We start from the raw sequence: 72089 nt of genomic DNA on the forward strand, positions 1-72089 counted from the left end.
GTGCTGCGTAACATGGCACTAAATGCAAACGTTCCCCTGCCAACACCAGACCCTACTATTGTCCCCGACCTCGAACCCCATCCCCTTGTGTTTGAACCAAATGCTGCAGATGTACAACGCGTCTGGAAGTGATGCAATGCTTATGACATAAGAGGTAAAGAATTTTCATTTATTTACAAGTTTCTTTAGTGCAGTGCCTATGTCTTTCAAGGCAGACTTTATTTTTCTTTCAACTCCGTAGCCACCTGTTTTATGGCACTGATTGTGTCCCTCTGCACCTGCAGGACTTCTTCTGTGAGGACACGGCTGCTACGAGGGGGCGCATGAGGTGCCGTGACGTCAGGGGCGTCCCCATCTCCAACCACAGCTGTGGTACTACTGCTCTAGCTGAACACCCAGGAACTATAGTGGAAATGCATTGACACTAAATAAACTGGTGGCATTCATATAAAAGTTGTCTGTACATGTTCATTTTATAATTTGAAATTACCAGCATCATCCGGAGCCTGTTGCACGTGTGCTTCTGGGTCCCCCTCTGCCTCAGACACCACTCCACTCAGTAGGGACTCTCCGATTAGCCCTGCCAGCTTCTCAGCTGTGGGAGTGAGCTGCGGTATTTCCCTTCCTCCACCTGTGGTGCACACACTATGTTTGTGGAGAGCAATGCACTTCTTTGCCTCCTCTTTGATGTCGGACCACTTTTTTTTTAATCTCCGGGACCGTCCGGCCTTCTGAGGAGACGGCATTTACTGCATCGGCCACCTGCTGCCATCTCTCTGCCTTTCTGGCATTGGTGATGCCTGTCCCATGTCCGTCAAATAACACCTTTTTACGTTTTTCAATGTTTTTGATGATGACCTCTACCTCATACTCCATGAAGTTTCTATTTTTTGTTCTTTTGCCCTGCTGAGCCACCATGGAAATGAGATACTGAATATTCATCTGAGGCGTTTAACTGACCTTTTATAGTCATCATGAGGGCAGAGAAATGCACTTCCTCACCTGCTCCAGATTTAGTGTTGATCCTGATTTATGAAGGGAAACGGGTGTGGAATGTGGTGCACACTGCTTCGTAAAGGGAAGTTTTTTTGCGCCGCATTTCCTGTTTTCCGTACGTACGCCACCTGTAGACAGCGTTGCTCCGCACAGTTTGATAAATGAGGCCCCTGGACGGGTTTTCTATGTCCACCTTCTGCTCCTGGGACTCAGACCGGATCCAACAGTCCAGCACTGGAGTCTCAGACTGGTAGCGGGTCCTGCAGGTCTGCAGGGACCATGTCCAGTTCTGTCCCAGATCAACGCTGCAGCTGACGGTAACGTCATCAAATATTACTAAATATTTAAACATTAAGTATTTTTCATTTTATTTTTATTTATGTAAAATAAATTGAAACATGTTTCTTTCCTGAGTCTTTAGGATTCAGCTTCATTTGTATCGAAGAAAAAAGAGTTTATTTTATTTATTACAGAAAACAGAATCTGGAACAAAATGAGAAAAAAAATTTCACCTGAAAAACTCACAAGCAGCAGATTGTTATAAACACGACACTTTATATGTTTCATTATTATCAAAAACACAATTTTTTAATATAAATATTAAAAAAAATCAAAGAAATGGAAAAAACTGGAAAACTTCAGGTGTAAAATTATGAACACATTTAACCAAAAGTTTAAATATTTTTATAGGGGTGGGACTTGATTAGAAAAATAGTCCAATTAAATGCAGACTTTGTAGTTAATTAATCTCAATTAATTACATTTTAAAGGCAGAACAAATTTTGTCCCAAAAGCAACATTTTTTTCACTTAAATGAATTTTAATCAAATTAAATCGTAAAATAATCTTGGAAACAGGCTTTGTAATGAATGAATCTGGATGAACAGGACAGGACTGGAACATTGACAGGAACCACAGTGAGCGTGATGGAAGTCACAGCAGGACTGTGGAAAACTCTGGAATGTCAGAGAGTCCATGTCAGACTGACGTGGCTGAACAGTTTGTGAACTGTGACGATGGTGGAAAAGTTTTTAGAAGATCTAAAATGATGAGACAGAAGAATCCACACAGGTGAGACGGCGTTTCCCTGTAAAATCTCTGCTAAACGTTCCACAGAACAGAACATGTGGGCCCACAGCAGAAGCCAGAAGACATATTCATGCAGAATATGTGGTGAAAGTTTGGCTCAGCGTAGCAAAGTGACTTGTCCCAGCAGAGTCCATGCAGGTAAAAAGCCTTTTAGCTGCACTACCTGTGGAAAACGGCTTTCTTCTACAAGTCATCTGACTGTTGATATGAGAAGCCACACAGGTGAGAGGCCTTCTTCCTGTCACACCTGTGGAAAATGTCTCAGTGGGAAGCGTCCACATGCCAAGCCACAGCGGCCAGAAGCCGTATTCCTGGAAAATATGCGCTAAAAGTTTCAGCCAAAGTTCCAGAGAAACAGGCCACATGGCGGGACGCCTCTCCCCAATGACGTGCAGGGAAACGCTGGAAAAGCCCAACTCCACGTTCACATGAGAGCTGGTGGCCCATCAATGCTTTGTACACTAAAGTGATTCTTTTCAGATGCTCACTATGATTGTTTCTATCAGCTGGAGGAGACGAGCCTCTCAGAAGGCTTTCCAGTCTTTTCCTCTTGTGGATGTTTTTCTGCTGGAAATACAAAGAGACGTCAGCAGAGAGGAGGCTCCTCAGCTTGTAGCGTCTGTGTCAGTGATGCTAGAAATGTTGGCCTTTGTTTTGTCTTCTTGTCCACATTCAACTCTCAGCTGTGTCATGTTGTTGGGAATTCCTCCCACACTTTACTGAGACATGACAAAACGTCAGCAGCAGTGTTCTGCAGCAGCGGTGTGTTCTAACCAGCGTGTCGCGTCTGGATCACCTTTTCTACAACATTAAACACAGCCATCAGACAAGCGGACGCTCTCCTGTCCTTCTCATTAAAACAAGACACTTTTCAATCAATAAAAGCCCTTTGAATGTTTCTGGCAGTTTGCTGATTTCATCTGGAAAGTATTGATAAGTGCGTGTGATCGGCCACTAAGTATGTGTACTGGAATAGTAAGACTTAAGATCTTCAGCTGGATCTTTCTGCTTTTACTGACAACACAACACTTGTAGTTTCATACTTTCATAGATTGTGGATCAGTTTGATCAGGTGGAACTGATCCACAATCAGTGTTAGGTCCTAACTGGACAGACGGACGGCCCAGAAGTGGGACGGACTTTGACTTGTTTGACTTCCAAGCTAATGACGACGTCTAACCTTTCTTTTCTTTCTTTAGGTAGAATTTGAGAAAAAGGAAGAAATGAAAGTGAAAGTAATTCCAGGAAGCATCAAACATTAGAATGAAATGCTCTGAAATCATTTCACTTTCTGATATTAAGAGCAAACTAGAAGAAATAAAGACTGAAATGATTGTGAGAGTTTTTATTGAGATAAAAGGAAACATTTGGAGAATGTGACACAAATCAATAATGCATCTTTAATTCAACATGTAACTGCAGCCGACATGAGCTGAACACAACATCCTGATACTCAGTGTGAAGCTTTGACTGGAAACAGACAGAAAAACAACATGTGGATCCTGGAAGAAGCTCAGCTTCCATCTTTAAAGGACTGAAGAGGAAGAAGTTTCCAAGAATCATTTAGAAGAGTTTCACACACAAACTGAATCTGAAAAGATGTTTCTGAGTGAAAGAGACAGACATGTACAGCCTGAAGCATCTGTTCATCAGCTTCTCTGCTGCCAGCAGAGTCTTTACACTCCACACAGACACACCCAGGAACCAGACCAGGAACCAGACCTGGAACCAGACCTGGAACCAGACCAGGAACCAGACCTGGAACCAGACCAGGAACCAGACCAGGGCCAGACTCCAAACCCAGCATAGAGAGGATGAGTGAATGTGGTGATGAAGGTGTGGAGGTGGATCAGGGAGTCAGAGGAGACTCTGTAGAAGGACAGAGAGCCAGCAGAACAGTCCACATACACTGCTACTCTGTTAGAGACAGAGGAGGTGGAGGAGGAGGAGGAGGAGGAGGAGATGGGTGTGAATTTCTTATTGTGACAGACAGAGTAGCCTCCACCATCAGAGCATCTCAGACTCCAGGACTGATCATTCCATCCAAACACAGACCTCCTGCTGATTTCTCTGTAACTCACTGCTATATAAACGAATCCTCTCCACTCCACCTCCCAGTAGCAGCGACCAGTCAGAACATTTTCACACAGCAGCTGAGAATAAATAAATCTGTCTGGATGACCAGGATATGACTGACGCTCCTCCACACACGTCACCTTCCTGTTGTTGTCAGACAGTTTGAGGTATCTGTGCACTGTGTTGACGTCGATGGTGAGTGGACAGGAATCTGATGGAGAGAACAAACACAATCCAGCTGCACTTATTGATCTATTGACACTTTGATGTGACTGATGAATGAGTGATGGGACGGTGTGAAGATGGTTGAATGTGATGAATCCAGTGAAAAACACACTTACACTTCCTCAGACCTGGTCTCAACCATGCTTCTCCAGCAGGCTCCACCCTGAAAGGAGGAGGGGGGTCAGAGCATGCTAACATGGACATGACATGTCTCTCATTTAGACCCAACCACAGCACTGCTTCAGCCATCACCTTCATCACTACTGATAGAATCACAGCTTTAGATCAGAACAAACTATTGTGCTGCTTTATTTGTTGACTTATCAAAAGCATTGTGTGTGTCTGATCGGGAGGACCGGGATAATTCCTGGTGGGCCGGACTTATGTTTGGGCAGCAAGGGCCGCTGGTTTTCCTATTTATTTATTTATCATTTGTTTATCACCAAGCATCATTAGACTGTTAATACCAAACCTGCAGAGAACAGAGCAGTTTTTATTCTTTATTCATAAGGATTAGATCTCCATGGACACTAATTTGCTTGATATTTAATATTCAGAAAAGGAAATTCTGATGTAAAGAATAGAGTTGGAGATTTCCCCTTTAACTCTGCTTTTTATTTTTGTGAAGTTGTGATGAAACTGTTTACTTACAGTGAAAAAAGAGTTTATAGTGTTATTAGAAAGTAAAACTCTTTCTATTATCTTCTATTTAATGTTTAATATTTTATGTATGACTTTATCTTTAAGGTTTGGACATCTATGAACATTTATTGAACAGAATGTAGATTCTGATTTTGTTCTAAAAGATGTGTTGGAGATGTTCAACAACATCTGAGTTGAAATAAATCTGAATTATGAAACAATCCTTACTTGCACTAAATTGGAGATATTTTAGAAAACTAGACTGGATTAAAAGGGGTTGCAGAGCAGTGTGCAAGTGTAGACTTAACATGTAAGGTTATCATTGGTTGGTTTTAAAAGGTCATAGTGGGCTGGTCTGAGGCATAAAACTCCAGGGCTGAAAATGAGTCCCACTCCGGATCTGCAGTTGATCACAATATTCTGCTGAATAGATTACGCAATCTAGGTTTCCATACGAGTGGCTGTGATTGGTTCTCTGACTACTTATCATCGAGGCGTCAATGTGTAAAGTCTGGTTGTCACGCGGTTCTGTGCTCTTAACAAGGATGATGGTGCAGTCATCGCTCCGTTGAGGTGCTTTATTTACAACTCCTCCTAGGGCTGCTCCATTATGGTCAAAATAATCATCACAATTATTTGGACTGAAACTGAGATCTGGATTATTTAACACAATTCTCCATTATCTTTAACAAGATGAATTTATTTAACATTAAACAGGCTTTTAAACAATGTCTTTAGGATTCCACATCTTTTAGAAAACAAACAACATGAAGCTTTGTCTTGACAAAGTGCAAATACTGATGTAAACTCAATAGATAAATATAAACTATGTTGTAGTGAACTTCCACAACCTACTGCCATTATTCTACATTGCACCTGCAGCCGGAGGCGACTGGGAGACTGGCCGCCGGGTGCTTTAGGACGGGGAGAGGCTCCCGCTGCTCCTTCCTTACAGTAACTGCAGAACAATATGAGCCTTCAAGTCAGTCGCCAAAACACCAGAAAAGTCTCCAATAACTCCAGTAAAAGTCGCTAGATTTGTCGCTTTGAACAAAAAAGTCACCAAGGGGGTTTGAAAGTCTCCAGATTTAGAGAGAAAGTCTCCAAGTTGGCAACAGTGTCTGAATGAAAGCAAAGCGGCTGTGGGAGGAGTTTACAGCACAGCGCTGCAACGCCAGAGACGCTCGATTAGCAGCTGAAGACAGCAGGAGAGGAAACTGCAGAGAGGAAAGAAATCACACCCTTTTATTTTTATCATCGTTGGAAACCCAGATCGTCACTGAGATTAAAATCTGATTAATCTTCCAGCCCTAACTCCTCCAAAGTGCAGCAATATATACAGTGTCCCGTCCCAGTATGTACAATATTTACAATATGTACAAGATCTCACCAATAGTTCTCTAGATGCCAGCTTCACAATACACATTCCAACCTACTCGCCACCCTGCCAGCTCAGAAATGAGCTCCTTATAAACATCAAGCTCCTCCCCTAACAGGAAGCTTCCCAGTTACCACAGATAGTAGGCTTTTTCTGAAACACCGTTTGTTCTCCATAACAAATATGCATACCAAAACATTCCACAAAGGAAACACATTTAAACATTCCCAACATCAGTAGAATCATCATAACACAGGTCAAAATAAACAGGATTATTCATGTGATACGGCGTTTCAGTGCATCACGTGACGGTGACGTCACTGCCGCATTGCGACAGGTTGACGTCTTAAACGCGGCCCGAGCGTTGCCTCGGTTTTCACAAACTACCAGCAGGCCTGGAGATGCACGGTAAGTAACTGTCCAGCAGCTTATTCCCAGTATTAGTAAGGAGACAACTGGGTGTGCTCCCCTAATGATCTGCTAACAGTAGGTGGAACGTCGGGAATGCGGCTGCTAACCGGTACCGTGGGTGTGTCTCTGGTGGCGTGATGGTCCTCAGGACCACCGTCAGGTAGGTACAGGTGTGTGTGTGTGTGTTTGGTGTCGGTCTGCAGGGTGTGTGACAAGGCTTCTTTGTCACACTACTAATTTTAAGTTCTGACATCGTACCTGTAACTAAAGGTGTACCACCAGGGTCTGTATCGGGACCTTTTCACCGTTTCTGTCTCGGGCCGATAGGAGCTGCCTTTGTATTTTAGATGTTTGTGACCAACGCATGTTTTTATCTTTGTGTTTTTAATGCATGTTTTTCTGTGGTTTATGTGTTTGTTTTTATGGACTTTTTGGCCATGGATTATGAACAATGGAGTGCAGCTCCGCCCTGTTACGTTTCCCCTTTCCCAATTATGGTGGATTGGTGGACAATAAAAAGGACTGATTCAGCAACAGGTGAGACCAATCAGCGGAAAGAGATCCCTTGGAGCGCGGACAACCGGCAATGGAGAAACGGAAACGCCTGCTTCACGATAAGTAAAGGGACGAACCAAACCCTTAGGACATAGTGTGGATGCGTTAAGAAAAGAGACAAACAGTTGCCGATTATCTCACTCCGGGTTTCTCTTGGCAGGACTTCAGACTCTTGGCACAGCGGGGCCAAGCAACGCGGACACCGCAGAGCAAAGAGATCCTCCGCTTGATGCAGAAGGAGGAAGGACTTAGCGCCGTCGCACGCCGCCACACACATTCACAAGATGCTGGTTCGCCTTCTAGGAGGATTGTGGACAGGGGCTTACAAGGGACTCATAAGGACCGGGTGCCCTGTCCCCTCCATTTATTGGGTTGGACTATTTTATTTCTTTTATCCTTTTTAAATTCACGTTTTAGCTTTAAGGAAGAGAGTGAATAAACTCCTTTGTTTTTAAATTCCACTGTCATTCGTGTGTGTGTTGGTGTGGCCCGGGGATCAACTGGAAGTCACAACTTGTGACATATTAACAATATAATTCCTTCTCTTAGTGACTGTCATGCCCGCTGATATGCAGATGACACTATCCTGTATTGTACTGCTGACTCGATGGCCACAGAGAAACTCCAGCTTTCTTTTAATATTCTTCAGGAGGCTCTTATCAGCTTAAAGCTGGTTTTAAATGACAAAAAGACTAAATTGATGTTATTTTCCCGTTCCAGAAACATGGACGGCAGCAACACATTTTTATTTTTATCTAGCAGGGATGGCTCTCGCATTCAGCGAGTCACTGAATAGAAGTATGTCGGCCTCTGGAGAGATGAAAAATGAACCTTTAGGTACCATGTCAATGCTCTTGTCTCCGCTCTACGACACTCTACGGCTTCCTGTATGGGAACAAATCATACCTATCCCTAACTGGCAGGAAGAAAACAGTTGCCTGTCTTTTTATCAGGGTTGGATTACGGCGACATCATCTATAGACATGCAGCAGCAACAACCCTCAAACCTCTGGACTCCATCTACCTCTCTGCTCTCAGATTTCTTACCGGGGAGAGCTATGACACCCACCACTGCCTCTTCTATCAGAAGGCTGGCTGCTCCTCTCTCAGTGACAGATGCAGGAAACACTGCTATTTTTTATTTTTAAGGCTCTGACTGGAAAACTGCCTCCATACATTTCATCCCTACTAGAGAGGAGCTGTGGGTTTGATCCCAGTCGTTCCAGTAGCCTGACCTCTTTAAAGTCCCGTTTGTTTGAGTTGGGCCTTCTCTTTTAACGCTCCAGATACATGGAACACTTCAGTAATCTCTGGGACTGGAGATCATCCCATCTTTTACTGATTTTAAATGTTTCATGTCTGACTTTTTAAATTCATCATGGTCTTGTTGTTGTGAAGTATTTTTATTAGTTTTATACAACCACGTCATTGATTTCAAACTTTTATTTATATTTATCTTTGTGAAGTCATCTGGATTTGTTCTGATTTTATTGTTCTGTGTTTATGATGTGTTGCTGTAAACTCGTCGTCCCTGTAAATGAGGGAAACCTCAGTGACTAACCAGTTCAAATAAAGGTTAAATAAATGAGTGACAGCTTGTCATTTCTGGGAGCACATGTATAGAGAAGAAACTGACTGAACGGGGGTGAAGAGGGTCTGGTGTGAACGAGACGGGAGCTCATATGCAGGCTCTGAAATAATGGCACACATTGATGGAAAGATCAGTTAGCTGACAGGAATAAACCTGCAAACAGGTTAAGAGGATAAAGTAGTGACAGAAACATGATGGAAATACTTTAGAAGAAGGAATCTGAAGTGAAATGTGTCCAACAGGCAACAATACAGGCTGTGGAAATAAAAAGCAGCATGATGGACTGAGGCTGCAGCAGAGGCCGACCGATGGAAGAAAGGTTGGAGAAAAAACTCACTAATTCTGGAAAGAAGAGCAGAAAAACCAGATCACACATTTAGGAACTGATCAAGCTTTGATGGATCTTTCTGTCGGTGAGAAGCAGGAGCTTGTCATGCAGATAAAGCTTTTCATTCTATAGATTTTATAAAAAAGAAAAGAAAAAGTCCCGTTCAGAAGTTCATTTTTCTGACGGCCTCATTCACTGACAGTTTTTTTTAACTTGTCCAGCATGAAAGCAGCAGAATGATGGTCTGGCTGCTGTGTTCTGCTGAGCAAAGAGGAGCTTCATAGATATAAAGATCCCCTTCATCATTTAAGTTTTTATTTTATTAGTTTATGTAGAATAAATGTTGGTTTTACTGAGTTTCCATGGTACAGCTGGACCTGAGCGGAGAAGAAGACAGAACAAGGATAGAAAGAGAACAGAAAGGAAAGTAAACAGAAGACAAAGAGGAGACAGAAATACACCAGGAAGGAAACACTGCAATCCAATCACAGCTTCTAGACCATCTGCTGCACCTGTACAGAGACATAAAGGGCATCTCATGGCCCCCCCAGGAAGACAAAGTCAGCAACTGAAGGAGCACCAGAGATGAACAAAGTGGAAAAATGGATTTCAACTAAAAGCAGAAACACACACAGAAGTAAATGAAGGGAAAATGTGTGTTAGTGAGTAAACCTGCAGGACGACTCAGTGACTGTGTCACATGCAGAACACACGGAGTGAAACGTGTTCGCACAAGAGTCATCATGCCAATGTGACCCCGCCTGCACAAAGGTCAGAGGCAGGCCAGGAGGACCCTGAGACCCAACGGTAGCCACCCCGACCACAGACCCCAGCCCCCCACCCTGAAGTCAGCCCGGCGCCCGGCCACGAGGGGGCAGAGGGAGGCCCCGGCCAGAGCCCCCCCACAGTCAGTGGGCACAAGCCCCAGGGGGCCGAGACCGGCAGATGTAGACCCTGCCGGGTACCAGGCACCCAGGGTGGACAGGACACAGGCCCCTAAACCTCCCAATCCCACAGTTAGGGGGCCCACACAGCGCCCACAGAGGACTGGGACCCACAGCTGACCACCCAGCGGGGGCCAGTCCACACCCCGGTGCACCAGTAGACTGGTCAGTGACACAGTTTTAACGTCTCTCTTCACATCTACGTGCGTTGCCAACTTTCAGAAGTGAACATAAGGGACGGCCACCACAGCTCCTCGGGGCCATGACCACCACGGCCCCCCTCCCACAGCAGTGCTGGCTTTTATGTTGTGTCTATAAAGTGCTGTTAATTAGGCTCCATAAAGCCGTAATAACATGCTTCCATATTTAATATATAACAGGGAAATATAGAAGAAAAAACTGCAGAATCAGTGAAGCTGGTTACTGAGAAACTGCATGATGGAGCATTTGGCAGCAGCTAGGGATGCACTGATCCACTTTTTGGGAGTTCCGATCCGATACCGATATCTGAACTTTGAATATTTACCGATACCAGATGTGTTTATGTCAACATTATTGTGACTATGGTTATTACTGCTGTTATAACTGTGTAAGATTTCATTAGCTTGTAATAAATGACCCATCCTTTCTGAAGTTACCTCACCAATACAAATATAATAACATTACAGATCTAACAATTTCAACAAGTTTTATTCTGATTCGACACATTTTACCTAAATACAACTATAAATGTGTGGTTTTGAAACAAAGATCCAGCTTTTAGTGCCGTGTTCCTCATCGCATGCGGCTCACTGACTCGTGAAGCAGCCTCTGGCTTTCTGAAAATGCATCTAAACAAGTCATAATGATCCTCAACGCTGCAGTTCTCTCCACAAACAAGAGCTGCAGGCTGCTTGCAGAAACTTTGCTGTCCTAACGGCCCTAACTGACCCTGTCAGAGTTGCCAGTTCTGGCTGATTTCAGCTGCAGCGAACTCCACCAAAGAGCTGCTCCGTCGGTAGCTCCGTATATATAATGAAAAAGAAACGTCCACATTCTGGAGGCATTATTGTATTTTCACCAGATACTGTTGCATAAGAATGCCATTACTCCGTGCAACATTTAGGATAACCATTCCTTGCTAAAAAGCTGAATGTTACTGATTTGGCAACGTAGCAGGATACGTAGCGTGGGAACGCTGTTTGTCTGGGGGGTCTGGTGGTTCTCCTCGTCTTAGTTTATTGAGTGCAGCTCTTGTTGAATTAATAGTGAGGATAACTGTTTTAGTGGAACAAAAAATGTCACATTTTAACATTGAAGGCATTTATTTCTTTTAAAACACGTCTGGAACATGTCATCAAACACATCTGTGCTAGCTTGATACTGGTACCGATACAGATACCAGTATCGGTTGTGGTATCGGTACACTTTTATTAATACCAGGTACGAGTACACACGTTTGGAATTGAGGAATGCACCAATACCAATACTGGTACTGGTATCGGTGCATCCCTAGCAGCAGCAGCAACTAAAGCAGGTCTGCTTGTGTGGAGGGAGCAACAATGAACTTTTAAACTAGAAACCAAACAAACTGAGAACTTAAAACTACTAAAATAAAAATTCTTTTAAAAAGAGAAAAGTTTTCTCTGAACAGCATTTATTTATTAACTGTTAATCCATGAGTCTGACTTATAGTTAAAATGGACATATATAATATTTAGATGGGTGAATACTACTGTATATTAAATAAATGATCATTTAATCAACTGTAAAAACTCAACATGGTAAACAATCAAAGCACAACAGTCTCCTGCAGCAGCTCCACCATGTTCTGACATCTTCTGCTAAAAGGACGTCATGTCCCACACTGGATCAGTCAGAACCGGGTTACTTCTGTGTTCTTACGTGTCTGCAGCGTTGCCTTCCTGATGCATGATGTGTGACGTCAGACAGCCCACCATGCGCCATGCAAACACTCGCTGACACATTTTACACTTTGTCCTGTAACCGTCTCCACTGACGCTGTCCAGCTAATGAAAGCGTCTTGGCTTTGGAGGACGTGGTGGCGTATCGGTGCAGAGGACATCTTTAAAAGGCGTCAGTGTTGTGAGCAGCATAGACATAATATATTGTAGACGCTGCATTAGCTACTGGAGAGGGAGAAATGCAGCCGCCATATTGGACCGGAAGCTAATCTGATAGCATTCCTAGCTAGCAGCCAAACAAGAAGATGGCAGAGTATTGTGCAGCATATTCCTGTTCCAGTCTGCAGACTGGTGGAAACAGGGCAGGTGGGATTACTTTGAAGTAAGTTTTCTGACAAAGTAAGATTTTGTATTATACATTAGTGTGTGACTGATAGCCGTCACATGTAATGTAATAAACACATGCAGGTGGAACCTCAGTCGTTCCAGGAAACACTGATGCAGTAAGAGCAGCCGGGACTCTGCTCACAGCGTCACAACATCTATTAACTGGATGGAACTAATAGTTAAGGTGGAGTGCTGCTACACCTGAGCAAAGGTTTTCCGTTGGAGACTCAGCTTCAGATTAAATGTAACGGTATGTAGGCATGTAGATATTTATTTAGTGCAGGCGTTTTTTTTTTCTTTTTTCCTTCACAAGCAGATGGAGAAGCTTCATTCAGCTTCTATGCTCTACATGTCTGGAAGAAACTCCCAGAAAGCCTCAGATCAGCTGGAACATCCAGGTGAAAGACCCTCCTGTTCTCACCTGCATTTCTAGATTTCTTATTTAAAAGTCCAAATCTGCTGTTTTATTAGAAACTTGATTTTATTTTAAACTTGATAATGTTTAATAGTTTCTATCTGATGTTCTTTCTCCTTCCTTTCTCTCTTGTTCCTTGCTCCTGCAGATGTTCTTCTTCAAGACCATCTATGGATATTTTATGTTTCTGCTGTGAGTAGAAGGAAAAAACAAATTCTGTGTGTAATAGTTCATCTAACACTCCATCTGACTGAGTGAAGGACAGAGAAACATGTACAGATCTTCCTCCTCTATCAGACATGGTGTGGCTGCAGCAGCCTCTCCATACCTGAGTCTGTGTGGATCCTTCAGTGCAGCCATCAGCAGCTTCACTCCTGACTCTCCTGGATGGTTGTAGCTCAGGTCCAGATGTTTCAGATGGGATGGGTTAGAGGTCAGAGCCGAGGCCAGAGAAGCACAGCCTTCCTCTGTGATCAGACATCCTGACAGGCTGCAGAAAACATGAATTAACTAAAATAATAGCTTCATCTAAACCATCCACCTGTATCTTAGACCCTCTCCCAACGAGCCTCTTTAAGGACATTTTCCCTTTAGTTGATACAACTCTATTAAATCTTATCAATATGTCTTTAGTGACAGGATATGTACCACAATCATTTAAAACTGCTGTAATCAAGCCTTTACTTAAAAAGCAATCTCTGGATCCACAGGTGATAGCAAATTCTAGACCTATATCTAATCTCCCGTTGATGTCCAAAATTCTGGAGAAAATAGTTTCAGCTCAGCTACATGCCCACCTGAGCAGAAATAATTTCCAGTTCCAAGAGTTCCAGTCAGGATTTAGAGCTCATCACAGCACTGAGACGACATTGGTGAAAGTTACTAATGACCTTCTTATGACCTCAGACAAAGGACTTTTGTCCGTACTTATCTTGCTTGATCTTAGTGCTGCATTTGATACAGTCGGTCATAACATTCTGTTACAGAGACTAGAACAGGTGGTTGGAATTACAGGTACAGCGTTAAGCTGGTTTAAATCATATTTATCTGATAGACTTCAGTTTGTTCATGGAAATGACAAGTCCTCCTCACAAACTACAGTAAGTCATGGAGTTCCTCAAGGTTCTGTACTTGGACCAATACTCTTCACACTATATATGCTCCCTTTAGGCAAAATTATTAGACAGCATGGAATAAACTTTCATTGTTATGCAGATGATACTCAGATATACTTATCCTATACCAAGCGGAGTACTTCATTCGCAGACTGCAGGCTTACTTGTGGTTCTTAGAGTCTCAAAGAGCCGAGCAGGAGGCAGAGCCTTTGGTTATCAGGCCCCTCTCTTATGGAATAAGCTCCCAGTTAGTGTTAGGGAAGCAGACACCCTCCCCACCTTTAAGACTAGGCTGAAGACTTATCTTTTTGATAAGTCCTATAGCTAGGGATGGTTAGCATCCCTTCGTTATGCTGCTATAGGTTTAGACTGCTGTGGCACATTTCCTGATACACTGAGCTTTTTTCTCTTTATCTCTCTCTATCTATCCCCCCCCCCAATAACAGTGTTGCATCATTAACATGTATGTCTCCTGTCTCAGCAGGTCTCCCTGGCCGGGAGTAGCAGTTCCTGTTGTCTGTTGTCTTTCTGTCCTCTTCCCCCCACACAGCAGAGGCAGATGGCTGCCTGTCCTTGAGCCGGGTTCTGCCGGAGGTTTCCTTCCTGTTAAAAGGGAGTTTTTTCCTTCCCACTGTCGCCAGTGTGCTTGCTCAGGATGGGAGATTGAGTTGGAGCCTCCAACTCAATCTGTTGGTTTCCGTATATAGGCTGTTATGAATTGGCTTTCATTAGGTTTTTTTTTCCTGTCTGTAAAGCGTCTTGAGATGGCATTGCCGTGATTTAACGCTATATAAATAAAGTTTAATTGAATTTAATTTAACAGAAAACACAAAAACTTAGACAGACTTGCAGTGAAAGTAAAGCTGAATGAAGAACTGGACTCGTCTCACATTGTTCCCTTTGTATTGCTGCTAATTGTGGAGTGTTGTGGTTTTTGTACTGCAATGACACTTCAAGGCCACTGTAGATATTCATCCAAACAGCTTCTCAGGTATCATGTAAGTCATGAATAAAAACTCCTGTAAACACTCAGTGTGATGAATCCTGACCTGAGAGTTTCCAGTTTACAGTTTGGACTCTTCAGTCCACCAGACAACTTCTTCACTCCTGAATCCTGCAGGTTGTTGTTACTCAGGTCCAGTTCTGTCAGACTGGAGGACTGGGAGCTGAGAAGTGAGGACAGATCTTCACAGCTTCTCTCTGAGAGACCACACACACTCAGCCTGGCGAGAAAGTTCCAGAGGAAAATGACACATGTGAGAAGATTGAATGAGAACTAACGTTGAACGTCGACTCAAAGACTTCCTGGTTCAACCAGCAGGTTTAACTGCAGACTGCTTTACCTGCTTTATAGAGATATTCATGTTTGACTGTTTTTTAAATGTGTTAAACTGGTCCATAAATTCATTTTAATCAAAACTAATAAAACAGAAATACAGAAACAATACGGTGGCCAGGAAGTGCAAAACAATGTTCCATCCAGACACAGAACTGACAATACATGTCTGCTGGATTCCTGCTGCTTACTGCCGGTTGGAGCACGTTTAGGAGCCGTGACCAGGTAAATCTGTTTCTGGTCACATCATTTCATAGAAGTAAAGACAGGAGAAACTCCAGACAATACGACTACGTGACACGCCACTCTCCTGGTAAGTAGGCTACGGATGTAGTCTTGGATAGTTGTAACATCATTATTATTATTATTATTATTATAAACCAAGTATTTACCCAGGTTTGGTTCCTCTCTGACTTACTCCCTTACAAACAAGGCAAAGCTCACCAGCCTACACGTCTGAACGATGGATGATGTTGACATTATGAGTGTTTTATTATGTGCAGGTTGTCATGTTTGGTGAGCTTGACTGACAGGTGAAAGCTTTAAAAACAGTCTGACCAGGAAAGTCCAGCCGTTTATTTGTAAGTAAATAGTAGATATTTACTTTCATTTTGTTTCCCTCCATTATTCATCTCCAGTAAACTGGTTTACTGGAACGGTCTTTTCACAGGACTTCCCAGTAAATTCAGTAAACTGGTTTACTGGAATGGTCTTTTCACAGGACTTCCCAGGAAATCCAGTAAACTGGTTTACTGGAATGGTCTTTTCACAGGACTTCCCAGTAAATCCAGTAAACTGGTTTACTGGAATGGTCTTTTCACAGGACTTCCCAGTAAATCCAGTAAACTGGTTTACTGGAATGGTCTTTTCACAGGACTTCCCAGTAAATCCAGTAAACTGGATTACTGGAATGGTCTTTTCACAGGACTTCCCAGTAAATCCAGTAAACTGGTTTACTGGAATGGTCTTTTGACAGGACTTCCCAGTAAATCCAGTAAACTGGTTTTCTGGAATGGTCTTTTCACAGGACTTCCCAGTAAATCCAGTAAACTGGTTTTCTGGAACGGTCTTTTCACAGGACTTCCCAGTAAATCCAGTGGACTGGTTTACTGGAATGGTCTTTTCACAGGACTTCCCAGTAAATCCAGTAAACTGGTTTACTGGAATGGTCTTTTCACAGAACTTCCCAGTAAATCCAGTGGACTGGATCAATTAAATGGAATAAAAATGAAAAGACTGGAGGAGAGGAGCAAGAAAAGAGGAAGAGGAGGAAAAGCAATAACCAAAAATAGTTCAAGTTACAAGGTGTTAGGGTCGTGAAGATGAAGAGGAGGAGAGGAGCAGGAGAAGAAAAGAAAGAAAACAGGAGGAGAGGATACGGATTTTGAAGCAGAATTCACCAAACGTTGGATTGTTTACCCACTAATAGTGAACGTGAGCTGGTTCCAGACCATGGTGAGACAGGTTAGTTTTATCCGACTGATGATGCTGAAATAGATTTCTGCCGTTTCAACTCTTACAGGGGACATTGAATGCACTTTATACCCAGTCTGAATCAGTTCTCTGATACATCAATAAAACTTTGGAGTCCTGCTTTGGTAAACACGGTTCATAGTTTGAGTGCAGCTGCTCCCCAACCCCCCCACCCGACATCCCCCCACCCGACCTGACGGCACCGTTGGGGCGATGCTTCGCCTACAGGGGGGAGAGACGGAGAGAGTCGAGCAGATGATGGCGCCGCCCATCACACTGACAACGGCGCATTACGTTTCCATGGTAACAGCACAAAGAGCATTGCGACATTATTCCTAAGCTGTGGTCATTACAGGTGTAACAGAAGCACACAGAAAGCTTCACATAATAACAACAACAGCTTCTGCAGGTATCATGTTAGTCATGAATAAAAACTCCTTTAAACACTCAGTGCGATGAATCCTGACCTGAGAGTTTCCAGTTTGCAGTTTGGACTCTTCAGTCCACCAGACAACTTCTTCCCTCCTGAATCCTGCAGGTTGTTGTTACTCAGGTCCAGTTCTGTCAGACTGGAGGACTGGGAGCTGAGAACTGAGGACAGATCTTCACAGCTTCTCTCTGAGAGACCACACACACTCAGCCTGGAGAGAAAGAGGAAAACCATGGAGAAAGTTTTCCACACAGTAAATGTACATGGACCAACCTGTGTGCATCCTGCTGCAGTCACTTCCTGTACCTTTAACTTTTATCTGGCTTCTTTTAACTGTTAGTTTCTTTATTTCACTCTGCATTGAAGCTGAACACTGAAACTGGTTGGTTGAGAGATGTTTTGATGTTTATTTAGCATCTCTACAGAGGCTGTAGAGCTGGAATGATGAAGAGGGAAAAGAGCTGGTTGGCTGTCATGGCCGTGTAGATACCACTGAGGACAGCGAGGTCTGGACCTCAGGTACTGTCTATGTACTACCAAGGTACTATGCACGTACTATCAGGTACCTCCAGGTACTTTCAGGTATTATTAGGTACTATCTAGGTATTATTAGGTACTATCAGGCACTATGCATGTACTGTCTTTGTATGGCCAGGTACTATCCATGTACTATCAGGAACTATCTTTGTACTATCAGGTACTGTCAGGTACTATGCATGTAATGTCAGGTACTATGAGGTACTATCCAGGTACAGAGGGAGACAAGGAGGAGTGTTGGGTGATGTCTCACACTGTAGCTAATAAATATGATTATGATACACAGTAAGTATTGAATTACAGACATGAACAACATTATTGGTTCCCTTCAGTCAATAACAGAAAAACTCACCATGGTCACAGAAAAAATGTGAATCTGACAAAAGTAATAATAATGAGGATAAAATGATGGTACCCTTAGAAAAGACTGAAAATAATGTCACCAAAGGGACATGTTAATCCAAGGTGTGTCAGGAACGGCATCACTGTACACCTCGCCTCCCTCAGACAGCAGTTCTGGAAATATTTCCCAATGACGCCCAAAGTGAACAACTTAGTTATTATTTAACTTCATTTATTAACTGTATTATGTGTTAAGTTACCCAGTAATGAATTATGGAATGAGTTATGGATAATGTGGACATTTCACCTGGTGACTGGATGCTTTGTTAGACATCTGTCATGTCTGGGGAGCGGGTCGCTGTTTTATGGAGGGATTTGGCAGACAATGTCGGGTTTCTTGTCGTTAGGAAGGTTTTGGTTTTTGACCATTTTCAATTACTTTTATTAACTTTTGTTAAATTAAATCAAACAGAATCTGTTTGGTAACTTTTAGTTTATATAAGTTTAGTTTCACTTTCTTTTGTTTTTGATGAATGGAAAATAAATCATTTCTATTTTAATGAAGCCTTTTGTTGGAAGTGTGGATGAAAACATGCCGTTTACGCTCCCACGGCCTTTAATTAAATTAAAAAAGGCTGGTACACACACCTTGTTAGGATGAGTTTAAGTGCCTGCTATAATGCTGCCGTTTTGTACTGTGTGGCTGGCAACGATTATCAATAAATAATCCTCATTTTAGGAGTAAACATGCTTCCTTTGTGAAGTGTACATAGCTAACAGGGTAAGCCTTCAGTACTGCATGTTCAGGTTGGTCATGATGGTACTTAGAGACCTGGATATTTTCTCAGGTATTACACACTGTAAAAGGTTTGAGAAGCAACGCTGTAAGTCCTAAATAAAACAAATGTTTCTTTCATGTTGCATGATGTGTTACTCTGGACATATTTCATCACAATATTTCAAAGTAGTTCAGAAAATGTTCCAGATTGTTGCATCACAGAGAAAAACATGAGAGCAGCAGAGAAACTGACCTGAGACGTTCCAGGTTACAATGTGGACTCTGCAGACCATCACACAGCTTCTTCATTCCTGAGTCCTTGATGTTCAGGTCCAGTTCCTTCAGTCTGGAGGACTGGGAGCTGAGAACTGAGGACAGATCTTCACAGCTTCTCTCTGAGAGACCACACACACTCAGCCTGGAGAGAAAGTTTCAGAGAAAAATGCAAATAAGACATGTGAGAAGAAGATGACAAGATCAGGACTCATGTTGAACGTCTCCTCAAAGATCACCTGTAGAGAAAATCAGGTTGAACTCTGCAGAGTTTCATTGTGGTTTTACTGTTTAGGATCTTAAGTGTTTCACTGTTTTGTTTTAAATCTGTTTAACTGATTTATAAACTTTTCATCATTTCTAATTAAAATTAAAGAAAAAACTAAAGAAACAGACATAGGAGGTGAATATGAACCAAAACAAACTGACATCAGTGTGCTGTCCTCACAACACGTGACTATGTGAAGCTAGACAGGCAGCGAACAAAGCAGCAAATATAAAGTTCTCCACACAAGGCTTGCTTTTCTTGTTATCACTGAAGATCTTTATGAACTATTATATTTGCATTTCCATTTTTATAACTGAAACATACAGAAAAGAACAAACTAATTACCAGCTAATACACACATCCTAATGCCACAGTTGAAGTTGGTTGGCCTAGCTTAAGCATAACGTGCATATCACATTGAGTATCACATTACCAACACATTTTAAACAACGACAATAATACCAACGCATATGTCAGTGTTCTCTCAACACAACAATACTCACAAAGACTAAAGTTTTTCCAAGACACAAGCGTGTAAGGACACATTTAGTGTTCATGAGCTGCTTCTTCACTTGTGTTGTCCGAGGCGAGATACGTCAAAGAACTATTCTATGTAAGAACGCTCACTCGCTCAGGTAACTGCACGTTCCATATCACAAAGATTACTGCCTTACAGATGTCTCACGCTGATTAGTTTTTAATCTTAACATATTTTATCCTTTTATCATTGAACTTACTCTTCATATTTATTAACTATGAACTCTTGTTTTTACCTTTTTTATGTACATCATTAACAATATGAAATTACTCCTGTCTTTGGCCAAAAGACATGACAATAAGACTTTTGCTGCTTCAGAGTCTCAGTTTCCATGGAGACCAAACTATGTAGAAATAATGGTAAAGCCTTCCACAGTGTGGCTGCAACAGTCATACTGTTAAAATACTTCTTTTCTTTCCATAACTGGATGTTTGTGTTCTTGTTCTGCACCAAGTAAACAATTCCATCTTTAAGTTTGGTTTTTGTCTGGATTTTACTTGGTAAAAGCTTTTTTACAAGCTGTGTGTGATATTATTGTAAGACTGACAGGCTCTGCATCTTTTTCTTTTAATATTTTCCTTCAGTTTTTACAGGATAATTTGTGGAGACGTCTTCAAATAAACCAGCAGCAAGAGAGCTACTTGTGTCTGCCTGTACTTCCAGGGACTTATAGTGGGGGCTTCTGCCTGGAAAGACAGGTCTTGTCAAGTCCTGGAATAAGTATAAGGGAGCATTAAAAGATCAGATGAGGTCTGACTTTGGCAGCATGTTGAGGCTGAAGCAACTGAGTCATATATAGAGAAGACTGACCAAGTAATGATCTGAAGACTTTTGTCTGCAAATAAGCCCAAATTCTCCCACTAGGATGGTATTTGTAGGAGCCATAAATGTAGTTTAGACGGGGAATCATCACTGGGTGGATGGTTGGTGTTACACGGTTGTCATGGTGATGTGGAGTGGGGTCACATGGATGGGAACCAGTGTAAATCTAAACCAGTGTTTCCAGTCCTGCTCCTCCAGTTCCACTGCCCTGCATGTTTTAGAGGCAGCCCTACTTTAACACACCTGAATGAAATGAACGGCTCATTTACAGGCTGCAAAGAACTTGATGAGGAAGTTGAGGAATCTGAATCAGGTGTGTTGGAGTAGGAACACGTCTAAGACATGCAGGGCAGTGGTACTGGAGGACCAGGACTGACAAACACTGGACTAAACTATTGTAGATGTTATTTTAGGATTTTCTACACTGCTGGTCCTGAGAACACATTTAGTTTCATGTTTACATGCAAGTGAGTGTGAAAGGAACCTTGAAACGTGGACGTTGAGCCTTGTCTGCCTGGAGGACTGGGATCTGAGAACTGAAGACAGAACCTCAACCCCTTCACCTGAGAGGACACAGCTGCTCAGTCTGAAAATGAAGAAGATTTGTCTTAAAATGATGCCACATTAAATGCTGATGATGAGCTGAGAGACTCATGCAACAAAGAAAAATGATGAAAATTTCTTCTGGGAGGAAAAAACAGGAACATGAAGCCAAACACTCATCTATTCTTTTCTTCATATATAAGACTAATATTGCTTTAGGTTTATTCCAGAGACCAGCCAACATTTTGGGCTTTGTGTAGTATTTCCTTTAAATGAATAAGTGTTGATATGTTGGACTTGTTCTGTCCATCTTCCAGTCGGTTAGTAGCTACATGAGCTAAATCAGGTAAGGCTGAATGAACTGACATAACAAGAACCTTTTTCATGCTAATGTGTTCATCTGGAGAAATTCCATTCTGTTTATTTCTAAATAGTCCAGAAATGTTTCACATTATTGGATCACAAAGACTTTATGAAGCTGAAGAAGTAAAACCAACCTGAGAGTTTCCAGGTTACAATGTGGACTCTGCAGACCAACAGACAGCTGCTTCATTTCCAAGTCCTTGATGTTCAGGTCCAGGTCCAGTTCCTTCAGTCTGGAGGACTGGGAGCTGAGAACTGAGGACAGATCTTCACAGCTTCTCTCTGAGAGGGAACAGCTGCTCAGTCTGAAGAGAAGGAATTGAACAAAATATTTGTGTTAAATTTCTGCCACATTTAATGTTAAGGAACAACTAAGATACATTCCTTTAAAAAAGAAAAAAGTTCTGTAAAGGCAGAATATCTGCTGAACTTCTAATGAGGAGCTGTGAAAAGTTTCACTGTTTTTACTTTATCCAGAAGGTTTTATTGGACTGAGTCAAGTTTTTTGTCGAAATTGTGCAAATTTCTCCAATCAGCTACAAATATCTCACAATCAGCAAACATTTTTCATTTGATCAATAATCAATAATACATCTTCAGTTTACCATGGAATGATAAAGTGTATAAAGGTACAGCTGGTTTCACAACAACCACACGTCTAAAGTTATAATTATATACAGATAGATATGATCTCACCTGTTTCCATGTTCAGTATTTTCAGTTTTCATGTAACTAAAACATTCTTCTCTGCTATATTCTATTGAAATGATACTTTATGTTGTTTCGCTACTTTCTTCTGTTTTATTTGATGGGTTTTTATCTGCGTTAAAGAGCTTCAGACTAAAATCACAGATGAGGGTCATTGTGGTCGGATTCTCGATGCAACGCTGGAATATTTTCTTGGTTCCCTCTGAATTTATCCCACCACCTTTCCTTTACTCCATCATGTTTTCCATCAGGGAAAAGGAAAATAACCTGGACTAAACCATTGGAGGTCATTCTGTTTACTATCTGACTGCAACACTGGATGGAAACAAGGTGATAAAGCAGCAGGACCAGAGCCATGGTTCACCCAAAGCTGAAGATAAAGTAGAACATCTTTATTTAACTAAAGGCTCATTTATTCCTTTAAGTCCTAAATAAAACAAATGTTTCTTTCATGTTGCATGATGTGTTACTCTGCACATATTTCATTCACAATATTTCAAAGTAGTTTAGAAAATGTTCCAGATTGTTGCATCACAGAGAAAACCATGAGAGCAGCAGAGAAACTGACCTGAGACGTTCCAGGTTACAATGTGGACTCTGCAGACCATCACACAGCTTCTTCATTCCTGAGTCCTGGATGCTCAGGTCCAGTTCCTTCAGTCTGGAGGACTGGGAGCTGAGAACTGAGGACAGAGCTGAACATCCTCCATCTGAGAGGGAACAGCTGCTCAGTCTGGAGAGGAAATAGACCAGCAGTAATGTGTTCCATGATGTCCATTAAAAGCAGCATCAGTATGTTTCTCCACATCCTGCTATATATGTACTTACAGAGCTTTGTTGGAGGCTTTGACCACTGGCAGCAGCCTCAGAAGAACCTCCTCTGAAGGAGAGTATTTCTGCAGGTCAAACACATCCAGATCTTCTTCTGATGACAGTAAGATGAAGCTCAGAGCTGACCACTGAGCAGGAGACAGTTTATCTGTGGAGAGACGTCCTGATCTCAGGGACTGTTGGACCTCCTCCACTAGAGAACCATCATTCAGTTCATTCAGACAGTGGAACAGATTGATGCTTCTCTCTGCAGACACATTCTCACTGATCTTCTTCTTGATGTACTGAACTGTTTCCTGATTGGTCTGTGAGCTCCTTCCTGTCTGTGTCATCAGGCCTCGTAGGAGTCTCTGATTGGTCTCCAGTGAAAGACCCAGGAGGAAGCGGAGGAACAAGTCCAGGTGTCCATTTGGACTCTGTAAGGCCTCGTCTACAGCACTCTGATGGAGATCTTTTACATCATCTCTGAATAATTTAAACCTCTTCTGTCTGAACAGATTGACTCCAGACTTGATGAAGGTCCGACGGACATGAAGAGCAGCCAGAAACTCCTGAAGACTCAGATGGATGAAGCTGAACACCTTCTCTTCCTGCTGGTACAGTCCTTTCTCCTCTTTAAAGATCTGTGTGAACACTCCTGAGTACACCGAGGCTTCTGTGAGATCGATGCCACACTCTTTCAGGTCTTCTTCATAGAAGATCAGGTTTCCTTTCTGCAGCTGATCAAAAGCCAGTTTTCCCAGAGACTCAATCATCTTCCTGCTCTCTGGACTCCAGACTGGATCTGTCTCAGCTCCTCCATCATACTTGACCTTCTTGACTTTGGTCTGAACCAGCAGGAAGCGGGTGTACATCTCAGTCAGGGTCTTGGGCAGCTCTCCTCCCTCTCTGGTTTTCAGCTCATCCTCCAGAACTGTAGCAAGGATCCAGCAGAAGACCGGGATGTGGCACATGATGTGGAGGCTTCGTGATGTCTTCATGTGGGAGATGATCCTGCTGGCCTGCTCCTCATCTCTGAACCTCTTCCTGAAGTACTCCTCCTTCTGTGGGTCAGTGAACCCTCTGACCTCTGTCGCCATGCCAACACAGTCAGGAGGGATCTGATTGGCTGCTGCAGGTCGTGTGGTTATCCAGAGGTGAGCAGATGGAAGCAGTTTCCCCCTGATGAGGTTAGTCAGCAGCACATCCACTGAGGTGGACTCTGTAACATCAGTCAGGATCTCATTGTTGTGGAAGTCCAGAGGAAGTCGACACTCATCCAGACCGTCAAAGATGAAGACGACCTGGAAGTCTTCAAAGCTGCAGATTCCTGCTTCTTTAGTTTCAGTAAAGAAGTGATGAACAAGTCCCACCAAGCTGAACTTTCTCTCTTTCAGCACATTCAGCTCTCTGAAAGTCAGTGGAAATGTCAACTGGATGTCCTGGTTGGCTTTGTCTTCAGCCCAGTCCAGAGTGAACTTCTGTGTTAAGACAGTTTTCCCGATGCCAGCCACTCCCTTTGTCATCACTGTTCTGATTGGTTCATCTCTTCCAGGTGGGGGTTTAAAGATGTCTTCTAGTCTGATGGTTGTTTCTGGTCTGTCTGCTTTCCTGGATGCTGCTTCAATCTGTCTGACCTCATGTTCATCATTGACCTCTGCAGCCCCTCCCTCTGTGATGTAGAGCTCTGTGTAGATCTCATTCAGAAGGGTTTGCTTTCCTGCTTTAGCGATCCCCTCAAACACACACTGGAACTTCTTCTTCAGAGAAGATTTTAGTTTCCGGCCACAAACTGAAGCCAGAAGTTCTGAATGAAAAGCAGAAATCAGACGAGTCAGTAAAGATTTCAAGCCTCTGAAGAAGGAGGATGTGAACATGTGATGTTCCACGTGTTGAGACGTCAGTAAATGTTTCATTTATCAGCAGCTTCAATCTTTAGAGAAATCCTCTTACTGCTCTGCAGACGCTCAGCCAGCTCCTCCTGCTTCATTCTCCTCAGGAAGTCCACTGTGATCTTCACTAATGCCTCTCTGCTGCTCTTCCTCTGCTCTTCATCCTCACCCTCCAACACTGAGCATTCTGGGTAATCTGGACTCAGAAGCTTCTGGATCTTCTTCAGCTCCTTCTTCACAAAAGTGATGATGTTGTCCTCCAGCAGCTGGAAGAGAAAACCACATGAAGGACACAGTCAGACTGAAAGCATGGAGCCAAACATCAGATCCATGTTGGACACGCTGACAATCCACTGGTCTACAAAGTGCAGCGTGGAGATGAGTGTGAACAGAAGAGATGGAGAAGTAGTTGTTGTACATGTACACACCAGAAATATGGAGTCCAGCTGTGTCTGATGCTGCTGGGCAGACTGACCACTGGGAAGCTCTGAGCTCTGCTGCTCCACTCTGTAAGGACATCAGGACCTTTATTGTCATTGCATCAACGTCACCATGGCAACAGCATTTTGTTGGCACTCGGCAATAAAAACAGCAACATGCATATTGAATGAAATGGACATTAAATGTAAAACACAGCAATAGAAGAATGAAAATCAGAACAAAAGAGAGGAATAAAAGCTGAGGTGGGCCAGAGGAAGACGGAGCAGATCAAGTATGATGTTGGCAGTTCAGTGAGGATGAAGAGGGAGAGTGGGGGAGTGAGGGGGGAGAGGCTTGATGGAGGAAACAGCTCTGTGGGGAAAAGCTGTTTGCCAATCTGGAGGTTGTGGGTTTTAAATGTCTAAATCTTTTCCTTGATGGAAGGGGAACAAAGTGAGTGTGTGCAGGGTGGGTCTTGTCTCTGAAGATGGACCATGCCGTCCTCTGTGGTCAGAGTGCAGCTCCTATGATCCTCTGTGCTGCCTTCACCACACGGGACAGATCTGTTTTGTGGCGTGCAGCTTGCATAGCACACAGTACAGCCCTGACAAAGGATGCTTTCTGTTGTTGGTGAGGAGATGAGCTGCTAGACCGGCTTGCTTCAGCTTCCTCAGGAAGAAGAGTCTTTGCTGAGCTCTCTGCACCAGATGGGAGCTGTTAATCCACCATGTTAGGTCTTTGCTTATGTGGCTCCCAAGAAACTGAACAGATTCAGGTCTTTCCAGCTCCTCTCCCTTGATGAACAGTGGGTGCTGAATGGTCCTACTGGTCCTTCTAAAATCCACAAGAAGCTCTTTGGTTCTGGTCGTGTTGAGAGCCAGATTGTTGTCTGCACACCACTCGACCAGGTGCTGGACCTCCTGCTGTAGGAGGTCTCATCGTTGTTGCTGATGCCTCCAACCACTGTGCTATCATCTGCAGACTTTACTATGGTGTTGGAGGAATGGATGGAGGGCTTCAAGTCCTGGATGAAGAGGGCCAGACCCAGAACACACCCCTGTGGCCTGTTGGTGAGGAAGTCCATGATCCATATGCAGAGTGAGGTGAGGAGACCAAGGCTGATGAGTTTCTGGAGCAGTTTATGGGAGATTACAGTCTTGGAGGCGGAGCTGGAATCCACAAAGAGCATCCTGATGTAGCTGTCTGCTGGTCCAGGTGCTTCTGGGCTGTGTGGAGTGTGATGGAGATGCATCCTCTGTAGATCTGTTTGCTCTGTATGCAAACTGAGGACTGTCCAGGTCTGCAGGGATGCTGCTGTTGATGTGAGCCAGTATGAGCCTCTCAAAGCGTTTCATAATGAGCAGGATGAGGCCAACAGGACAATCATCATGAAGGCATGTGATGGAGGGCTGTTTAGACACAGGAATAATGGTGGTGGATATGAAGCAGGAGGGAAGTGCAGCTTGTTGCAGGGAGAGGTTAAAGATGGAGGTAAAGACCCCCGCTAGCTGGTCAGCACAGGTTTTCAGCACACAGCCTGAAAGTCCATCTGGTCCAGTTGCTTTATTGATGTTAATCCTTAGTGTGGATCTCACCTGATGCTTCTGAAGGACAAATGACTGTTTGTCCTGTTTGGAGTGGAAGCTCCCACCATTTCCATCCCATAATGCTGTTTATCAGAACATCCAAAGCATGAAGTGTGTCAGGAAGGTCCCTCTCATACCTGGCCAGGTTGGTGTTGTCCTTCCAGTCATGAAGGGTTTGATGCCCTTCCACATGCCCCGGGGGTCCTTGTTTCCAAAGTCCCCCTCAGTCCGCTGCCTGTACCTGCCTTTTGCCTCTCTGACACTCTTTGCCAGGCTCTTCTGGGAGGTCATAAAGGTCAGCATATCTCCTGGCCTACAAGCAGCCTCTCTCACCTTCATCATGAAGCTCCCACTCTCATTAAAGCAGCTTTCTGCTTTGGGAAGATCTGGACTGTTTTAGTGGGCAGTAGCTCCACTGTGGAAAAGCTGATGTCATCCAAAGCAGCAGAGGTGTGCTCCTCCAAGCCAGATCCTTGAGAGAAAACCTCCCAGTCTGTGCTCTCAAAGCAGTCCTGTAGAGATACGGTGGCCTTCTTGGTCCAGACCCCTACGCTCTAGTTTTGCTTTGTTTCTGCACACTACAGGTCTGGAAGATGGAATCAGTATCAGAGAGATGTGCTCTCTGTGCTGAGGTGCCCTGGAGCAAGGCAGCCACAGCCAGGATGTGCTTGGATGAGACTGGTTAGACTGGGCAGCTCCCAGTAGAAATGTGTTTGATGTTGGAGTTTTTCACCAAGTAAAAGTTTGCTTTGTTGTGACTGCAGGTCACTTAGTAAGTGAGCTTCAGGGAATGTGCAGAACTTGTGGAAAGGTCCAGAATGTGAGGAGGAAAAACTGACGTTTGCTTCTACGTTCCACAGATGAGAAAGCTGAATTCTGGAGATGCTGTTTCCTGCACTGAGACAGAGTCTTCCTGCTTATTCTCAGCTCACAGGAAACATCCCATAAAACTGCTTATTATAAGAGCTTTATCTGGATATTTCACCTGGAAATACTGAAGATATCCGGACTAATATATAGATCCGTATATCCGGAATAATACTCTGGTATTATTGATGTGAAACACAAGCTGGAATAAAACCAAACTGATGCAACATTTACACACAGCTCACCTCTCTGGATCCGATTTAAACGCAAGAGGAGGATCCTTCGACCTGTTGCTCTTAAAGGACAAACAGCTGGGTGCTGATCCAGGTCCTGATCCAGGTCTAGGTTCTGGTCCTGGTCCAGGTTGATTCCTGTGAATAAAGATGGTTTCATGGTTTCACAGCTGAATCCTGAAATTGAACATTTAGTTTGATGAAGACTCTGGAGGACAAATCAGATCCATCACATGACAAACATGATGCTGCAGATTCGTCTCAGACGTCCAGAAATGATTCAACAGAAACTGGTTTTCATCTGGAACCTGATCCAGAACCTCCACTGGACTCTGATACTCACTGCTGGTCTGAGCTGAAATAAATAGGTTTCTCCATCGACCGGTCGCTCTTCATGGACACACAGCTGGGCTCAGGTCCAGGTGCAGGTCTGGCTTTAGGTCCAGGTCCAGGCTGGTTCCTGTGAATCCAGATGTTTGCTGATGTGAGTTTTTGTGATTTCTGAGAAGAGTCATGGAGAGTTAGAGATGGATATCTGACCTCTGAGTGGTTTTAGAGGGAGGGACTCCCTCCTCTCTGTCCTGATCCATGATGCTGGATTCACATCGGCTCACACACACTTTCTACCTCCACCTGCAGAGGAAACACACATTGGCTCACACACACTTTCTACCTCCACCTGCAGAGGAAACACACATTGGCTCACACACACTTTCTACCTCCACCTGCAGAGGAAACACACATCATTCAGCTGAAGCCCTCCTCTCCATCATCTCCTCCTCTGATTGGCTCAGAGTCAGATTGATTCATTTCTCCTTTATTTCAGCAGATAAAAGTCTCAGTTAGATGAGAAAAATCTTTTTTAAGAGTGATCTGGCCAAGAAATGCAGAACAATCCCAAGTCCATGATGTAGCAGACAGCAAACAGAGATCAACTATCCAAACACAACAAGACAAAGGCAGCAGCCAACGTCGGCTAAATGAAACCCAGCCTGGATGTTTAAAAACACTCACATTGACCAGTGGAGCTTTCTTCTTCCAATCTACTTCAGTTCTCTCACACAGACATGTTATTTCTATACAAGTGTTGATTACAAGGACAAAATACAACATCATACATGAAGAAATGCAGAGATGAAAAAAATGGGGGCAATTAAACATGTTCTCATCATTGAGCTTAAATATTGATCATGTTTCAGACACAACACTGACTGTTCATTAAATGTTGGAAATAAAATGTCTGGAATCATTTCCCTGAGATTCAGGTGACATTTTCAGCTGGATTTAGTTGACAAACTGTTCAAGTATTTACTTTCCTGTCATAAACTAAATGTAAAATATCAGAAAGATGGATTATGATCAAGGAGAAAAGTTTCAGTGTGGAACTTAATAATCCTGAAAAACCTGTCCGACTCCTGTTACTGTAAAACTAAAACTAAGCTCAGAGTTCACGCTGCTCCCCACAGCCGCATTCTCCATCCATTACACATCAACTGGAAACCAGTTTGATCCCAGGACTCACATTTAAACAGGACAAGTATCAGCCTGGTTCTGGTCTGAGTCCAGGTCAGAGACCAGGTCAGAGTCCATGTCAGAGTCCAGGTCTGAGTCCAGGTCAGAGTTTCAGGTCAGAGTCCAGGTCTGAGTCCAGGTCAGAGTCCAGGTCAGAGTCCAGGTCAGAGTCCAGGTCTGAGTCCAGGTCTGAGTCCAGGTCAGAGACCAGGTCTGAGTCCAGGTCAGAGTCCAGGTCAGAGTCCAGGTCAGAGTCCAGGTCTGAGTCCAGGTCAGAGTTTCAGGTCAGAGTCCAGGTCTGAGTCCAGGTCAGAGTCCAGGTCAGAGTCCAGGTCTGAGACCAGGTCAGAGTCCAGGTCAGAGTCCAGGTCAGAGACCAGGTCTGAGTCCAGGTCAGAGTCCAGGTCAGAGTCCAGGTCAGAGTCCATGTCAGAGTCCAGGTCAGAGTCCAGGTCAGAGTCCAGGTCAGAGTCCAGGTCAGAGACCAGGTCAGAGTCCAGGTCAGAGACCAGGTCAGAGACCAGGTCAGAGTCCAGGTCAGAGTCCAGGTCAGAGTCCAGGATCTGTGGTCTGGTTTCTGGTTTTTAACGTTGCCGTTTGAAGCCGACTTTTAATCCAGAAACTATTATTTCCGTCTCGTCTTCATTTAACTGAAGGAAGTTCCAATAAACAATAAGAAACACAATCCAGTTTATTTTCCTGCTTCATATTCTGTCATGTTGTTTCCTCCACCGTTTCCTCCTTTCTTAACTGGGACCAATAAAGTTTCTGTCATTCTGATCATTTATTTCCTGTTAAGGCAACAAAAGCAGCTGAAAAGGAGAAAGACTCACAGCAGACGCTGACGGACTCAGTCCTGCTTTTCCTCAAAGATTGGAGAGTTTGCTGAGCGGCTGTGCAGAGCTCTGACAGATGGACCACTTCATTCTGTCTGCTGCAGATACTGACTGATGCACACATAGTTCTCCTCTTTCCTTCTGCCTTACCTGTTCTACCTGAACGTTCACTCCTGTGGAAAGTTTGACGTCACGTGGCCTCCTGTCCAATCAGAACCCTTCCCAACCCCCAGATCTTCAGCTGAACTGAATAAAGGGGATTCAACGTGTTTCCATGGAAACACAAAGGAGAAAACTGTCATTCCTGATGATTTCATTCTGAATTCTTCATTCTGAATGAAAAGCATCAGGTAACCATGGCAACTGCCAGTCACGTCAGCAGCGTTGTGCAGCTTCCTGTTTGTCAGGAAGTGGTTGACAGTTCACTTCATTCCTGCTGCTTTAACTTAGACGTGAGGATGAAAGACTGAACCTGAGCAACCTGGAACTAAGCAGCTGACCTGCTGCTGGGGGGTCAGACCCCTGAAGGCTGCAGGCAGTGTGATCTGGGGGGGTTGGGGCTGTTGTTAGGGGCTTTCATGCTTTATATGAAGCACTTTGACTTGTCTTGTACATGAAATGTGACGTAACAAACTTGCCTGAAGCATACGAGTGTCCATATGTGCACTGGGCAGCAGGACACTGTGGTGGAAAATACTCTGGTCTTGAGAAGTTGTAATACATTTATGAGTCAACTGTCTTCTTACAATGAACATTTTATTATAAACTAATACAAGCACACGCTGGAGCTTGGAGAGAGAACTCTCTCTCTAGATGCTGAAGTAACACCCGATTATAAACCATGCTTAACTCCTCCTAGTTGCTGAGCACACCATATGAAACAATCATTATCTCTTATTTAAGACTAAACTGAACTCACTAAGCATCAATCACTCACTATATTACTTTATTACCTTTAACCTCTAACCTTTAGACAACTGGTCAACCAAGCAGTTGACAAAAACAGATGCCCTGCAGGAAACTCTTCCTGTCTCAGACTTTGTCTGCACATTCCAGACAAGGATCATATGACTTAAAGAAAGCTTTGTGCATAGACACAAAACACAGCAGGATCACAGCAAATCAATGCATATATGTCTAATACTTAATTCAAACCAAACTCATAACAATTTTCCCCAACACTCTCCCTCCTCTTGGTCCTACAGGACCAACAATAAGAAGAGAAATTGTTATCAGAACGCAAAAGTACATACAGAAGACAACATTCTCAAAACATCAGGAGCCTCATGCCTGTCGGGTTTTAAAAGAATCTTTCAGAAATTACAATAGTGAGGAGCCATTCACTTCAGCTTCACACTGATCTTGCTTGAGAGCGAAGGCTGGTCTTCAGGTGTGAGAGTAGACTATCTCACTTACCCACGCAACCACAGGGATTATTCTGCCCTTTGTTGGGTGGTGCGTTATTCTTCTGTAATTTCAGACTGAAGAGCTTCAGGAGGTTCAAGCAATCTGTAGTGCCAAGCAGCTCACTCTGCGACCTTTACCGCTGTCTGGGTCGTCAGGAAAACCTGAAATGGCCTAAACCATCGATGTTGGTTCCAGCGCTGATGTTTAAAGCTTCTTATCAGGACAAAATCTCCAGGCTGAAGTGAATAGAGCTGCGTAGATGCTGATTCATGAAGGGCAGCTTTCACCTGTGTGCAAATGCCTGAAAAGGGTTCTTATGAGGTTAGGACAATATGTTAAAACATTACTTTCACACAGAGCTGTGTCTGAACAGGCAGTCTTGGAAGGAACCATGCCCACTTGGGTGAGGGTCCTGCAAAAAGAATCACAAAAAAGCCCATGTTTCCATGTTACGCATGCGCATGTACATCAGAACCAGAAAAAGTACTTTTGGTCCAAGGAAGACCTGAAAAGAGAGCCAGAAGGAAATTTCCCCGTCTGCAACCTGTGGGAGGAAAACATTCAGGAAAATGGCATCCAGAAAGTCATTCATAAGAGAGCGCCAAAACATGGACTTGTTTTCAGCTAAAGAGTAAGCTCAAGTAACGAGAACTGAGACGGGAGAGCTGCAGCCTCCACCGCGTCACAGTCAGAGCAAACAGCATCAAAAGGAAAATCAAGTCAGGGTCAACTAGAGGTCGGTCAGGGGCCAGGCCTGGGGGGTGCAGAGGATAGTCAGTTTCAGCTAAACAGTCATGGAGTAAAACATGAACAATACAAAGCAACAGTTAGGGCCACTCATTTATCTGGTAGGTAATCATTCAAAGTAACCAAATTCATTTAATTACTTATTGCAAAGTTCCTATCAGGTCGTCTCATCTTAACCAACAACCAGAAAAAATCCTCTAGTACTGCATAGCAGAACATGTGTCAAACTGGACTCCCAGCAGTCTGACCAACACTTATCCATGCTGGAAATTTCCTTTCTGATTTACTGCTCGTGTTGTTTATGTCATGTCTGCTAAATGACAGAAGCAGAACCACACTGAAGAATCTCTGCATATATTAAATAAAGCTCATTCAGAACTGTTGATTTAATCAGTAATGTAGTCTAGTTAATCTCATGGTTTACTCTGATTTGTCTCTCTTAGACTCCAACAGACCCATTCAGGAGCAACACACACAAAACTGAGATCATAATAAGACTGGCTTTCTATTCCAAATATATTGTAAACATAAGCATAAGCATAAAGCAACAAGATGTAAACCCATCTTTAACAGCTGGACTTCAGGTACTGAACAGCCAGAGACCTTCAGGTCATAATAAAGCTGTTTGTTTTCTATCTACATTTGAACTTAAGCAGCATTTAGAAACAAACTTCTAATACTGATGGCAAAACTGTCCACATCCACAACAACACGACACACGCATGTACGTGCACACACTCACAGCAGCATTTCTTCCTTAATGATTTTAATGCAAACGTGTGTAACAGAAAAGGCCAAGGCTAACGGTTTAGCATAGTTAGCTTAACTTTGGAAGTATCAATACTGTTCAAATAATCTGCCTCATATTCATGTTAATTTTGAGGACATACAGGGCTTAAATGACTTGTTTGTTTACATATTAAGCGTGTTAACTAAGAGACTGGTCTGTTTACTGGCAGCCATCGCAAGAGTTGGTTCTACTCTTTAAACAAAAATCATCTGATGTGTATTTTAACCACTGAGCATATCTGCTTTAATTCAAAATAATGAATTCAGATTAGGGATAAAACACCAGCTGTCAGCAAATAAAACACGGAGATTGTTGTACTTGTGTTGCATTCACTGAAGTCGGGAAATTACAAAACTACCTTCTTATTTAATGTCATATAGCGGCTTATTTTTTCTCTTTTGACATCTATTCTGTCTCAAACATTAAAAACTTAGTATTCATCACTTTTTTTTTTTTTTTTTTATAAGGCACAGCGTGCCAGAAGTTGACTTGTCTGTATAAACTGTTCAGCTTCCCTGCAGCAGAGCAGAGATGTCTGTGTCATTGTTCACTTGCAGAAGTCTGCAGGAGTGCAAAATTTTATGCATGCTCATAAATGTGGTATAAAGCTAAGCAGAAACAGTGAGTAAATGTTTGGTTGTAGGGCCTCATTCCTTGGCCTGGTCTTGTGGATAATCATTCAGCTCGTATCACTCGATCTGCTCAGGAGTCAGACGCGCCACAGCCACCATGCTCTCCTCCAATCAGCATACAATCAGAAATTCATGCCAGGAAGTGCCCGACACATGTTCATCAAAGCTTCCTGGTAGATAAATCAGATTCATATGTGTAATTAATTAAGAGTAACATGTAAAGGATCAGAAAGTAGGCAAAAGTTCAAGGAAGGAGATCCAGGTTTTCCACAGAGAACTGAGTGAACCGAACAGTCTTTCTGACAGAATCAGGGTGCAGCTTATTCCAGAAAACATCATCTGATTCTGTAGTCGGGGTGGGATTTGTGCTGCCTGCCGGCCACATTCGTTAGTCTTTTACTTCCAGAAAATTCCACAACTGAAACACAGTCTGAGGACAAGGAGGATCCATCACCTCCAGAGGTCAAAGGTGAAAATCCAGCTCACATGTCCACCATAGGAGCCATATCCACACTGTTCACAGTCACAACCAACAGGGCTCTGCCAGACCCTCTGGTTCTGGGATCTCCAGGCCATCAGCAGCGGCCGGGTCCATGCAGCCACATCTGCATATCAGGTTCTGCTCCAGGACTCAGAGCTGACACAGAAGGGAGGTGGAATGATGCTTTAGGTTGTAGGGACCGTTTCTGCTCCAGTCTCCTGACTGACCACGCGTGACACCCAGAACTCTACGGTGACCCGGATCAAGAACTCACTCTCCCCCAGCCCCTCCTCTGAATCCCCTCAGGCAGGATAGACATTTGAGGTCCCTGTGGACCAAGCTGCATGCTGACAAGGGTTTAGAAGGGAAAGCTGCAATGTGTCCAACACCATACAGCAGACGAGCTTTTGAGACTGAACCATTTGGGCATGTGGTGTATTTTCTTCTCCAGTAAGGGGAAAATAAAGATCATAGCCTCATAATTATAATAGTTTTCTTCTGAATCCTGTGGCAAACATATTATGTGGACCATGTTCTGTGCTGTGAACATCATGTAACTTGAACATTACATTGTAATTGTGTGTGTGAGACTATATTATCAGTGGATTCATAACTCAGTTCTCTCCTGGGAAAGCTGAACATGATCTTGCTAAGAAGATACACTTGTTCTGAGAACTTCTCTTCTTGTCGTTAGCTCACATTTAGCTAAAGTGAACTTATTGCAAGGGAAATTTACTCTAGCACGTTGGTTCACCATTCCTATTTTAAGGTCAAGAATTTTCTCTTTTTCCTAACATTATGCTTAGTTTCAGCATCCTTTAGCTGCATTATTTATTTCCAGTTTATCTAAATTTATTTAGACATGCTAGGCATAAATTTATAATAGCAGTAGTAAAGGAATAAAAATCACCTTATGAATGTCTGAAAGGGAACAGACAGAAACCTAAGCTTATTGCCTACACAATGTATAGTAATTTAACAGAATAAGTTCCTAATACTATAAATCACATCTCTCACATTTCTGATTTTTCATTCTTAATATGTTGTTGCTCTTTAAAATGTTCTCAGGTGATAATAAAGAACTGCTTTTCCTTAGGAAAAGGGTTTCCACATTCATACAGGGAGTGGCTTTTATGCTCTTATAAAAGCTTTAGGAAGAAAAGCACAAGCAGCTATTTTACACAGGATTTATATGTTTGTTTCTGCCTAACATGCTATGACATCATCTCCTTCAGTGAGCAGAAGGCATTTAATGAACACACTCTTTTCCTCACTTCCTTCTCTCATACTTTTTTTGTTGTTTGTTTTTTTTTTCTTTTTTTTTTTTTTTTTTTTCTTACTGCAGTAAATTAGATTTTACACAAACAATTCACTTCAACAGTTGGATGAATGCATGTGAATGGGTCGTGCCCCCACGTTTGTCTACCCCCACACAAGCTTCTAGGCTCTCCTGCGAGAGTCCGGTGTGGCTTCACAAGACGTGGTTTTAATTCTCCACACAATCAGTCCAATCAAGTTTAACACAGGAAATTTTACACAACCACCCCAGTTTCCCCTCACATGAAGACAGAGATTTCAACTTCTTAATGGTGCTGTACATCAACCTCCTACTGCAAAGGAACTAGTTCTGTTTGCAGCGGATGTACACAGAGGGTCAATCCCACACCTTTGTAGAATTATCAGGCAAAATTCTCAATGTCTCCAGAAACCAGCCCACACAGTCTCTTCTCTGTTCCTCCTCACTCAAGATGGCTTTCCTCTCAGTTTTCTAACTCAAGGTTGGCCTGGTCTTGCTTCTCGAGCTCACAGGACTTACTGACTAATTTACTGGTCTCGGTCTTGTAACTCACAAGATTTACTGGTCTGGTCTTGCTACGTCTAGCTCACAGCACTTACGACTTGGTCTTGTTACTCACGATTTTTAACTTAAACTTTAACCTAAACTTAACTTAAACTCACAGGATTTTATTTATGACGTCAACCTGATCTCGTCTTAAGTTATTCTCTTATCCCTTGAGTTATTCTTTCGATGAGGAGGTGAGGAGGAGAATCCCTGTCACAATGAGAATAATGAAGACAATTGACCACAAAACAGAAAAATATTGTGATTATTAATTAAAATATTGATTATTAATTTGTGATAAATTTCTAGTAATGTTTGACTCCAGTTTGAGTCTGAAAATTAATGTAAATTTAGAATAACACTTCTCACCATTGTCTTTTCACACTGGTTCAGAAGGAGTCCTGGCGTAGTCGACCACGGGTGGGAGAAAGACGTCCTGTCCTCTGAAATACTCTAATTGAGGTTCTTAGGATGAATCTGTGGATTCAGGTGGCCAACCCGTCTATCCCCAACCTGGGCGGACTGACGCAGGATCCCGAGACGAGCCCCCAAAAACTGTGGTGGAAAATACTCTGGTCTTGAGAAGTTGTAATACATTTATGAGTCAACTGTCTTCTTACAATGAACATTTTATTATAAACTAATACAAGCACACGCTGGAGCTTGGAGAGAGAACTCTCTCTCTAGATGCTGAAGTAACACCCGATTATAAACCATGCTTAACTCCTCCTAGTTGCTGAGCACACCATATGAAACAATCATTATCTCTTATTTAAGACTAAACTGAACTCACTAAGCATCAATCACTCACTATATTACTTTATTACCTTTAACCTCTAACCTTTAGACAACTGGTCAACCAAGCAGTTGACAAAAACAGATGCCCTGCAGGAAACTCTTCCTGTCTCAGACTTTGTCTGCACATTCCAGACAAGGATCATATGACTTAAAGAAAGCTTTGTGCATAGACACAAAACACAGCAGGATCACAGCAAATCAATGCATATATGTCTAATACTTAATTCAAACCAAACTCATAACAATTTTCCCCAACAACACTCTCAGCTGCAGGTTGATGATCCACTTTGCAGTCGTATCGTCAGACTTGCGGCCGCATGTCCTGAAGACTCGGGTGAAGAGGGGGCGGAGCTTCAACTGACCCCCACCTGCTGGTGAGTTGGCTCAGATGGTGGAGGAAGCCGTCAGGTCTGGCAGGCCCAAACCTGTTGTGAGGGTCTGCTGGGAAGGTCTGGCAGAGTCCCTGTCAGAGAGAGCTGCAACGCCTCGGGATCCCCCGATAAGCTGGGAAATGTGGCTGTTAAATGTAGAAATGTTTTCTATCATCTTCAATAAAGCATCAGGAAATGAGACACATCTTCAGACTTTTCCTGATCTTTCATTTTCTCCTGATAAAATCTGAAGTGACGCTGTAGAAATTCAGAGAAGTGCTGAAATTCACCTGGAAGCCACTTCAAAGTCTGATTGCAGGATGTGTGTTTTAACATGGACTTCCCGTGTTTTGCTGCGTTTCGCCTTATTTCCTGTGTTCTGTGCTGTGAGGAACGTTCACATATCTGCACTGATCTGCAGCTTGAAGCTTCAGCCAATAGCAACGTAGTCTGGCTGTTTGTTCTGGAAAGATCCAGTCAGACCGGATTCTTCCTCAGTGGTGTCATCGTCACTCCACATAAGAAAACCAGGTTCCACCACGTTCGCTCTGTGAACCTTAAAAACCTCAGACGCCACTACAGCAACATAAGCAGAAACCATCTCCCCAGTTCCACCAGTCTCCCACATAGAGCACATTCCAGTTCATATCAGCAACAGGTTCAACAAACAGATCACACAGCCTCCACATCCAACACGCATCGTCCCTGTCTCTACCTCCAAGTCAACAAACCTGCAGCAGAACGCCGGCAAAACACTTAAGATGGCACTTTTAAACATGAGATCCTGTAAAAGAAATCTTTCTTTTAAACTGTATTTCACATATGAAGTCCCAGCTGGCAGAGAATCTCCTTCAGCTTAACCAGGACAAAAGCAATGTTTTCATTCTGGCGATCATTTTACACAAACTCACACGTTGGAAACCTTCTCAGTGGGAGAAATCTGGCTGTTTTATTTCACTCGGAGCTGAATTTTATTCCACACATCAGAAACATCACAAAAACAGGATTTTATTTCTTAAAAACGTCGCCAAAGTCGCCCAGTTCTCTTTCCTGCCAGCAGCGCCGCCGCTCCCACCACGCGCATCACGCACTGCGCGTAGGGCCCCAAGAGTTGAGGGGGGCCCCAAAGTCATCAGGTGGAGGCAAAATAAATGGTCCACATGCATGGTTATATGTTGATATAAAATATAAACAATACAAAACTGTCCTTTACTTTGACTTTGTCCAGGCAGAGACAGCCATGAAATGATTTACTGCTCGGTCATAAGGCCATGTTTTTTATTTTCATAGAAACCTTTTCAGACCGATGAGGGGTGTGCGGGTAACCCCAGCAGTGGGTTAAAGCAGTGGTTCCCAGACTGGGGGGGCTCAGGTTTATCACAGGGGGGCACAGCAAGGCAGGGACGGTCTTTCCTATGGGCAATGTGGGCGACCGCCCAGGGCGCAACCGATTTGGTGGCGCCCTTAAAAAAAAAAATCTGCAGTTTTCCAGACAATACCGCGCATTTCCACATCAAGTTAATAAGCGCTGTGTGGTGATTCCTGTTCCCTGGTGGGCGTGGTGAGCAGCTGGTAACTGGAGCACACCTGATCCACATCCCAGCAATCTGCAACTACATATTTAAGACCCGCTCAGCCTGCTATCCAGAGCCAGATTGTTTTTCTTTCTTTTCTTTTTGTCTTGTCCAGCATTTAAGCAGGCAAAATGGATTTTCTGGATGCTCTATTCTTCTGGGCAAATTTACTTTGCCAAGGGAAGCATCAGAGATATAACGCTCCCCTTGATATTCTGGATTTTAATTTTATTTTTCTATTTATTTAACATAATTGTTTGTATTACAAAGTTTGTAGTGCTGGACTGGACTGGAGAGGACAGAAGAGGGACAGAAAGAGAATCGAAAGAAGAGAAAACAGAAAAACACCTTGTAGAGAGAAAAAGATTGAAAAAGAGAACAACCTACATACATTTGCATGTATATAAGCACACACTTATATATACACACATCCATACACCTATACACACTGGAGTCATGTTCCCCCTGCAGGAGGACAAAGCCATCAACTATCAGGAAAACCCAGAGCTCACAAGCTAAATTAGACACACAGGAAGAAAACCAGCCGTTGTTAGTAAATGAACCTGCAGACGACTCAGTGACTGTGTCACATGCAGAACATACAGAGTGGAACGTGTTCAGAGAAGACTGATCATGCTAATGTGGCCCCGCCCACACGCAGGCAAGAGGAAGGCCCGGAGAACCCCGAGGCTCGAGCAGCTGGCGGCCGTCCCCAATCACAGATCCCAACCACCCCGCTCCAGAGCCAGCCATGCATCCCCCCAGGAGGCGGCAGAGGGGGGGCCCCAGCAGAGCCCCCCACAGTCAGGGGGAACAGGCCCCAGCAGGCCCGGACCGGCAAAGCACCGGCCACCCAGGGCAGACAGAGTGCGGGCCCCAGGGCCCCAGGAGCCCGAAGGCAACCCCCCCACCACCCCCGCAGGCAGAAGGTGCAGCCCACACCAATGGAGAACTAGGACACCCAGACCGCCACCGAATGGCAGCCAGGCCGCGCCCCAGTGCACCGGCCACGCTCCCCGGGTACCAAGGCCCTTTCACCCCTCTCACTCACCCACACACACACACACACACACACACACACACACACACACACACACAGAGCCAGATTGTTGATTGCCCTGTGGTAAACAGCTCTCGGCCCGTGCTTGTCTAGTCTTCCTCCTGCCAGAGATGAAGCCTGCCAGTCTGTTGACGCTACCTGCCTGTCTGCCAGTTTGCCTGCCTACCTCCTGCTGTTTACCAGTCTGCCAGTCTTCCAGATCCCTGCTGGGGAATTCAAAGATCCGAGGAAACCCAATAAACCCTTCTCTGGAACTTTGACTGTGTCCGCTCTTTGGATCCTACTAGCCCCCCCCCTCTTACAACACACTGGGCGCTGGATGCTCTACTAACACGTCAACTTGCTGCTGAGAGTCATGTAGGCCTGTACAGGGTGTGTGTGTGTGTCAGAAGAAAAGCCAGGAGAGAGACAGCAGGGGGGAGACCGGAATTCAATTCAATTTATTTTTATTTAAAAGAGACCATACCGGTTAATGAACATCATGTACAGTTTGCAGACGTAAACAAACCAGATTATAACCAAAGGCTAATTTCCATCTGTTGTCTCCTAACAGATGTTCCCTAAAATTACAAAATAAAACATTGTAAAAGCATAATATTCCATTATTAATCAATCACTATTATAAAAGTCATTGCATCCATTACATTAGTTAATCCCCCCAACAGACGTGCCTGAGTACAACCACAACAGAGTGCAGTCAATATAAATAACATTCAATTAGCAGTGTTTCAGGGTGAAATACAAAATGCATGCATCCTGATTTTCTGCCGGCCAAGAATGCATTCAGCTTATTATCTATTTCATACAAACGGGCTGTAATAGTAATAATCAAAGTATACAGGTGAATAAGTTATAATAACTATCTGTTACATACTAGTGGACTAAATTAGTATTAGTCAAAGAATAAAAGTAAGTGAGTTTATAATCACCAGTATTCTCTATGTAATAGAAGCTATGTTAGTAATAATTACAGCTGGTGATATTTATTTATGCATTGCCCTGGCTATTATGTCTAAGAGGCTATACTAATAATTACTACAAATGTTATGTGCTTGCTGTGGGTCCTAGCCTATGATTGATTAGATATGTTAATTGTGATTCAACTAGTAGTTTTAAAATGTGTACAGGACTGGTTAGATAACAACCAGTCTTTTAGCTCCATTTTAAAAGACGTATATGTGGGGCACTCTCTGATTATGTGTGGTCGGCTGTTCCATAGCTTCCCACCTGTGACAGACAAGACTGTCTGGCTGAAGGTGGTTTTCCTATAAGGACCGACACAGTCTCCTCTCGCTGCAGCTCTCGTTACCCTGGCTGCAGGGGGAGTATTAGAGCGTTTAATACATGTCTTCAATGGGGGAGGGGCCAGGTCGTGTAATGTTTTGTACACTAGACATGCTCGTTTAAAGTCAAGCAGGTGACTGAAGCTCAGCAGATCATACTTATGTAAAATATTACAAGTGTGATATGTTAACGTTTTTTATCCAATATTTTCAGGGCATGATGGTAAAGTGACTCGGCTGTCTTTAGTGTTGTTGCCCCGGTAAAGGACCAACTTGTCAGACAGTACTCCAAACGTGAGAGGATCACTGAGGATAAAAACATCTGAGCTGCAGGATCCCTCAGGTTATTTCTTATTTGCTTTATTTGGGAAGGGGATCAACTCGTATCTGCAGAGGTTGTGAGCAGGTTCGTCTCACTCAGCAAAAGTGAGGAGGGGGGCGGGGGATAGACCGAACTCTTACTACCCCCCCACACACTAATGCTTCCTTATAAATTACATTTCATTCATAAAATGATCACATGTGTATAATGCTACATTTATCGGGTTGCGTGAAAATGTTTAAAGAAAAAAGAAAACACAAATCTGCATCAGTATGAATTTGTTGACATCGTCATGTGACGTCAATCTTAAGTCTGGGTGTTTGAAGGATGGAAAGGGGATGTTAAGTCCAGTCAAAGGTTTAATGGATTAAATGGATTGCTTTAATGGTCAAAAGGTATAATGGACCAAAGAAACCATCGGGTGCCCAGTTCAGAAAGAGAAGGAAAAAAGAAGAGGAGGAACACGGAAAAGATAAAGGTATGCAGGTCTCTATGAGGGACGTTACTATACATGTAAAGAAACAGTAGCCTGTACACTATTTATTATCCTCTTGCCAATATTACTACTTCACCCCAGAAGACGACTGGATCTGGTTTTTAGCTTCGCAGCAGCAACTATTAAAGTTTGATGCATGAAGTCATGCAGTTAATTTCACCAATGGGCTGCTTTGTGTTTGCAACACAAGTGTAAGTTCACATGTTTGTCTGGGAATTTGGTAAACAATAGTACGTCCTGACTGTGGAACTTTTAATGCTGTACATGGGTCTATGCTAACTTAAATAACATATAACATACATGTGATGTGAAGGATGGGGGGTTGGCCAGGACCGCCTCTGCAGCAAGGCTGCATAAAACTTGGGAGTTTTAGCTCTGGACAAATTAGTAAAAGTACGGATGGGAAATTATAATGACTCAACAAGAGACTTTAAGTCCTATAAAAAGAGAAGAAAACATGATGGAGCCTATCGTCCATGCTTGACCAGGTCATTACAGTAATAGTAATAACCAACGGTGAGTTATGAAGACAGACCACATCTTTTGCTTGGATCAGAATGTTATCATCTAACATGATGGAGTATGAAGCCATGAGTTCCAAATCCACTTGGGGACTTTTCATCCTGAGTACAAAGAAAAGCCTGTTGGTTACTTTAGAAATAAACCACCGACTATCATCTGAACAGGCTTGTTTTACTAAAGCAGCATCTGTCTCACCTGGAAAATTTCTCACTAAATCAGAAGAATGGATAATAATACTGACACAGTTTGAACTGGGATGAACTCCAATACAGCCAGTAAACTAATGACACATTTCTTAGCATGTTTCTTTGGCTCATTTGTCAGGAGGGGGGGGCTTGACATTACTGTTGCTGATGAAAAGGGGGCGCTGCAGAAAAAAGTTTGGAAACCACTGGGTTAAAGGGTTAATGGTAGAAGTTGTATAAGACTTCTAAAATTCTTCTGAGCAGGAATATATCTGATAATATTAGAAGAGGAAAGATGATATCTAATAAGAACATCATGTTGGGCTGGTCAGCACACCGTATTTCAGGGTTTTTATTGAAATGACACAAAACTATCCTGCAACTAAAAGCAGTAAATGTTGGAAAATCCAGTAGAGATCAGTGGTTAAATGGTAATGCTAACCCATCCTATGTCCCAATTTTTCACAGTGTTATTGTTGTGTGTTGACAAAGACATAAACTGATGATGGAATAAAATGGAACATATATATTGTTAACAGTAACTGAGGAAAGTTTTATTATTGTTGATGACCTTCATGTGACGTTTCTTGTCCAAAGGAAACATCTGCTGATGAAGTTTTACTTTTAGAAATGCTAAAGTGATGTGGAAGATTGAACTCTTTTCTTCTTCTCTGAATCTCATGTTGAACTGTTCATGATGTAAAGGAATCTGATGTTGAATCAATATGCAGTATTTTTTCTACTATAGACTTAAATCAGTAAACTATATTTTAATCTTAAATTCTTGAAGTTTATAATCTTGTTTTGATAAATGAATGCAGGTTTGATGCTGAAGTGTGTTTACGGAGGAACACGAGGCAGATGATGAGCAACCAGCAGTTCCTGTTCACATTCCCAACACCAACCAGCAGCTATGTGGACTCCTGCCACTGGGAGACCATCAACCAGTGACACTACAGAGAATGATCCGACCCCCCAGCTGGTCCTGCTCTTTGGCCAGCTCACAGTTTCCATGCTGATGGGGTGGATCCGTATAAAGTCCAGCCTGATTCAGTTTTCCAAAAGGACCTGATGAAAGAACATTTCACACAAGTCTTCAGTCTGAAACACTTTAAATAGAGAAAAGACTGAAGTAGTAGTTCTCTTATTTTTATAGGAGTCATTGCAAAGATCTTTTATGATCTGGTGGCTCCAGTTTTATTTGTCTTCTTTTTATGCATGCAGTGTTTGGCATTGTTAACTGAGGAGTGGTAGCTGGAATGCAGCTGGAACGGGGAAACCTGAAGCCTGAACTTCACAGAAAGCATCACGATGTTTTCTTCTGGCTCTCACTTGTTTGTGTGTCCAATGTTTCATGGGACAATTTTGTCCTGAAAAGTGAGGACAACAACAACAGACACTGACTTATTAAAGGGACTCTGGGTTCCTGGTTTTAACGGGGGCCACAAAGCAGTTGTGCTGAGGACCCCAGATGGCTGGCTCTGCCTGCCAGCATGGAGGTGCTGATGCTTTTATTTCTAGTAGAACAGATTACTGTCATGTCCTGCTCTCTGCTCTTCCATAAAAGAGCATTTCTAATCTACAACGAGTCCAGAAGTCAGCAGCACGAGTTCTGGTGAGGAGCAGAGGGCAGGAGCTTTAACCCTTTCATGCACACTGGCGCTGCAGTGGACACCTATTTACAAGCTGTTTTCGTGCATATTCATGAATGAAGATGGTATTTTTGGAAATGAATCACGACAGTGGATGTTAGTGAGTCGTCCAACATGTTTCCTCTCACTGGAGAATAAATTAATATCTGATATAATTGAACATAAATGCATACAATGTTAGTACACAAGTTTGCCTTTGTGATAAACAGGAAAAGAAAATGATGCTGTTCTATTTTATAGAAGATTTACATAATATAATTATGATTATATATTATTTTATAAATATTTTCTACATTACATTAAAATAAATCATGAGAAATCTAAATATCACCAATAAAAAAAAGCCCACAAAAAGTTTTTATTGCACATGTGTGTAAAAAACAGAATTTAAAAATGTTTTTTCTGAATTCATGCATGAAAGGGTTAAAATGGCTGCATTGGCTCTCAGCTGTTGTAACTGCATGACGTTGTCCAGACGGTTTGGTCTGAATGGACCGTCCTGGTCTAAGTGAGCCCTAAAAGAAAGTAGAAAACTGATCCGGGAGTTCTGCTTCTGTTCTGGGGACTGATCTGAAGCTGATTGTCCAGAGCAGAAAGCTGCTGGACATGATGGAGGATTCTTCTGGTCCTCGACGCCACACAGAGACTGTTCAGTCAGAGGCTTCTTCAGGTCAGTGCTGCTGGGCAGCGACGGCTGCAGAAATGCAGAGAAAAGACGTGGCTGTGACATGAAAGGAGTCCGAAACGCAGAGTTTTAAGGTCCAAAAGTTCCAAAGTGCATCTTTAAGGCAGAAAGAAATGCTGTTTCTTCATGAATGATGGTGATGATGAGGAAGGATCCAGAAAGAATGTTTTTCCAGCTGAAGTGTGCAGAAGTTTTGCAGCGTACGGCGGCAGGACACCTGCTAACGCTGTGCTGCTGCAAGGCGTCCATCAAGCTGGACCACATCATACTTGTGTTGCAGCAGCACTGACCAGATGGTGGCGCCGACAGCAGAAGAAAAGGACATCCTGAGTGCAGCTGGCCTGCTCATTACTTTCTCACTGTGTCTTCCACACAATCCAGACCATCAGGACCCGTTTCTGCTGCCCAGCTTTCCTGTGATGGGAGTTTAAATGGGCTGACTGGGAATGTGAAACAGCTTCACTAGGAATTCTTTTCCAGGTGATGGAAACAGTGCTGATGGATCCAGACGTCACATCTTCACAGGCTGTCCAACAAGACCAGACACTGCAGTCAAAGTAATGACTGATATCCCAAATCCAGCCAAATACGTCCTTTCTCCCGTATTTCCGTCCTAACGCCTGGATACGGATGGACTTTTGTAGGAGACCTGCATGAACGGCCATCCGTACGGTCCCTGCAGGATCAAGAATCCAGAGAATCCCTTCCTGCAGAACAAGCAAAGCTCTTTTATTCCTGGAATAGGTTGTTTTTTCACGGAGCACACACACTTTTTACACACACATCTCTGTTGATTGTCAGCCAGCAGCTGTGTGGCCTCATCTTCATGCATTTCCACATGCAGACGTGGTCTAGATGAGCTGCCAAAGTCCACAGCCAACATGAGAAGATGAGTGAAAAGACGGCAGCGAGCAGCAGCAGAAGACTAGAAAGTGGAAAAGTCCTGGCAGCTACCAAGATGAAAGTGGGACCTGCAGCCGTGTCATTGGCTTATTTCATATTTGGCTCAGTTTGCAGCGTTCCAGGCAAACGTCACTGTGGGACTGTTGATATACAGCAAGACACTTGTGAAAGGACAATCTCATGTGGTCCCTCTTCCACTGGATCAGCAGATCTATTGTTCCCCTGGTGAGGAAGCAGTCTGCATTCATGCTGAGTTTAATCACTGCTCTTGTTCTTCATCTTCCAGCCTGATGAAGACAGAAAATCATCTGAAATGGAGGAAAGGAGCAAAAAGCTTGGATTCATATTTACAAGGTGTCACATGGAGTTTTTCTAATGTTGCCAGTTTGTTAAGCATGTCAAGTGTGTATCCAAAAGTGTGCCGCTGGCCTCCTGAGCCACACACATTCCCGGGAGCACATGACAGCGGTCCTCCAGAAGCTCCACTGGCTCCCTATCCCATACCGCATCAAGTTCCAAATGCTCCTGTTAGGCCATAAAGCCTCCATAACAAGGCTCCGCTCTAGCAGCCCCACACCCCTTCATGTAGCCTTCCTTCCACAGATACCAACCTCCTGATCCTCCCCAGGACCAAACGTGGACCCTGGGGGGACGGGGCTTTCTGCTGCTGCCCCAACCCTCTGGAAGTCCCTCCCACAACACATGGGAGACACCACAGATCCTGCCAGCTTCAGATCCAAACTAAAAACTCACCTGTTTCCTTCTGCTTTTAACACGGAACTTTGCTTCAAGATGTTCTTTTCAGATTCTCCATTTAATCTGGCTGCGTTCTTTTCTGTCTTTCTTCTCATTTTCTCCTGCTTTCATCTTGTCTTTTATTGTGGAAAGCATCTGGGACTTCTTGAAAACGCGCTAGAGAAATAAAATGCATTCTTATTGTTATTAAGTGTGAATATTTCTTCAGTTTCTTTGTCCAAATTGCTTGTTAATGAAATCAGGAGGAGATTAGAAAACAGTGTGTGAGTCTCTGAATCCATCCAGGTTGTTCAATTCTGCAACATTTCAGGACTTTTCTTTAACAATGGGAGAAAATTCAGTGCAGTGTGTGTGTGTGTGTGTGTGTGGGAGAAGCAGCATCTCCACATGGAAGACGTCCGCTCACTTCCAGCTTTAAAAAGCAGCGCGTCTGGAAGACTTCAGCAGAGCAACATGAGTGGATCCAAAACACTTTCCGTCCTCTGGATTCACCAGATGATCTGAGGTGACAGCAAGTGGACTTCCTCAGCACAGACAAAGCCAAACTGCCATGAAGAAATCAATCATGCTGATTATTGCAGCTTGGTTCAGCTCTTCAACAGGCTTCCTCATGTTAACGTTGACTTGATTTCTTTCACTGATCTTTGAATGAATCTATAGAAGGTGTGCTGTTGAACACAGCTGGAATCAGCTCTGCATCCTCCTCATCATGTTCTGCAACCACCTCCCTATTTCTTTCTTTCTATGTTTATGTCCCATTTCCCTTCTGCTTCAGTCCCAGCAGCTCTGTGTGTGGATACTGTACATATATATATGTATATATGAGGAAGAGGAGCCAGTGTGTTTCTGTCTGTGCATCCTGCTACTGACGCTTTGCAGCAGCTCTTCTGGTGTCCTGCTGCTACAACTGGCTTTTTAAGCCTTCATCTCTGAGGATCCATCCAGCTCTGTTGTTTCACTGACTGGCATGACTGGCTTTGTTTATGTCTTTATTTATGTGCAGGATCCCCGTTAGATGCTGCCGAGGCAGCAGCTGCTCCTCCTGGGGTCCCTCAGAAAACAAGATGAACAAATCCATGGATTCAGATTTCATTCCCAGCACACAGAAGCCCCGCCCACCCCATATATCATCCTATAGCTACAAGATTCAAGACAAAAGCAGCAGGAGGAATAAAATGACACATACTGAACGATACACAAGCTGCTATTAACACGTAGCAGGAGGAGGTGATTATGTCCAATGTTCATCTAGAAATCCACACCCAAAATAAGAGCAAGGCTGCTGGGATTTACAAAAACAAGACAAAGTGCTTTCAATCTGGAAATGAAAGCTGACTTTAAATGGTGGATGTCCGTTTTAGCTTTAGCTTTCCAACTTCTTTTCCTGCTGCGTGTTTTCTAGGAAGCTGGCAACCTGCTCCACAAAGAGCTCCTGTATAAAGCTGTTTTCTGCAGAGCGCATGAACTGGGCCTGGAAACAAGGACATGAGCGAGCACGGCCCGTCTCCTGCTGGAACTACGTCTACTGTTAACCTGGAAAATGTTGGAACAGAAGCGTGGAGGCGGAGCCCTGCGGTGGAAATCCCAGAAAAACAGCCAGAGATTGCTTGACAGTCAGTCGTCAACGTTTAGCCAAGAAAGAGCTTCATGCAGAGAAACATTAGCTGGAAATGAAGAGCGCAGAGCCAAACGTGCAGCTTCCTTCTGCACCATCTGAAGCACGTGCACATCTTTTCTAGAAGCACTAAAGCAAATAACAGAGCAACAGTCCAGATGAGGCAGAACCAGCGACTGGATCACCGTCTGAGTGCTCAGTCAGAAACAATGCACAGCTTTTCATTGTGGACAACGCTGCTCCCATTTTACTGCTCATTTTACTGATATGATGAGAGCATTTTAGCTGATCATGGAGGCTTCCAGCCAACACTTCAGCTTTGTTAAGCTGCTCCAGAGCAAAAGCACACATGCTGTCAGAGATCCTGAGTTGCTGGGAGCAAGCGCAGTGCAAAGCCACAGGAAGCAGGCCTCTGGTGGTCTGCAGCCACCTTTCCTGTGTGTTGTCCTGACAACGGCTACTGAAAAGATGGAAACAACTTGCAGGCTGAGAGGACACTGATTCATTCCAGAGAAAGAAGCAGGAATGAATGCTATGCTGCTGGACTGACAATGTGCATTGATGTTGTTCAATGAAATGAAGAAGTCAAATATTAATGAGTGGAATCTGTGTAAGTTGGAACTAAATGAATGTTTGTCACTTCTTCCATTTCTTCATGCTGACTTTGTAAGAGCGGAGGGTTAGAAAGTTCAGTCAGATAGCATGGGAGCTCAGCAGGCTTAAAGGTGCTGACATCATTAGTAAACCATCAGGTCAACATATGATGTGTTGCTGAGAGGAAGGCTAAAAAACGACAAAATGTCTGTTAAAGATGATGGAAAGGGACTCCAAATGTCCAGTGATGATGATGTGGAAGCAGGTGTGATAAAAGCGCTTGCAAACTGCCAGGATGTCTTCTTCCTATGGGCTCTGGAAGGAGCTAGCATCTCTGTGCTTTGGGCTGCAGAGACTTGTCAGAAAACAAGTCCGAGCTGGAACATCATGGCAGGGCCCTTTTAGGATTCACCTTTTTCCAAACAGCTCCTGACTTCTGATTGGCTCGGGAGTTTTCTGGCCCACTCATGTGGACGAGTTGGAGAGCCGGATGAATGTGACCAGAAGATGAACTCCATCCACACCTTCAAAGACTTGAGCTCTAATGGACACCAAAGGGATTTCTGGACACTTTTGGCCAAGCTTCCTCACATCCTTGAGAGTCCTGATGTACTTTTAAGATCCAGCTGAAGACTCGGCTCTTCAAGCAGCATTTCTGCACTTAGTTTAACTCTGCTGTTGGTCAGAGGAGTCAAATAAAAAGCTAGCAGCCATTTTCCTCTCATCACTTTGACACAAGCAGTCTTCAGTCCTTTGTGTTGATGCTGTCCAGGCTGAGCGAGACGCTTTCTAGGCGCCTTGCAGCTCGGAACCCAGGTTATTTAGCAGCAAATCAGGAGAAACCGGAGAGTTTTTCCACAACTTTCCTCCGAGTTGGAATCATGCTGACGGGCCTGCAGTTTGATCCTGGAAAGGTTTGGGATTATTTTTAGGTCCCAGTAAAACTTTAGCTTCTTTCCATGTCTGAGGAAAAATCCTTTCTTTCAAACTGAGCTTGGAAATATGACACACAGGTTGAGAAATGGAATCCGCGATACGTCCAGTTCATTTCCCATCAAGATCATCCGTCCAGACTCTTCATCAGTTTGAAGTGTCTGCAGGAGCTTTTCCACCTCTTCCACTTCTATTGGCCCAAATGGGACGTTCCACTTTCTATCTGCTAGAAGATGTTTTTCAATCAGTTCACTTTCCTTTCAGAGTGAAATCCTTCATACTGGATCTAATGCTCTTTACCTTCTCAATAAAAACCTTCTGGAAAGAATCTGCAGTGTCGGCTGCTTTACTTTGAAACGTCCTTCTGCTTCAGTGAAAGAGGGAATATTATCAGGAATCCTCCACAAACTATGACTGAAGGTCTGCCAGAGCTTCTTCCCATCATGCCTTACTTCATGTCATTTGTTTTGGAAGCAGCTTTTTTTCTTCTCTTTCTGCATTTTACCGGCCTTGTTTCTAAGTGAGCGCTAGTTTTTTCCAGCCGCCCGTTTTGTCACATCCTGCTGGATCATCCAGGTTTTTATTTCATCATCAAGCCACGGAGCAAATCTTCTTTTCTCTCCATGCTTTTTCTAGCTGCATGTTTATCAGCCATCTTTTCTGGCATTTCTCTCCACTGATTCACTGCAATGTTGGGATCATTCAGAGCATCAATTTGTTCCCACTTTCTATGCTTTATGTCCTCTAGAAATGGATCTTCATTGAAATCCATGGAAGATCTCTGCATGATGATCTGAGCCACAAACGTCTGGACTTTAGTTTCCTTCCTGTGGCGGCTAAGCTGGGATCACTAAAAGCCACTGGATGGACACAATTCACTGGCATTTGTATCAATATGATCAATACATGAAGCAGACGCAGCTCCAGACAAGCTGGAAGCAGCCCTTGTACTTCATCATTTCACTTGATTCCATCTGATCAGAACAGCAATTAGTCTTTCCTTCAGACAGCAGGAAAAGATTCCATCAGCCAGCAACTGTGCAAGTTCTCCCAGTGAAAACCATGAAGAGGCCTGGAATCTTCATCATGGCTCCACTTCAACTATGAGAGACAGAATCCAGGAAATCCCATTGTAGGATTTGGAAGGAATTCATTGGTAAATTCCTCTGGAAAATAAGGATTTGTTCTCCTACAAAGCAGCAAGATTTCTGCCTCTCACACACCTGGAACGTCTTCTTTAAGAGGCTCCTCTTCCTCCACTCCTTACCTGGATTAATGGCACCGGTTTGAACTGGTTCCCAGTATAAAAGACAGCTGTCCACAAGCTCCACCAGTCAGACTCCAAACTCCACTGTGGCCAAGAGCAAAGAGCTGCCAAAGGACAGCAGAAAGCCAGTGGTGGACCTGCAGCTGGATGGGAAGAGGGAATCTGCAGTAGGTAAGCAGCTTGGTGTGAAGAAATCAGCTGTGGGAGCAATTATTAGAAAAGCACTGATAATCTCCCTCCATCTGGGCCTCCACGCAGCATCTCACCCCATGGGGTCACAATGATGACAAGAACAGTCCCAGAAGCACACGGGGGAGCGAGTGAAGAGCTGCAGAGAGCTGGGACCAACGGAACAAAGCTGTAGCGGGGCCCCAGGCCCCTGCATGTCACCGGCCCCCTGACAAGGGCCCAATAAAGACTGATGGCTGCAATGGCTGAAAAACTAGAAGAAAGAAGAAGAATTCCTTTTCTTCCTGCCATGGACTCACTTTCCACTCTTTTCACTCTGCACTTTCTCCATGTTTTACTTCTTTGTTCAGCACTTTGTTGCAGCTGCCGTTGTGTTCAAGTCCTTTAGAAATCACGCTGGTTTGAGTGGAGTTGAGATGAAGATGAACGCTCATCTAGCAATAAAAATGATGCTCCTGTCAATAAGTGAGGCGTGATTGTGCACAATAAATATCTAGTCTGCACTGATCCGGATCAATAATGACTCCAGGTTGGAACAGTCACACAGAATGTGTTCAGCCACACTGAGAGATGACAAATGGATGGCACAAACATTTTCCCCGTCCTGCTCCACAGAATGGGGGTGTCACTAAGCATGAGGAACACAACAGCACCCCCCTCCCCAAATGCATGTCTTTAAATGTGCATTCTTCCAACATTCACATGTTTGTTTGGCTCATGCTGTTTAGATTTGGGCTTTTCCTCTTTCTCACATGTTCAGCTGCATATTTCACATTAAAATGGGATTTCTGGGAGATTTTTCCATCAAACTTGTTTCATCTCCAAATGTTTCACTTTCCATTCATTGGTTGATTTTCCCAAGCGCTTGGTCCCATTAAGGGTGGCGGGGAAGCTGGAGTCTCTCCCAGCAAGCACTGGGCGAGAGGCAGGTCCACCTGGACAGGTCGCCAGTCCATCACATGTTGGACTTTCCAGCTGACTTGATATGTGGAATTTTTAGTCCAATATTTTCTGAATCATTTGGGTGAATTTCTTTTCTGGACATGATGGAAAAATGTGGGACAATGTAGCAGGAATAGAGAAAGACATCATTCCCTTTCATTGGATTGGACACATAGATTTGGATGTGAAGTAGTGATTTGTAAAAGTTACTTGTCAGACATGTGACAATTTCAGCCTTTTGTATTGATCAGTGATGAATGTTCCTCCATCTGACATCAGCTTGGCTTCATTGCTGGCTTGACTGTGCTGAGGACAGAACAGCTCTTTTCTAAAGAGAAGCAGCACAGCTGCTCTCGGCTTCCAGAATATATCCCAGGAAAGCTTTCATTCTTTATTTGCTTGGATTTTTCAAGCTTGCATTCAAATATTTGCTGCTGGTTCATATGTGGAAGAAGTGGAAGAAGCATGCCATGTTGTAGCACTACAGTAAAGAGATCATACTGAGCTGGAAGATGTGACAGAGCTCGCTCACCAAGAGCTTCAACTTTGAGAAGAGTTTAGAAAATATTGGGAAGAACTGAGGACGATACTGCTCAGTCACTTCTGTCATGCTGGCAAATCCAAAAGCACGTCTGTCCCCGTCTTTCTGTCTTTCTTTCTTTCTTCTAGAAATAAATGAGACCATAACTTGATGAATTCTGACTAATAAAGTGGAATGCATCTGGAGCTTTCTAGCAGAAAACAAGTGTCTGACCCGTTTCCACCGGCTTGACCGTTTGACAACTGCAAGTGCTGCTGATACAGAAGAGCAAATCCTGTTTTCTCCAAATAGATGGATAGATCCATCGCTGATCACTCACATGGAAATGGATTAACACCCAGGGCGGGCTATGCTAAAGCTAAAACAACTACAAGGACACAACTTCTTCTTATTTTATCAGCAATGTTACTGAAACATAAAGAGCATTTGCTGTTGGCTGCTTTTGGATGTCAGCCTCTCAAACTGAGGTTCCGCCATCTGCCATCGGCTAGTTTGGCCTCATGTCAGGTCCCGGATGTGCGGCACAAAAGTCTGGATTTCACATCTGAATCTGAACTGAAACTGAATGATGAGAATGAATTCAGGAAAGAAAAGTTTCAGTTGAACAAAGATAAAAAAGAAGAAAGATTCAGTTTCCAATCCAGTCATTCAGATTCAGTTTTTAAAGCAATTCTTCAAACAGGCGTGTTCAGATTCACATTGAACAATTCATATTCAGATAGAAAGAATTCAGATTCCTGGTGGCACAAAGTTTCTCCTTTACATGAACGCAATGAAAAACAAGCTGATTGTTGTGTTTTTCTTCTCATTTTCATTCATTTCTCCTTTGAATGGAATGAAATGGACGACTGATGCAGGAAGCAGTGATGAAGCCTGATTGGCTGTTGAGGCCTGGTGCTGTGTCTTGATTAGAACAGGTGTGCTGCTGATCAGCAGGTATGTGCAGCAGCTGCGCCTCTTCTTCCTCATTGGCGCAAACAGCCGCGTGGAGAAGGAAGCTGCGCTTCTTCCAGGACAGTAAAACATGCAGAAAAGCTGCGTTTGCTGCGGGATGGAGCTTAAACACGCAAAGCTGACGTGGCTCAGCTTCCACGCCAGCCTGAAAGGTGAGAAACGGCTTCAGGTGTGTCAGGTGTGGCTTTTAGCAGGAAAAGTCTTTACTAAGCAGCTTCATCACATGCAGCTGGCAGACATGTTAACCAGCTGCGTCCTGAACGCAGCTTCCTGCAGACCAAGGCGTGTCTCAACGTGGGCGGGGTTAAACGCGTTGCGCTCCGCCCACTGGATGGGATTCTTCTTCCTCGCCGCAACTGCTTTCTTCTTCTTTGCCTTTTTTCCACGTTTAATAGCGCCACCTACCGGATTTAAGTGGGAAATTATGTTATTTAGACTTTCTGACTCTTCTTCGCCGCCACCATGGCCGTCTTTTTCTTCCCATTTTCCACGTGACCACATGTAAAACCGCCACCTACCCGATGCGGGAGTGTATCCTGAGATGATTAAAGTAAGGCTCGCCATGTACATCTTTTATCATTTGGGACATGATTAGTTATTTTCATTTTAGGATGTGAACACTCTTGCTTTAAGAAGTTTTTTTAAATGCTCCCATTTCTACACGGCTACAGGAAGAAGAAAGGCAGACTGAACAAAACTGCTGACTGTAACATTAGTTATTGATCAATGCTTTACTGGTATTATATGTAAAATTATATCACAATATAAAATAGATCCTATATTACACCCAGGTTCCACCAAGATATTGTGTCATCATTTCTGTGGCCTTCAAACTGTATTTGAGCTGAGTTGAGCAAGGAGTGCATGGTCTCAGGCCAGTTAAAAGTAGCAGTAAAAGCCCTCACCCCATGCTGGACATCTAACCACCGTCCCACAGGCACATTTGAAAGGCTCTCACAGATTGGAATGACTGGAGCATTGGAATGCAACACACATAATATAGACTTTTTTTCAAGGAACAGAAACGGCAAACACTGGATTTATTGCTCCTCAAAACACACACACACACATGCGCGCGCGCACACACACACACACACACACACACACACACACACACACACACACACACACACATACACAGCTTTAAGCTGTGAACATCCATCATTTCTGCACCAAATGATTCCTAGTGGATTCTGAAGTGAAAGGAAAACATGAACGGCTCCCTCAGCTCCATGACTCTCTTCACCTTCACTCATCAAGTCACAGTTTTGGACTTTTTTCACTGTTTCCTTTTCTTGTCCTTCGTCCATCTCAACAACTCCAGGCAGGGAATCTCTTCCTTGAAATGACTGTGTTCTGCAGCATTTGGCTGCCTTTATGGTGTCATGCAGTAAAGCATCTTCTTCCTGTAGAGAAAAAAGCTCATTCTCAAAGTAGATACTGGAGATGGCCCAAAACGCTGAGGTAGGAAGGCTGCATCCACTCTTCCCTGTCCCACTGCTGCTCTTCATGTCACCTTCCCCTACAGAGGGAATAGAATGAAAAGAGATAAATGACAGTAAAAAAGATCTTGGACATCCCACCTCTTCAACTTTTAGAAGAAATCCAATATTATATTTGAAGGGGCATCTCAGGTCAGCCGAGGTAATCTAGCAGAGAATAAAAGCATGCAGGGAAAAGCAGTTTCTGTATGTGTGGACAACAAGTCTACCTTCAATAGTAGCTGATGAGATGGATTCAGAAGGCATCTTTTTCACTGGAGCATCTTCTACATCCTGAAATTTGCAGAGGGATTAACAGTAGTCTTCAAACAAGTGCTTAAATACATGGCTAATTAATGAAGCTCCTCTTACCTGTAGTTTCCGCTCCTCCCGACGCCTTTTTCTGGCCTGCAGTCTCTTCTTCACACCTTGCTGATTCAATGACAATGAACGTTCACTATTAAAACTTGAAGAAAAGTCAATCCACAGGGTTTTCAGTCAAACGTGGAGTTTAAAAGAACTCTTTGAAAAGTAGGATCATGTAAAGAGCATTTACGGCATTGGAAAGTTTCTCAGAAGAAGACACCACCATCTTCTTATTTGCAGCATGTTTTCCTTTGAAGAAATAAAAACACAATAGGTTGATTTGTGCCAGAAGCAAAAGTGCCTTGTATTCACCGGGCACAAACTCATCCCAATTTCCACATACCTCACTGGAATCACATTTGGCCCCCATGACAATGTAGAGAGCGGACTGAAAGTCAAAAAGTACATGTTGAAATATTTTCTCCACATCCCTAGTATACATATCATATTTCTGAATGTTACCTATATATAATACAAGGCATAATCCTGCCTGTCTCTGTTGCTGTATTATTGTTTGTCTGCACAATCCTTGTACTTCCCCTGCCTGTCTCCAGAGTTGCATTGCTGTATATCAGTTTATTCATGTTAAACACCCTGCCTGTCCCTGTAGCTGCCTCGCTGTCACTTTGTACAGCATAAGAGGAACAAATCAGCAATCAGATAGTTGGCACTTTTAAACTGCTTTTTAATGAAAAAGAAAAGCAAATCCTGTGGAATTAAAGGCTCTAATTAGAATGAATCTCTCCACACTTTCCCTTCCCTCCCTTCCTGTCCTTCTTCCTAATCACTCCTGATTGCTTTTCATCCCACTCACCTGAGCCCCTCCTTATGGAAGCCATGCACACACATTTATTCAGTCTTTGTCCTTCTCACAGGGCGGCAGCACTGCTAAGGGCAACATGTGCACCTTTATTATTGATACTGTGATAAAGTTAGCTCTACATTGTATTGATCTTTATCAAAGGGAACATTTAATGGACTTGATCATTTCTAATCCTTGCTTTGCTTTCTTTCACAGCCATTTTTGGTTGAGCATTTAACTGAATCATTTGACAATAAATCATGGGCTTCCTGAGCCTTAGTCCATCTCTTGGTTCATGCATCCTTACCAATACCCACCATGCTAACTTCCCTTCATCCTCCTGCTTCACAATAATACAACAGCCCTGGTCTTACCATTAGAACAAACAGGCCACAGTTGTTTGAGCACGCTTGCTTTGCCAGACCCTGGAGGTGTGAAAACAAGGTTTGGATTAAAGGATAGTCAGCAAATGGAAAACTTTAGCGGATGCAATGACATATCAAAGCGGAGCATCATTTCTGCCAAGTGTCCTCCGGGGTCCAGGGGAGAGGAGGTGTGCAATGTGTCTGGAAAAAACAGAGGAAAACGTCGTGGAGAACTTGAACCAGGTGAATATTAGATCGGCAGAACAAACAGGAGACATTTGAAGATGCAAATAAGCTCATCTGTGAGGCGAAAATGTGCTGGAAAATCCAGCAATAATCCCAATAAAACTCTGATTGTCATTAATTGGCCGTTTTTTCATCAATGCTTACCTCCATTTAGCAAAGTTGGACGTTGTGTCGCCGACGAGCCTTAATTAAATGATCTCCAGGTGGTTTGGTGAAGATATGGCACATGGAAACTTGTAAAATGTGAAGAAGAAGACGGCGACTGCGGCGAGGAAGAAGAATCCCATCCAGTGGGCGGAGCTGAAGGCGTTTAACCCCGCCCACGTTGAGACACGCCTCGCTCTGCACACTGCAGCCAGGGGTAGTTGATCAGAGACGCATGCAGCAGAGCTGGCCTTCTGAATGCTTTGTAATAAATCTTGTTTGATCACATAAGAGGAAAAGAAAATGTGAAAAGAGATGTCTAAAATGTTTCATTTCTTCCTCCTAGACAACTCTGAGGTTTCTTTGAAAGCAAATTGAGACTAAGGTTTATTTCTCCTACGTCTCGGTTTGCTCTCGGGAGAAATAAGATGCACCAAATCTCAATGTAGTCTCATTTGAAGTTTTAGAAGAGATCTCAACAAGCTCTGATATGATTCTCATAGTTTCTCAGCTTTAGTTTCTCTTTGTGATCTCAGGCAGAGAAATCAGAGAGCTCTCTCTATGAACTTAATCTCCTCTCATCCGGGCTTTAGTTCATGCTTCTCATATTAATCTCAGACAGAGCAAAGGAAGAGCTCTCCACAAACACTCACTGAAATCTCCCACTTAGAGAAATGTTTTCTTCTTTCTCATCTCATATCATGCTGACTTTATTGTAATCCACATTAATATTTCTTTTCAATGTTGGATTGTATGCAGAATGAATTGATTAAAATTACTGCAAATAGCATCTGCTTTTATATTAACCAACAGTTTTCCACAAAGAATTTGAAGTAGATTGCATGTAATTCACATTTTGTTTCATCAACCACATAAAAAATTATATTATATTATATTATATTATATTATATTATATTATATTATATTATATTATATTGACTGCATTTGGAACAAAACCCTGGAACTTTGAACCCTGTAATGCAACCCAACTTTAGTATTTAGGAGAGAGCCATCAGTCACAAATGCTGCATGGTCATTGGTTAAGAGAGCTACTCGGTGGCTAATGCTGTATCATGATTGGTTACTTCACAACGTAGTGAGGCGACTTAACGACGTCAGGTCGTGTGGTACGTTTCTTCTTTTTTTGTGTGCTTAACGTGTGGAGTCTTTGGCAGAAGGAATGGAGGAAATGAATCTTGCAGGAGGAAAAAGAAGGGAAGCAGCATCTTTGTTAAACGCAGTTTGGGTAAATTTTAGATGGCGAGCGTTTACAGCGGCCTCTAGACACTTCCATAAATTGTATGTGCATGGAAAATGTGGATTTGTCATGCAGTGAAAGCAGTTTAAATAATGAAAATGTCTTCTTTATTTTCCAGGATGAATGCATGTGAAAATAATAAAAAAGAGACGGCCAAAAGAGCGGGAAAGCCACCGAAGAAGATCAGTTTTTATGAACCAGACTGCGGCTCACCAAGAGATAACCCAGCTGGGAATTGTCTTATTATTTCAATCCACAATTTAGCTCTAAATTCATATTGATTGTTATATTGTAACTTACCTTGGACACTATAATAAGCAACATCTTAGACACTCTGTGGTCTCTTATCACTGGGATTAATAATCTTAATATACTGTCAGCTTGAGGTCCACATGTTGATTTCCAGGATGTTTTAAAGAAAAGGGAGTGGAACCCTCACTTGGAACTGTGTGTGTTTTACTGACAGATATTGGTTCAATTATTGCTACATTTGGGGTTCGGGTTAGATTTTAAAAATGGGATTTCAATAAAAGAAAAGTTCTCTTCCTGAAAATCTCTATTTTCCAGGTATTAGATTTAAAATGGGTCTGAAAATGTTGTTCCCTGCAGAAACTCTGTTCTCACTTCATTGCAGGTTTTAGAATGGAATACTTGTGTTGACAATGTGCTGAACTGTTTTAGTTGCTCATTATTTACAAATGAAAACTGTAATTATTGGGATGTTTTTTCTTTTTTAAACGTGTCTCTTCCTTTTCTTGACTTGTGCTTGCTGCTGTGTCCCTGTAAGGTAAAACATCTGCTGTGCTCCAGGTGGTGAGCACCTGGAGGCATTAAAAGCTTTTCTGGACAAAGTGGAACAGATCCAACCTCAGGCTGGTCCTTGGGCTCCAAAGAACAGGTCTGGGAAGCAAGAGCTGTGTCCAGGAAGTGGCCTCTTCTTGTCCTCCACTCACCTGTCTGCAATCCATGCAGAAGCAAAGGACTGCCTTCGCTTATTCCACCTTCTTTTCAAGAACTTCTTTCCTGAAGCGGAGTGCCGACATGCTGTGGCGTTTGGGAAACACGGAAAGGTGCCAGATGGGAAGACAGTCCTGGACCAGTTCAAACTCAGTGGAATTTGAAGGAAGAATATGGTTCATTTGGTAGTGAATGATTTCTGGAAATGTTGTGGAAAAGTTGTGGAAATTCATCAGCAGAAATATCTGGGAAGCCAATATAGAGAGCCAAAGTCCCCCCCACAGAGGATCCCTTGGGATCTTATTGTGGAAAAAAAAACTGTGTGACAGTGAATCATGAGACAATTAATGTTTTGATCCTGCTTGAATTGTCATGAATTCCACATCTAGATTTTCTTCCTTCATTTTCTACACGGCTTAGTCCAGTTAAGCTGGAGCCTATCCCAGCAGTCATCAGGCCAGAGACGGGGTTCATCCCAGACAGGTCGCCAGTCCATCACAGGCACGTATTTCTCAGTTTAAAATCTACATTTACAAGTAAAAAAGTTCGTTAGCACACACTCAAGAAGTGCCTGAGTAACGTCATTCTTCCCAGAGCTGCTGAAGCAAGTGTTAACGCTAAACCCTGTGTGTTTTGTTCCGCCATGTGGTCACATTGAGCCCTGTTTTTTCTTTGCTTCAGCTGAAAAAGAATAGTTGTCACAGCATCAACACGTCAGAGCTCGGCTGCTAATGCTGATGGATGATATATGCCTGGTGGTGACCATGCAACTATTTAGTCTCGCTGCCACAAATGAACATCAGCCACATCTGACAGCTTTTCCCAGACTGCCACACATATTGTGTAGGATTACATTTAGTTTACTGGCCCGTTTCACCTGACTTTTTTCTTTAATCCTGGAAGCATTTGTAGGGATATGAATAATGTGGAACTGCTGATGCAGTTCATGGGATCAGAAGTTAAGTTGTCTATGGCTTTTCACTGCCCTACATATAGGGGTGTCACCATTCTCCAAATGCTTTATTCAGCTTGATTCTTGATATTTTCACTCTGCCACTTTTAGTTTAGTCTCATCTAGAACCACTGGTTACCGTGGCAACTGCTTTAGTTTAAAACGTCTCAGAAGATGGTCTGCATGGCGTCATGAGTGATATTTCTAACAGGAAATAAAACCATTTTACTTGACAAGTAATCAGCTAATAGTTGAAGCTGCAGAAAATCAGTTTGTCATCAACATAAGATTTAGTTTTTCAGCAATGTTTTACCTTCCCCATGTACTGTTTAGCATGCATCCTACCATCAGCTTTTTCAAGCCAAATAAGCAGCATTTCTTTTCCAAACATGACCTGGAGTTTATTTCTAGTTTGTTTTCCTCTTCTTCTTCTGGCCCTTCTCACATTAATCACCATATCTGGCCAAATCTGATGGAGTTTCTGAAGTATTCCAAGTATTACATCCCTACTTTTAATGTTGGGATTGTTTCAGTGTCCTCCCAGTTTGACTGGATTTCCTTCTGTGTGAACCAGAAACATATTAGAATGTGAATTTTGGATCTATGGAGGAAAAAAGTTCTTAATACTTAGTGGAAACTGCTGTTCCATGATAAAATGAGTCCTTTGTGTTTTTTCTTTGCTTTAATCTTGCAGCTTACATCATGCGCTGTAGTACACTGGATGGTTGGACACCGGATGAGAAAAGTAAGCTGATAAAAGTCTTCATAAACAAACGCTGCACAAGGGCCACAACACTGTAAATGACAGAATGTGGCATACTGAGACTTTTTTTAATGAGCCTGTTCAGAAAAGCCCTTGAATGCAAATGCTGCATGTTGGCCTCAGAGACTCTTTGACTGTTCAGTGTTGTGCATTGCTGTAAAGTCTTGTTGACACTGCTCATAATGCTTTCAGAGAATTGTTTCAAAACACAACTTTCCAAAAAGATGCATCTTTCTAGTTCCCATCTTATAATGATGACAATGTTAGAAGAGCTTTTGCTGTCAGTAAACGCTCTTTAACTTTCTTCCATTTGTTGTTCATGTCATTGTTAACTTTGCAACCACTTCAAATACTCAGCAGTCGTCAATTTTCAAGTACAATGACTATGTTGGAATTTAATAAAGATGAAGACTCCGCTTCAGATTTCTTTCTTCCTTTTTTTATGTGAAGTCATCTGCCATGTGCTGTAGAAGTAGAAAGCCTGATGGCGTTGGGTACATCTGCTACATCCCTCTGTCGTGTGGTAAAGAAAGAGTTCACCACCGTTGTTTTATTGCTCTATCATGATGTTATTAAGTGCATGGTCTGTGTTTAGGATGGTAAATCCAGTCAGGTGGGAGGAGAAGGTCACATGATTTAAGCATCCTGATAGTAGGACCTCAGGTGTGTGTGTGTGTGTGTGTGTCCAGTATTGCTCAGTTTCTTTTTCAAAGGAGAAATAAAGGAGCCATTAAAAGCAGTGCAGTGAAACTAGCAAGGAATCTCCCTAAAGTCTCCAGTATGACTCCCTCTAGTTATTCTGTCTCACCTATTTCTCCTGGTGAATTTTAGGAGAAACATATGAGAAACATTTTACAGCAAATAGAAACTAAAATGAGGCTGAGATGAGAATCTCACATTTGTCTCTTGAGCTCTAAAAGAGCAACCTTTGAGCAGTAAAATTGTCCTTGCCCCCAAAAGCAGCATCTTTTTAATAGAAATGGATTTTGGTGGACGACTGACTCAAATAGACACAAATATTATTGTAAACTCAGGCTCTATTAATGTCTGCAAAGAAATCCATTTCATTCAGTTTCAGTTCAACAGTAGAAAAAAAGGAAAATCTTCCTGGCAAAACTGAACAGTCTTCAAATGAAAAAGTCATTTGAAGTCATTTATCTAAGCGCTCCAGTGTAAAACATGTTCCAGGACTTTTAAGGTGTAAAATGTTTCCGTCCACACGCTTCATTAATAAACATGAACATGTGACAGTAAAGCCCACTGTGTTGTGGCTTCAGTCTGGTCCTGCAGCAGAGCTCATCACCTCCTGCTCTTCCTGCAGCTGGAAGCTGGATGCTGCAGGAGGACCAAGCTTCTAGATCAGCCGTCTCCAACTGCGCTCATCCTGCAGCTTTTACTGTTTCCCTGCTACAACACACTTTATTTAAATGAAAAGCTTCTCCAGCAGCTTCTCATCTTCTGCACCTGCCTGTTAATGAGCCATTGATTTGGGTCACATGTGTCACAGCTGGGAAACACTAAAACCTGCAGGGTGGTAGCTCACGAGGACCGGAGTTGGAGACCCCTGTTCTAGACTGTTCTTCTGGACGGGGGAGGAGCTTACGCAGCCGTTGGTTTCCAGAAGAGGAAACCATTCAGACTTAAACGTTCCTCACCAAAAGTCTTCAATAACACTGTAAAAAGTTGCTCCACTTGTTAGTTGCTTTTTCTTTAGTCACTGGAAGGATGTGAAACATCCAAACATGAAGCGCCAAAGTACTAACGGAGGTCCTCCGTGTGCATCAGTGGAATCGGCGTGCACTGAAACATTCCGCAGTTAAATGCTTTAACGTCTTCTTTTTTCTGGAATTAATGCTAATGAAGGTGTTAAAGTCCCAGCCCTAGTTTTTACTTTAAAGTAGTAATTGCTTTTATTAATATTGTGACACTGATGAAGAACAAGCAGATTATTTCTTCAGCCAAGACATAAAGATCTTGTCTTTTTTATTTCAGAAGTGCAGACAGCGATGAGGCAGCCGCTCTGAGATCCAGAATGGGACCACCGAAGCCAGAACACCTCCGACCCCTCAGCTGACTTCATCTGCACACCTCCAGTAACGACGCAGCTCCTACACACACCTGACAAGGTGTGTAAAATGACTTGACATCTCCAGAAAGCATGGCTGAAATGGTCCATTTCTTTCTCTCCTTGATGTCATTCCAGCAGGGAGCGAGGAAGGTGGTCCACAGCTGGAAGAGCAGCCTCCTCCTTCATCTAGTCATCATCAGACGTGGACATTTCACATCAACACGGACTGTAAAGCTGCTTGGAACTGGACGGAAACAGCAGCTCATCGGAGCACAGCTTTATCTTAAACAATGGACTCATTGTTGACCTTCTTGATGTCCAGGTCAGGTGTTGATGGTTTCACTAAAACCTGCAGCTTGGCTTTCTGATTTTAAAGCACTGCAAACATTTTCATCTGTCTGGAGACTTTTCTATTCTCAGCTGCTTATTTCTGGATTTCTATATGTAGCATGTAGAAAAATGATGCAATGCCTGCAAAGAAGCTTCACTTTGAAGATGATTTCAAATCTTTGCTTTTCTGTTGAATGGCTTTGGCATTCTGTCGAATGCTGCAACGTAAACCTGCATTCTGTCAGTGGAGGAAGAGGAGTTTGCTCAGAGCTCCTGCTAACTCACCTGGAAGCTGTCAGAAGAGCAACATTTCTTAAATTGCTTTGCTAGCATAATTCCAAGCTGTTTCCTACAAAATTATGGACTTTTAGACTTTGTTAGCAGTGTGTGTCCCATTGAGCCGACTCCACGTGTGCTGCAGCAGATTTTTCATGCTGCTCAAGTGTTTGGTCTCATTCTGTTCCAGGTATGTTTGCTTTGTTTTTGCTATTTCTGCACGCTGTTAATGACTTCAGCATTTCTTCTCAAAGAAAACTGTGTTCATCTGGTGGTGTGATGCTCTTCTATTAAAATCAACTTGCAGGAGATGGAAATGTCGTTTAAAAAGATTGTGCTTCAGGATATGTAAGATGAGGATTTTCTACGTGTCTGTCTGCTTTTGGCTGCCATAGAGGAAGTTGTGCTAAGGTGGCTGTTGAATCGTGTTTTATGCTGCTGAACTGTTTAATCTGCAGTATTCAGGAGTGTCCGGCGGACTGAAGAGTCCAAACTGCAAACTGGAAACTCTCAGGTCAGGATTCATCACACTGAGTATTTAAGGAGATTTTATTCATGACTAACATGATACCTGCAGAAGCTGTTTGTATGAACATCTATGGTGGCCACAACACTCCACAATTATCAGCAATACAAAGACAACATTGTTCTTCAGTCAGCTTTATTTTCAATGCAACTCTCTTAAAGTTTTTGTGTTTTCTGCAGCCTGTCAGGATGTCTGATCACAGAGGAAGGCTGTGCTTCTCTGGCCTCGACGTTGAACTCCAACCCATCCCATCTGAAACATCTGGACCTGAGCTCCGCTGATTACGCTGAAATACGTGTATTGTGTGAAAAACACCTTGAGTCGCTGAGATCAACTATAAAAGACGTGGTCTCTTAGAGAGAAGCTGTGAAGATCAGTCCAAACTGCAAACTGGAAACACTCAGGTCATGTTCAAAGTAGATTTTGTTCCTCCTCAACCGATGTGTTTCAGTGGCTGAGTGTTATTTTAGAAATAAAGGAAGTGAACGTCTGACATCTAATTACACGTTTACTCAGAACAGTTGTGTGTTCGTTCATGATGCTGCTTTAGGATGTGTGTGAGCTGTTCCATGTCACACAGCCTACAAAGGAGAAAGTTCTGTTGATGCTATTGGATGACTAACAAGGTTGGAGGTTATCTGTGCTGAAGTTAACTCTGGTTCTGGTTGTCCATCTCAATAGATTCTACCAGACGCCCCGTGGTGGCCACAATTAGTAATAGTGATAAAAGTCCAACATCCTTACCAAGCAATAGAACCCCCCCCCCCCCCCCCCCCCCCCCCCCCCCCCATCACATTGTTCTAAACCTGACTCTTTCTTTTCTCTTTGATTTCATTAGAACAAGGTAAGAAGGAAAAAGAAAGAGCTGCGGAGGACTTGTCATCTTTCCATCCAGTCTTCATCTTTCTCCTCTGCTTCATATGTGGACATTTCCTGTAAACATGGACCGTAACATGATGCTGCTGCAGGTTAGCAGATCACCTGAGGAAGGAACTGTATGGACAGAAACTGGACAACATCATAGCACAGATTTATTGGGAATAAAGCCGTCACTGACCCTCTTAGTTGTGTCCAGGCTCAAGTCTTCATGATGACCTGAAAACTGTATATATGTTCTTATGTGCCTTAATTTGGGTTCCTTATCCCACCACTTCTCTAGCACCTATCACACACAGCAGGTTCTGCACTTTTACAGCTCAGAGGGTTCTCACTTCACACATTTTGTCCATCCAGAGACACCGTAGTGAAACTGTGACATAAATGCGGTGGCTGCCATGTATGTGGACCCACAGCTAGTAGATATAAACAGATCATTGCAGAAGAAGATAAACAACGGTTTAAATACCAACAGAAACAGTTTCTTTTCTCTCATTGATCTTCTGTTTTGTTACATGCTGCTAAATTTGAAGCATCATGTTTTCTGACTTGCTTGTCTTTATTCCTCACCGACATGTTTCTCCAAACATTCATCCTTTTGACCACTGACCTGGGATTTCTGCTTCTATTCAGGTTTAAACCTGCACATTTTTACTTTTCTCTGTGAAGAGATACAGATTGAAACGTGGGCTGATATCAGTGGGTCCATTTAACTCCAACATGTTATAAAATCTTGGATTTATACTTTATTTCAGCTCTAATGAATTCGCAGTTAATTGCATGTTGATATATTTGACAAAGTGCCTGATTTTAATCCTGCATGGTGTTCGTTGTCAGTGCTTTCAGTTTGGATCCTTCATTACGAGCATATTCCAACCTGATGCAACGGTTTCACGGTGTAATGAGAGAACCGGGAAAAATCACACATAAGACGTTTAATTAATGTTTTGTCCTCTTTCATTCAGCTTAATAAAAAATGAAGTATTAACAGTTTTCTTAAACCCTCCCGTTTTTGTGCCCGACACGCATTTATCCAAAACAAAGTGATGCATCGAGTGCATCTCTGCAAACCCAAATCCGTCACACATCAGTCCAATATGATGAATGGAAGAAAACTGAAGCCACTTTGGTTCAAGTTTTAACTCAGTGCTTGACTGGAGGAACATTGGAGGCGATTTTTCAGACAAATGCTGCCCTCTGCTGGTCACAGGAGGAAACGCACCATCCAGCTTCCACCTGCAGTTTTACACATGATGCAGGACTTCAGAGACCTGGGGCCTCATTTATGAAGCTGTCACATGCACAAAACCCAGCACACGCCAATTGAAGTCAACTTTTAGGATTTATCAAAACACGACTTGGTTGTAAAATGTCCCTACCTCCACGCCGACTCTGACCCTGGCGTACACACAAAATCTGGAGAAACTGGAAACGGCAACACCAACGGCAGAGGAATAAAACCATAGAAATGATGTGATATGCAAGGTATTAATGTAAAATCTAATATGTTTTCCCTTAAATGTTGTAAAAGTAATTTGGAAAAGTTACATAAAAAATTATCAAGATTTACAACAAAAACCTACATGTTATCAAGAAACACTAAAATATGGTCTGTCCTCCTGGAACAAAGCCAACAGTACATATTATCAAATCAACTCGACGCCAAACAAGGTACACATTAAGTTCTAAATCAACAACTAGACAAACACTCGGAGAGCCCAAACCTCCGCCAAAGCATTTAAAAAATTCCTGCATCCAAACGATGATCTGGATCACTACCAAATTTAAATCAGTGTTTCCTCTTCACATTTCCAACAAATCCTGAAAATTTCATTAAAATCCATCCATAACTTTCTGAGTTATCTTGAACAAAAACAAACAGATATGCACCGGTAAGAACATAATGTCCTTGGTGGAGGTAATAAATCCAATTTAAATCACACGGTAACCTGGCAAAATGCCCATCATTTATCATGCTACAATAAGGTTATTTTCCCACCTGTAGCTGTTCAGGATTTACTCACTGGATATAAAAGGCACACACCGTAAAGTAACGTAAAGATGCACAATGGCATACCTGGCACTGCTGGAGGATGTGGCGGATGGAAGTCTCCGGAGGGAGCAGTATTTAGAGACCAACAGGAATTTTTGGCTCATGATGATGAGTGGCTCTTACATAGGTTTTGTCTACCTCGTGCTGTGCTGTTGAGCCTATGTGATGAGTTGGGCCCGGCTTTACAGAGACGCACCAGAAGGAGCCATGCAGTACCTGTCCCTCTGCAAGTGCTCACAACACTGGGCTACCTGGCAACTGGCACCTTCCAGAGGGAAGTGGCTGATAGATCGGGGATATCACAACCCACCTTCAGCCGTATCCTACCAGGGGTGTTGGAAGGTATTATCACCTTATCGCAACGGTACATAAACTTTCCTTACACTGTGGGTGAACAAGCAAACAAAAAATGCAATTTGCAGAAATGTCCGGTTTCCCAAATGTAATCGGTGATTGACTGCACTTATGTTGCCATAAGGGCACCAACTGAGAAGGAATCTGCTTTCGTTAATCGTAAGCATTTTCATTCTCTAAACGTCCAAATTATATATGATGCAAACATGTTGCTCACCAATGTAGTGGCCCGTCGGCCTGGGTCCACCCATGACTCTTTCATTCTAAGAAACAGCAGTGTAGGATGCAGACCTGAGATTGGAGCTGTGCAGGATGGCTGGCTGATCGGTAAGGATTCATGTTATAACTACCGCACACTACTGCAGTATCTAACATTCTCCAACTTTGCAGGTGACAGTGGATATCCCCTGAAATGATGGCTGCTCACTCCATTTCCCAACCCTCAGAGTGCAGAGGAAAACATTTACAATGTGCGTGTAGCACCTTATAAGAATTATTTCTGTTGCACTCAGTAATCTGCTTTCTTAGTGATGTGATTCACCAATGTTACCGCTAGGGGGCAGGGCAAGCAGTTCTGTGATAATTACCGAAGAAGAAGAAGAGAAGCGTGTGTGTGCGCTGTGGAACAAAATGGTGATTGAAGCATGCTCCCGGTGCTGTCGCATCTAACAGCGTGTCAAATGTTTAATCTTCGTTCGGTGAAGAATAAAGAACTATATATATACACCCAGAGCCGTTTGTCTGAGTGGTGTAACAATTTGGAGGTTCCACCGAGATCACCAACGAAGAGACTGGAAATACAAGCAACAACCGGTGTGTGTAGAGCTAAGCAAGTAGCATAGAGCTAATTCCGAGCACGACACCGAACCGTTTCTGTGATTTTCAGGAGAGCTTGGAACAGATCAGCGAACGACGAGATGTCGGAGCACCGAGAGGATTTGCTTCTGGAAATTGAAAAGAAGCTGTTTGAACTGTCAGTGGAAGAACTGCACGATGTTTGTGAGTTCTGCAGACTTTCGGGAGATGACGACATTAAAAGCAAAACTCGTCGTGCACTCGTTAAATACGTCATAAAGTTTTGTGAACGGCAAGAACTATTGGAAAGAGAGGACGAAGGGGTGTCGGTTCTTTTGGAGCTGAATGACAAGCTCGAGGATCTGCTGCAGGGCCGGTCGGCGGGTGAAGTCGCGGGAGCAGCGGCGCCTTTCTCTTCATCCACCGGGGAGGAGGCGGCAGCGGCGAAAGCGGCAGAGGTGACGCGGTCAGCGGTGTTCTCATGCGGGGGAGAGCAGAAAGACCGCAAAGCATCTTTGTCATCGCTGGAGCACCAGACGCTCCAGGAAACTCTTCAAAACGAGGAGGTTCGAGTTGGAGAAAGTGAATTCTTAACCAACCAATACTGTGCTATTCCTTCAGAATTCAGAAAAGAATTCAGAATAAAGGGACATGTTGGTGAGTTGACTTCTAAAGACACCCTGAGTTTCAGCAGCTTGGAACATCAGATTGTGAGCGGTTTAAAGAAAGGCTATCCGGAAATGGAAATTGTGGAAGCAGTAATACAATCTGTGAGTCCTGGTCTGAAGCTAAGGAGCTATCTAGAAGGTAAACCAGATCTCACTCTGATGACCCTCAGACAAATATTAAGAGCACATTATGTGGAGAAAGATGCAACTATGCTTTATCATCAACTGACTAAAGCAGTGCAAGGACCTAGTGAGACACCACTTGACTTCCTCATTCGAGTGCTTGATCTGCGTCAAAAAGTCCTGTGTGCATCTGGTCGTGCACAATCTGGCCTGAAATATAACAAAGAGCTAGTCCAGAGCCAGTGTTTTCAGTCCATCATGACAGGCTTGGCGAACGCCAATATTAGAGCAGAGATGTGGATGTATTTACAGGATGAGAACAACAGTGATGAGCTGCTGCTACAAAAGATGCAGATTGCTCAATATAATGAAAGTGAGAGAGCTCAAAAGATAAAGACCACAAATAAGGCCTTGTACAAGGCAGGTCTGAACTCTGTAGAGCAGGGAGGGGTTGAAAACAACCCCCAAGTCACCCAAGTCTCAGAAAAACCAAACAAGGCAACTAAAGAAAACCCCTTGTTTACAAAAAATAGAGGAGAATAATACAGCAATAAGAGAACTTACAGGCCAAGTAGCTTCCCTGTTGCAAAGTGTCCACCGTGATAAAATGACTTCTGATGAAAGCCAAAGTAAAGCACGTGCAAATAGCTTCCAGAGACCAAAGAGACAATGTGCAGCATGCCAACAGGACAAAACTGATTGTCAGCATTGTTATAAGTGTGGTAGTGAAACACATTGGGCAAAAGGGTGCAGGATGGCAAAAGAGTAGAAGCCGTCGGGAAACTGGCGGAGGTTGTGACTGAGGGACGTGCCACAACCAGAGAGCTGCAGTCCCATAGTGACCCAAGTCCTAAACTGATCCCAAAATCCATGACCAGGAATGCAGACATGCTTCAAAAGGAGACAAATAAACTTACTGTTAATCTTTCCCCCATACAGTCAAACATGAACATTAAACAAAAAGACCCATCAACTAATTCATGTAACACCCACACCAGACACATGAAGGTTGCACAACTGATTGGTAAGAAGTGTCTTGTCTGGTGCAAAATGAACAATGTTAAAACTCAAGCTCTGTGGGATACAGGAGCACAAGTGACTATAATGAGTGAAGCATGGATGTCCCAAAACTTACCTGATGCAAAAATCCTTCCTATCAGTGATCTGTTAAGCGAGACTCAACTCCTGGACTTGAGAGCTGCAAATGGCTCACAAATTCCTTTTGATGGATGGGTGGAGGTTAATCTTAGTCTGTGTGGCCCAAAGGCTAAATCCACAGGATCAAATAATATTTTAGTCCCAGTATTAGTGAGTAGAGACATTGTACAGAGACCTATAATAGGGTTTAATGCCATTGAAGAGATAATGAAAGAGAGGGAGGACCGGGTTCAGCCCAGTGAAAGACTAGCCTTGCTCAGAAACTCACTAAAACTAGGCACAAGAAAGGCAGAAACACTGTTGAGCTTAATCCAGGAAGTTACAGATGAAAATGCAACGTATGCAGTAAAGACGGGACGCACTTCTGTTGCAGTTCCAGGAGGTCAAACACAATGCATCAGCTGTCCTGTGAACACGGATCTTAAAGGGGTCACTGAAATGCTGTTTGAACCCGATGAGAACCTTTCTCTGGAGGAGGGGCACAAAATATCCTGTCAACTGATCGATAATCCACCTTCGTCCCGCAAAGTGAAAATCTATGCCAGGAATACCACTCACCATGATATAACTGTGCCTAGTAGAACCGTGATTGGTAGCATACAGAGAATAACAAACTGTTTTCCATTGCTTACAGAGGAGCAACAAGTTAACTCTGTAACAGTTGAAAGTTCATTGGCCACGCCCAACTCCACCTCTGCAAAGTCCCAGAATGAGCCCCTGGACAAATTGTGGGATCCACCTGTTAATGTTGACCACCTGACAAGTGAACAACAAACACTGGTTAAAAGAATGCTCAGAGAGGAATCTTGTGTTTTTGCCAGAGACAAAGACGAAGTAGGGCATATTAAAAACCTCAAAATGGACATTAAACTAACTGACAATGTGCCAGTGGCAAAAACATATAATGCCATACCCCGACCGTTGTATGATGAGGTAAAATCTCACATCCAGGACTTGCTGAACAAGGGCTTCATCCGCAAATCCGTCTCTCCGTATGCGTCTCCAGAAGTTTGCGTGAGGAAAAAAGACGGCAGTCTAAGACTCTGTATCGACTACAGGGGACTAAATAAAAAGACAATTCCAGATAGACACCCCATACCACGCATTCAGGAGATACTTGATGGGTTGGGTGGAAACGCATGGTTCAGTGTGTTGGACCAAGGAAAAGCTTACCATCAAGGTAGTGTGAGTGAGGACTCCAAGAAATACACAGCCTTTACAACTCCATGGGGGCTGTATGAATGGAACAGAATTCCATTTGGACTCACAAACACCCCCTCAGCTTTTCAGCGGAGCATGGAGGAGAGCTTAGAAGGTTTGAGGGACAAAATATGTATCCCATACTTGGATGATGTTTTAGTTT

General features: G+C 43.2%; 1 protein-coding gene across 1 annotated transcript; it reads right to left on the reverse strand.

The window, feature by feature from the left end:
- Positions 1 to 473: 473 nt before the first annotated feature.
- Positions 474 to 28865, reverse strand: LOC306765674 (uncharacterized protein; the record flags this gene model as incomplete). The annotated part of the gene is made up of 19 exons (XM_079253158.1): positions 474 to 631; positions 729 to 903; positions 3879 to 4372; positions 4503 to 4549; positions 13270 to 13431; positions 15106 to 15279; positions 17333 to 17506; positions 19206 to 19370; positions 21894 to 22064; positions 23036 to 23200; positions 23296 to 25084; positions 25231 to 25435; positions 25598 to 25676; positions 26507 to 26758; positions 26874 to 27097; positions 27185 to 27258; positions 27313 to 27566; positions 28619 to 28735; positions 28816 to 28865. The coding sequence occupies 19 exons, from the start codon at positions 28863 to 28865 to the stop codon at positions 474 to 476; spliced, it is 4929 nt and encodes a 1642-aa protein (XP_079109284.1).
- Positions 28866 to 72089: the final 43224 nt, after the last annotated feature.

This window comes from Telmatherina bonti (genome assembly GCF_933228915.1).
Source record: "Telmatherina bonti genome assembly, chromosome: 14".
NCBI classification, from domain to species: Eukaryota; Metazoa; Chordata; class Actinopteri; order Atheriniformes; family Telmatherinidae; genus Telmatherina; species Telmatherina bonti.